The 72,089-nt window shown below is 44.0% G+C and overlaps 2 protein-coding genes across 2 annotated transcripts; both read right to left on the bottom strand.

Moving 5' to 3' along the window:
- Positions 1 to 2,203: 2,203 nt before the first annotated feature.
- On the bottom strand, positions 2,204 to 7,012 carry LOC147419857 (uncharacterized). Its single transcript, XM_086506183.1, has one exon. It carries the CDS (start codon positions 6,356 to 6,358, stop codon positions 5,660 to 5,662), a length of 699 nt encoding a protein of 232 aa, XP_086362309.1. The 5' UTR covers positions 6,359 to 7,012; the 3' UTR covers positions 2,204 to 5,659.
- Positions 7,013 to 19,138: 12,126 nt separating this feature from the next.
- On the bottom strand, positions 19,139 to 70,696 carry LOC147419856 (small nuclear ribonucleoprotein SmD1a-like). The gene is made up of 4 exons (XM_086505489.1): positions 70,560 to 70,696; positions 70,287 to 70,363; positions 19,674 to 19,865; positions 19,139 to 19,580 (listed from the first exon to the last, which is right to left on the bottom strand). The coding sequence occupies exons 1-4, from the start codon at positions 70,571 to 70,573 to the stop codon at positions 19,519 to 19,521; spliced, it is 345 nt and encodes a 114-aa protein (XP_086361615.1). The 5' UTR covers positions 70,574 to 70,696; the 3' UTR covers positions 19,139 to 19,518.
- Positions 70,697 to 72,089: the final 1,393 nt, after the last annotated feature.

Genomic DNA, 72,089 nt, shown 5'->3' with positions numbered 1-72,089 from the left:
GATGCAAAATAAATTTCCTTCTTGTCCATCCAAGAGCATGCAATCAAATCGTGTTTATTGAAATATGCAAACTTACGTGTGCCTTGTGGTTTCTTACCCAAGCTCAACATTTATTTGGAAGAGAAGTATTTTCTATTGCAAACATACATACCTTTAGCACCCTGCCTTTACAGATATAACAAACTTCAAAAAAATCACGGTGCCCTTTTTGAGGCAAACACTTCACAAAATTAGCAATTGGATGAAAAGATAGCTCGAGGCATGGCGTTTTATCATAAATTTGGAAAGGAAAGTTATAATCTTTGACCGAATAACACAAATTGTAAACCTAAATACCAATTTTGTGAGGCTTCTTTGGGTTATGGATCTTGCATGGATTGAGCTTGCATTTTGAAGGGATGATGCACTCATCCACCATTACACAATGACCAAGATTTTACTTTTGTAACTTGTAGTTCAACCTTTCATCTAGCTCAAGAGCCTACCACAATTTATGTTATCTACATCCACCAGGCTGCCTTTGAGCATTATCTCTGAAACATAGAGATTTTTTAATTTGTTTAACTCAAATTTTCACAAAATTTAGGGAATACCAAAGAGCCTCTTACATCATCTTTCTAGTAGTGACCCTCTCTTGGCATCTATTGAAGGGCCATGCTCAAAACAACACTCAAGAAGCATAGGAAAGAGTCTTTGGATAGAGTCACTCAAGTTGGCACACCTTTGTCTCTCATTTGAGCACATATATTTTTCTCATTAATAATATGGTCAATCAAATCAAGTGGAAATAAAATCAAAAAAATATTAAAACAACTCATGAGGCAAATGTCCTAAATTAGGCCCTTTTAGTCCATTGAAAGGATGAAGATGCCAATATGTCCTTGAAGGTTCATGTTATTACCACTCTTCCACTTGAGGGGAACAACATTAACAAAGTCACAATCATCCTCAAGAAAATCATCAAGAATAGGTCCTTCAACCTCTAAAACCTCATCATCACCACATTCTACTCCCCTCGCCTTCAAATGCACGATCATGATCACGTTGATCATCGAATTATTTGCATCGAATGGGTTGGCTTATATGCTAGGTGTACCTCCTATTCATCTTGGTCTTTGTTTGTGAGGTTGACCCAAATTTTTACAACTCTCAAGTGATAAATTTGTGGATGCTCCATTCTCATGCAAACAGGCACCATTACCATGCATGCAAGGGGCCTTTGGTCTACCATGCTTTCTAGATTCAGGAGGGCTTCCTAGCTTATGGTGGAGTTGATTCATGTTACATTAGGTCTAGGTTCCTCTCCCATAACGAGCAATCAATTTTATTAAGCCCCAACATGAAGAGGTTCTTCACTACCCAAAATTTCACAATTTTGCAACATCACCAATTGTGTGTGAAGAATCAACAATTGAAGGTTTCCTTGCATGTGTTTATTTCTGAGGTGATATCATGCTTTCAAAGCACATGGAGCTTTGCACAATGAAATGCGCAAACATCACCCCATGAGGCTTTGTGTTTCTTTGCATCCCCTCCAAATCTGCACAAAAATCTCTTGGTCTAAGCATAAAATTTCCCCAAACCCCCCAAAGAAGAAAACCTCCACATGCAATTCTCTATACTATTGCTACATATTGTCCTCCTCAAGCAAAGTTACTGGCTCTTGCAATGGGGAGCCCTCTTGACCCACCAAAAAAGTATGAGAGCATACCGTGAGCACCCTACCTCCTCTTGAGAAACTTACTAGAGATCATGCTATCACTCTACAAAAATCCACCACTTGTTTGATGTTGAGCGCCCTGTTCCCCAATTTTGACCTACTGCATTCTGCTTTGGGTCAATTGACCTCAAAAACCCCTTTTAACCAGAGTCTTGGATGGATCTTGGATCCTCCAGCCTGAATTCACCCCCACTTCTAAGAGTAAGTACCCACGCTTGTGGAAATTGGAGCTTGACCTCCCATGCAAATTCCTCTCAATTTAAAAAAGTGGTATTTCTTGATTAGAGTTGATGTGATTTGCATGGATGGTAGGCACGCACCAAGCCTACAAAAGTTCCAAGGTTTTTTTTCAGGTGTTTTGAAAGTACCTTCAACTCTTAAAGCCAACTTTTCCTTGTAGGATTAATTCCAAGAAGTTTGCCGGTTAAGAAGACATAAAATTTTCTTAGGACACAGAAGTGTCCTATTGTAAAGTGGACCAGATTGGCTCAACTTGCCTGCTTTCCTCAGGCTTCTCCTATTAATAGAGACCTCTAGTTACAGATCAAGAATTGGGTCATTACAACGTCTTATTCAGCCTAGACTCCACACCTCCCATCGAAAATAAAGGCACAGTGTGTTAAACAGATATGGGGGATGGCAATGTATGATATGGTTTCATTCGTACAACATGAGCACATCTGGTTGGACTGATTAGAGTCTCTACGTAGCCTATAGGTGTTTTCTCTGAGTCTTTGAATGACAGTGTAAGGACCAATCCATTTGTGCAAAAGCGATTCACTTAGACCTGTTTTCGGAGTGGGTAGTAGAGTAACACCTTCGAGCCCTTTGGGTATTCGACGTGGCGACGACCGTCATCATAGTATTCTTTATGCCGTGTTTGAGCTTGTTGCAGATTATGCAGGAGGGAACGACGCAGGAGTGGTTGGACTTGCTGTAAGTGGTTTAGCCATTCAATTGCATCAGCTTTGGTTGGTTGAAGGTGAAAATGGTGAATATCAGGAGGAAGGCGCGGGTCCCTGCAATAGAGAGCACGGAATGGGCTGATTCGTGTAAAGGCCTGGACTGAAGTGTTATAGGCATGAATGACATAGGGAAGAATTTGATCCCAATCCTGATGTAAAGGGTCGACAAAGGCAGAGATTTCTTGTTTAATTGTTCTATTCATCCTCTCTGTTAAACCATTGGTTTGAGGATAGTATGGCGAAGTAAAGAGCTGCTCTATTCCCAAAACAATAGTGAGTATCCGCAATTCTTCGCTCTTGAACTGGGAGCCTTGATTGGAGAGTAACTGCTGGGGACAAACATGGCTGAAAATAACCTTATGTAAGAGAGCATGGGAAACTGTGGTGGCAGTGATATTAGGTAAGGCAATGGCTTCACAACATCGGGTCGAGTAATCTGTGATGGCTAGAATGTAGTGATTGCCCTGAAGAGAGGTTGGGAAAGGGTCCATAATATTCCAGCCTACAAGCTGGAAAGGCTCGTGGACTAGGATAGGGGTCAAGTATCCAACTTGGTTGCAAGGTGTTTTGATCTCCTAACAAGTCGAGCACTGTTGAATGAATTGTGACACGGATTGGTGCATATGGGGCCAGTAATAGTGCTGCCTAATTTTCTCCAAGACTTTATGGAAGCCAAGATGACCTGATAGAGGGTGACTGTGGTAGTATTGTAAGTAATGTTGCCTAAGTGCTGTCGGTACATAGGTTCTTGGTGTGTGAGTGGGGGATACAAAGCAGAAAACATTGTCTATGATGATAAAGTTCTTATGAGATGGCAGACAGTGGAATGACTGAAGTTGCCTAATGACCTTTTGAATCTCCGGGTCTTTGGATTGCATGGTGGCTACTTGAAAAAGATTAATGGGTAGATCAACAGGAGGTGGGCAGAACTGTGTGGCCTGAACTTCAATCCGAGATAGAGTGTCAGCGACGACATTTGTGATGCCCCTCTTGTATCGTATGCTGAATATGTATTCTTGTAGAGCAAGGATCCAACACAATAGACGACCTGGAGGATGGTGCTTCTGCATTAGTGCAATTATTGGCTGATGATTTGTCTCAACCAATACTTCTGATCCATGCAGGTAAGGATGCAGCTTGGCAAAAGCCCATACTACAGCTAACAGCTCTTTTTCGGTAGTGGAGTAGTTGACTTCGGCTGAAGTAAGAGCTCGACTGATAAATGAAATTGGTTGCCATTTTCCCTTTTCATCAGCCTGGAGTAGGACTGCCGCTAAGCCTTGATTAGATGCATCTGTTTGTAACACAAAAGGTTTTCAAAGTTAGGATGAGCAAGAACTGTAGCATCCATAATGAGCTGTTTGACCTTGTAAAAACTGTTTTGGCATGCAATAGTCCATTGATACTTGGCACCCTTCTTGAGTAGCTGGTGAAGAGGATAAGTCATGGACGCCATATTGGGGATGAACCGCAAAGAAACATTGGCCATGCCAAGAAATCTCTGAAGGTTCTTTGTGTTCGAGGGAGGAGGATAATTCTGGATGGCAAGGAGTTTGGAGGGGTCCAATTGAATACCTTCTGCAGAAATGACAAAGCCTAGGAACCGGAGCTTAGTAGTACCCCACTTGCACTTCTTGAGCTGCAACTGTAGGTTGTATTTGTGAATGCGCTTAAGGACTTCAACAAGAACATCTAGATGCTGCTTCCAAGTAGATGTATGGATTAGAATGTCATCGAGGTAAACCAAAAATACGCCATCTTGAATCAGATCATGAAAAATAGTATTTGCTGTTCGTTGGAAGGTGCTGGTTGCATCTGAGAGACCGAAGGCCATTCTAGTGAACTCAGAGTCCCATTGGGGTTCGAAAAGCGGTCTTTCTTGTCATCGCGGTGTAGGGGAATCTGCCAGTAGCCAGAGGCGAAGTCTAAAGAAGTAAAGTAGCGAGATTTGCCCTATCTATCCAGAAGGTCATCTACCCGAGGCAAGGGGTAAAGGTCATGGGTCGTAATCTTATTAAGAGGCCTAAAATCTATACAGAATCTGTACGTCCATTGTCTTTGCGAACAAGATGAGGCTCAGAGGCCCACTCACTGTTTGAAGGTGTGACTATTACTTTTTTCATCATGTCTTGGACGGCTAAATTGATTTGAGCGTTGGCGGCTTGAGAACGGCATCGTGATGGCATCCTAATTGGTGTTGAGCTGCCTGTACGAATAGTGTGAAAGACAGGCAAATTGATCTGTGAAGTGGTTTCTTTTTCCTGAAATAATGCAGGAAAGTGTTGAAGGAGACTGCACAAATCTTGTGTGTGAGTAGCGACATTGATGGCTGTGTATTGAACTTGTACAAAGTTGGGATTCTTGATGTGCGATGAGAGGAAGGGAATCGGGAGTGTGTTGGGTAGAATTAAGTGCTCTGTGTCAAAATGCAGGCGTGCTTTAGATTTGGTAAACCAATCACACCCAATTGTGATAGGAAACAATTGACGAGGAAGAACCCAAAAATCATGAGAAAAAGTGGTGTGAGACAAATGAAAAGTGCAATGAGCCACTGTGTGAGAGTGATACAGTTGTTTGTTATCACCAAACAAAACTAAAATGGGGAGTGCTTAACCAGTGTGTAAACCTAAACTATTAACTAGATGCTGGCTAATGGAGGAAATGGTACTACTAGTGTCAAGTAATGCCTCATGAGATGTGCCCTGAAGTTGCAACAACGTTGAGCACACCTTGTGTTTGGAAAAAGCGGTTGCTTGTACTTGCGGGGGTTGCCCTTCCACCAACCACCCGCTCATATGTTTTCCGGCAGAGTGGTGAGGGTTGCCTCTTTCGCAAGTTGAATTTGTGCATTCTGTACTTGTTGGGCAGCTCTGAATCTGTGACAATGCCGTTTAACATGCCCATATATATTGCAGTAAAAGCATTTGGGGTGGCCTTGTGCGTCTCTGTCAGGTAATGCTCGTCGATTGTTGAGCTAGGCATGTTGGACATCAGTGGCCATAGGTGTGGGTACTTGATCAGTAGATAATTGAGGAGGAAGTTGTGGTGGGGAGGGTGAGGCAAAAGTTTGGCTTGGAGCTGACTCAGTTTGACTAGCTCCCTCTATACGTTGGGAAATTTGTATTGCTAAATGAAAGGAGGTAGGACCTTGATCAGGTACCCGACGAGAGAGATCATGACGGAGATGAGGCCATAGGAAAAACAATTTCATCTCTTCTGACATGGTAGCATTTGCGCACAGTAGCAGTTGATTTAATTTGACTGCAAATTGAGCGACCGGCTTGTGTTGTTGTTGTCGTAGTGTGTTGGGTTGTTGCAAAGCGGTCTGAGTGATATTCTGATGAGCGAAATTATGTACCAGAAGTGCCTTGAGCACATGCCAATCATGCTTCACAGCCTCAGGTTGCTGTACGAACCAAGTAGCTGCAACGCCTTCAAAAAGTGTGCGAGTCTCCAATGCACGGCGCTCGTCGGACCACTGGTGATAGCTTGCAATGTTGTCAAAGTGATCGAGCCATGTGAGAGCATCCTCTGTGGGTAATCCAGAAAAGGGTTTGGGCCGAATCTTATGGTCTGTTTTTTGAGATTGTGAATTGTGGGCAGTGATGTAGTGAAGCAAACTTTGGTTCGTCTGGTTGACTTGTAACAGCAGGTTAGACATAGCATCAAGCATGTGTTTCAGGGGAAGAGAGGATGTGTTGAAGCATCAGTATATGGAGGGGACTGAGCTTGGTGTACAGGTGACGATGGGTGACTCATGGCGTGAATAGGGGACACAAAACAGTGCGACTGCGCGACAAGAGGTTGGGGACTAGAGCAGGTGAGCATCAAGGCAAGAATAGGCAACAGAAAGAAAGAGCGCTAATGCCCGTCAACTCCACCAATGTAAAGTGGACCAGATTGGCTCAACTTGCCTGCTTTCCTCAGGCTTCTCCTATTAATAGAGACCTCTAGTTACAGATCAAGAATTGGGTCATTACAACGTCTTATTCAGCCTAGACTCCACACCTCCCATCGAAAATAAAGGCACAGTGTGATTTGCATGGATGGTAGGCACGCACCAAGCCTACAAAAGTTCCAAGGCTTTTTTTCAAGTGTTTTGAAAGTACCTTCAACTCTTAAAGCCAACTTTTCCTTGTAGGATTAATTCCAAGAAGTTTGCCGGTTAAGAAGACATAAAATTTTCTTAGGACACAGAAGTGTCCTATTGTAAAGTGGACTAGATTGGCTCAACTTGCCTGCTTTCCTCAGGCTTCTCCTATTAATAGAGACCTCTAGTTACAGATCAAGAATTGGGTCATTACAACGTCTTATTCAGCCTAGACTCCACACTATTACCAACCTAGTGTTATGAGTAAGGAATATTAAGATTACGGCTATAAGGATTCTAGGAAATAGTGTAGTAGCTTCACCTGTTAGAGATGTTTGGGATCATTTGTGCTCAATAGGTAGTTAACAAACCTCTCTTATTTCCATGCCATTTTGAAAAACTTGCAAAATGCCCCCTTTTTATTCATAGATTCATGAGTTTTTTCAAATTTGAATAAAATAAACTCTTATGCAAATGTACATTTATTCTAACTTGCTTTATAAACATTTCACCCGTCTTGATGAACTCACATGATATGCTAACATATTATAAGTGGAGCGCGTTGGGCCGTGCGTTTGTTGATGTTCCCTATAGTTCTTTATGAGGACACTCTAGGATGCAGCAAATAGAGGACACAAACATTACCCACTGGAGTGCAAATTTTAAGGTGTTTCAAAGAGAAACCACAATGCCACACCACAATATTTTGAGACATTGCGGTTAAATTAAGGCAGACCTTTCATGGACTACCCAAGTTTCCTAGGAATGAGAGATTTGGCAATGCCAATAAATTTTCGCATGTACAACACACAACCTAGAGCCCACAATGAGTGCTAGGTTGGACCAAAATCAATATAGGGCATCATATCTCAAAACTTGAGACTTGAGAGGTGGCCTATACCAGGGGCACGATGAGCAAAATAACAGTAAGACTTACGTGTGCCATTTGGGTCGGATGCCATTGATCACTCTAGAAGCTTAAAACTTGCATGCACCACAATGTGAACGACTAAGGAAAGCTCCTCCAAACTCCCTATAATCTACACTCCCTAGACTCCATAATAGGTGGGAAAGCTCCAAGCAAATCGAACCATGCCACCTTGAAAAACTTGCAAAATGTACAATAAAACCACAAAATTGGACGATCATGTTTTCAACTCAGACAAGTAGTTTATGTGAAGAAGATAACCACTATATGCAACAATGGTCTAGGGATTTGGACTCACATTGGAGGGCAAAGCACTTGCATGGTTTCAAATTTGCAAGTAATATCAATACTACATGATTTTGAAGTAATGATCAAACCCATCATATAAGAGAACACTTAAAAAAAGGATAAAGCACAAATGACATCACATATTTTAAGCTTCAAACATGAAATAAAGGATAATATAAGGAAAAATACTGATCAAACAAAGACGTGTATCTCGAGATTCTATATGATAGAGACGCCATCAAAAGAGAGCTAGATTTTGAGCCTCCTAGAGGCTTTGAGACAAAACCTTGCACATGCACTTGTTTATAAAAATGTTGCTATCAAAATTATTTTCTCTATCTAGAAAATTGTGGTCAAGAGGGAACTATAGAGAATGCAGACTACACTTTTGTGGCTTCAAATGCTCTTGGCTACCATGCCAACTTGAAATCCATAATGGACCAAGTGTTTCAAAGGATGTGACAAGAAAGTTGAGGTCCAATCTTCTATGCAAGAAATCTACCCTCCTACCACATAGTGAATGTCTATAAAATCTACATAGGTAATCATCCCACTAGAGCTATCAAGCAAGTACAAGCACTGCTCAAGGCGCTAGTGGATAGCTATCATATGATGTGTGAACTATTTGGGTCCAAATCATTGTCATCTCAAGCTCAAAAGTGTTGTTTTCATATACTTTGATTGATGCAAAAGAGGGTTCTCAAAAAAAGATTCTTCTTAGATGCACATAGGACCTATTGAAACCTAGCAAAGAGGATGCTTTGAAGTATCCTACTTTGGTACCAAACTACGAGAACACCATTATTATTTTCAAAGGTGTAATTTGGTGGCAACTTGCAAAATTTTTAGGTTAAAGTAAGATATCTTATTTAAGATAATAATACAAGTTAAATCATGAAAAAAATAATTATACAAGAAAAGTATTGTCATGGCATCCATGTGATGACAAATATACTAAGGATACATAACTGGATTGATTGGAGATGGAGCATTGGAGCTTCTTTGAGCTAGCCTTGTTAGACATAACCTACAATCAATGCACTTCAAGAGACTAAAAGCTTGGAAGAGAACCTCAACAATAAATCCATTGATAATTGCATTTCCAAAGGTTGAACCACTAGACCCAAACACACATCACGCACATTAACAAAAGTGATTGCAAAGGGTGCTCCTTGATTCCATTAAAAACAACTTAGAGTTTTTTTGTTGCTATACTCTTCTTTAAATGAAGCTATGGGATTCCAATAGTGTGTGGTCGTACCTCTACTTCATAGTTATCAAGCTAATAATATTGGGCCTAAGAACTTCAACCATAATGGAGTTTGCATTCTCCTTCAATTGTAAGCAACATTTGCTCATTGAAATCGTTCAGCAGTAGCAACAAACAAAATAACCTCATCTAGCCACCATGCTACTGGAACTACAGGTGAAAGGACAAACATACTTCTATGCTAGTTGATCTTGGCATGCCTAAAGGTATAATACCTTGAGGTGGTATCCAACATGAACTTGAGAATGTGTTGCTTAAGTGGTTGGTGGCTTTGAGTGAGTCAATCTTGATGTTACCATTTTCATGACTATTTGTCAAAGTGATACTATGTTGCGAAGTGGAAGGTGGGTACTGATAATGCAACTTTGGTACCATGGGTTGTGTGTAGGCATGCGAAGGTGGAAGCAACACCGAGCCCGTTCTCTTGGCACCGCATGAGTGCGACATTAGAATTGGATAGGAGTTTGTATTTGCACAAGAGGATTCTATTTGTAGATAAGTGTGGCTTGACCTTCCTTAAACGCCTTTGCTCTTCCCTCTCAGCCTGTTGCATGTGTGAATTATCAAACCCTCCCACCATAATCCATGTGCATGGGTATTGCTAACTCTAATGAGGCTAGAAACTATTCATAATAATGTGCATTCAAATTCGCTTTAGTATATACATAGATACATAATAAGTGACTATTAATCCCTTGCAATATTTAGTCCTCATTGGTAATAGAATTTGCACACCAAAGATGTTAGGATTCAAGCCAACTGGCTGGACATCCCACTTACTACTAACCCATCTACTAACTTAACCCATGTATACACTTATTCTTTAATACAAAAGAATAAGGAGCTGCAACAACAGGATAATGTTGTTGTGCGCTCCACCCAACAGAAGGTCTCTCTCTTTGCTCTCGCACTTGCACTCGCACACGCTTCTCGCGACACCTTCAACTGGTATCAGAACAAGGTTTGTGCTTGCCGTTTTTGCATTTGCGCGTGCGCACTTTCAAAAGTGCAAACAGGTTTTCGATTTCGGCATCGGCAAATTCAGTGTTCCGAGAGCTTTTCCATCAGGTGTCCTAGAGTTTTACCCCCCTTTCGAAGTTGTTCGTGCAGTCGAAAGCTTCATCCGAGCTACGCTTCAGGAGTTGTATTTTTCAACTCCACTTTTGCTAGAGGTACAGGTACAGGTACAGGACACAGGTGCAGGTTGTTCAGAGACTATTTTGGGATGGTATATAGCCGTTTTATGGCTATTATGTGCTCTTGAGATGGTGTTTATGGGCTAATTAGGAGCACTTTTGGGCATTGAAATTGTCTTTTCAGGCATCCATCTCCTCACAGGTTCTTGCATACATACAAGCCATCCAGGTTTCTTACAGGTTGCAGTGTTTAGCATCAACACAGATTTCAGTGGGAGTACTTGATGCGCATATGCATTGTTTTGGCACTTTTGATAGTGCTTGAGCTCTTTTGAGAGCAATTTTACTCCCCGCAAGGATTTGTTTATTGCTTGCACATTTTGTTTGGCGCCTTGAGCGCGTATACTGCACCTTGTAGTATTGTTGACAGTGGATGTATGTTGAGTTGCGGAAACTAACATATGTACCTTTTGTGGAGCCGATTTGGCTTGTTTCTGGTAGTCCCGACCGTTTCGGAGACTCGGTTCGGAGGCCCTTTTTGAGACTGTGCTGGTTTCTTATCTGCATAACCTTTTGTGAGGGTCGATAGCGTAAGGTTTTCTTGAGCTGAGGGATTCTCGAATGTTGAGATCCTTTTGGTGATACAGGTTGCTGGAGTACCCCTTTTTTCGTGGCCTCGCCATAGGACATGTATAGAGAGGGCTAGGTGCATTTGACGTCGTGTTGGCAGTCTTGGGTCAGCTTTTTGACTTTTTACTTTTTATGCACAGTTAGTGGTTGATGTGCCCATTTTATGCTTTGAGAGCATTACTTTTGATGCGTTACTGATCTCTTGTGACAGTTTTGGATTGAGGTTCTGTCAGTTTTTTTGGGGAAACTCTACCAAATTTTTTCCAGAAGTACCAGTGTTTACCGCCATATTATCTTTAGCTTGCATCCATGTCATCTAATGGTAAAAAGGATATTTACAATATCCAAAAATTTGATGGGACGAATTTTGCTATCTGGAAAGAGCAGATTCAAGATGTTCTTATACAAAAAGGCCAGATGGATCCTATCATGGAGCACCCAGAGGGCGAGTATACAGATGTTGAGTGGGAGAAACTTGATGCTAAGGCCAAATCTACCCTCCGTTTGCATTTGGCCGAATCTGTGTACTTTACTATAGTTGGAGAAAGGACTGCTAGAGATGTATGGGATAAGTTGTGTTCCAGTTACGAGAACAAAAGTGCCACTAATAAGGTTTTCTTGATGAAGAAGCTGTTTGACCTTCGTATGAAGGAAGAGGGCACTATTTCTACTCACATTAATGAGTTCAATATCATTTTCACTCAGCTGACCACTTAGGGTTTGGTCTTTGATGAGGAAATCAAATGTATCTTCTTGCTATGCAGTTTACCCTCGTCTTTGGATACGTTTTGTATTGCGATTAACAACTCAACACCTGGTACAGGTCTAGTGTACAATGACGTCCTTGGGAGCCTGTTTACAGAGGAGATTCGCAGGAAATCTCTCGAAGGCAAGAAGGATGGTGATGCGTATGTTGTTAGTGATAGACAGAGAGGTCGTGCTCAAAGTCGTGCCAAAAGCAAGGAACGCAGGGGCTCACACAGTAAGTCTCGGGGTTCTATGCGCAATGTCGAGTGCTATCACTGCCATAAAAAAGGGCATGTGAAGAAGGATTGCAAAAAAATGGCAGCAAAGCAAGAAGGATAAACAATCTGGTGAAACTTCTAAGTCTAATGATTCAAACAAGGGCAAAGCAAAGTAAGAGGAGATCAATGTGCTAGAGTCTTCAAATGCTCCTATTGTAGAGACTCTTCCAGCGATTGTTATGCCACTTACCTCTGACGTATTGGTCTTCCTAGCAGATCTACCTGTCAAGGCTCTTGTTACAGAAGATGCGGTATGCACAGAATTGGATGTGTGAGTTTCCATGTGACACCACATAAAGAGTGGTTCTGTACTTATTCTCACTCTTTTGTGGTAAAGTGAGACTTGGTGATGCTTATGAACTAGACATCGAGGGTGTTGAAAATGTCAAATTGCATCTAAGGAATGGCATGCACTTTACTTTATGTAATGTCAGACATGTGTCCAAGTTGACTAAGAGCTTGTTTTCTGTTGGCCAGCTTGATGATTTGGGCTACAACACCATATTTGGCAATGGTTCTTAGATAGTACGCAAAGGTAATCTTGTTGTACTCAGAGGTCAGAAGCATGGTACCTTGTATTCTATGCATGTATCAGATGTTGGTCATGATTACATATCTATAGCCGAGCTGCCGTCTACTGAGTTGTGGCATTGTCGGCTAGGTCATATTAGCCAAAAAGGAATGAGAACTCTGACTTGTTTTGACTACTTACCTATCTTGTCTTATGTTGATTTTCCTGTTTGTGAGCAATGTATCTATGGAAAACAGACTAGGTCCATTCATTTACCATTGGGTCAAAAGCAAGCTGAACCTCTAGATTTAGTACATAGTGATGTTTGTGGTCCTATGTCAACCAAATCTCTAGGGGGGGCCAACTATTTTGTGACATTCATAGATGACTCTACTCGAAAGGTGTGGGCATATCCTTTGAAACATAAGGATCAAGTTCTTCCTGTGTTCTAGAAATTTTTGGCACTTGTTGAGAATTAGTCTGGCAAGAAACTCAAGAGGCTGCGGACTGACAACAGTGGAGAGTATGTCTCCAAGGAGTTTGACAATTTCTGTGCTAAAAGAGGGATTAAAAGGCAGGTTATTGCACCATACACACCAGCTCAGAATGGAGTTGCTGAGCACATGAATCGTACGATTCAGGAAAGAGTCACAGCCATCTTTCTATGGCAAATCTCACACAAGGCTTTTGGGCAGAAGCCGTCTTGACTGCAGTGCACATTATAAATCGTTCGCGTAGTACGTGATTGAATTATGAGATTCCAGAAGAGTTATGGTCTAAACATAAGCCCCACAATGACCATCTACATGTTTTTGGTTGTGAAGCTTATGCTCACGTGTCTAAACAACTTCGACAGAAGTTAGAGCCAAAGTCACACAAATGTATTTTCATTGGATATGGTGTAGATGGAGAGATGGGATATCGTCTCTGGCACCCGGAATCTTGTCGAGTCATCCGTAGTTTAGATGTGATCTTCAATGAGTCAAAGATGCATAAACAACCTATCATGGAAATAGAGGTTCAGAGAGTCACGTTTGAGGATGTTGCCTCAGAGACAATGAAATCAACTTAGCGGGCTAGTGATGTCCCTTCCACTAGCAATGCTCCAGAGGGAGCAGATAGCAATGGTCAAGGAGTGAGACGGTCTACTAGAGTCTCTTGTCCACCTGCACATTTCGAGCTGGGTCTTGATTACATCATGTTGACCGATTGCGGTGAGCCAAGCTGCTACCAAGAAGCCATGATGACGAATGATGTGGTGAAGTGGGAGCAGGCTATGGATTCTGAGTATAACTCGATTCTGGCTAATGACACTTGGGACTTGGTAGAACTGCCAAATGATGCGAAAGCTTTACCTTGCAAATGGGTATACAAGAAGAAATTTACCTTAGGTGATCCAAATCCAAAGTACAAGGCTAGACTTGTAGCCAAAGGGTTCAAACAGCAAAAGGGAGTCGATTTTGATGAAATCTTCTCGCCTGTGGTCAAGATGACAACACTTAGAACCGTACTTGGTCTTGTAGCGATTGAGGACATGGAACTTGTCCAAATGGATGTGAAGACATCATTTCTTCATGGGGATCTCAATGAGGATGTTACACGCAGCAGCATGAAGGGTTTGTTCAGGAGAACGCATCTCCTGAGGAGCTAGTATGTAAGCTCAAAAAGGCACTTTATAGCTTAAAGCAGGGTTCAAGGCAGTGGTATCATAAATTTGATGCATGTATGAGGTCTCAAGGATATAAAAGGAGAGAAGAGGATCACTGCTTGTACACAAGAAAGCTACATGATGGCTCGATGATCATTCTAGTTTTGTATGTTGATGACATGCTTATAGCTTGGAAATCCATTGCGGAGATTGCCAACTTGAAGAAAACACTTAGAAACAATTTTGCAATGAAAGATTTGGGGGATGCTACACACTTTCTTGGTATGCGAATGAAAAGAGATCGCAAATGTCGAATTCTTAAGTTATCTCAGGATACATACATTGAGAAAGTTTTGCAGCATTTCAATATGCAGGGAGGGAAACCATTGAGTACCCCAATGCAGGCATTCTTGAAACTCAGCAAGGAAGATGCACCCAAAGCTGATGTTGAGAGAGCAGAAATGGCTAAGGTACCATATTCTTCGGTAGTGGGCAATCTCATGTATGCTATGGTGGCCACAAGACCAGACATTGCTTTTGCAATGGGAGTGATGAGCCGATATATGGCATATCCTAGCAGCAAGTATTGGGAAGCAGTGAAGTACATTCTTAGGTACCTCAAAGGTATGGTCGGCAGGTGTTTATGCTTCGGGAACAATGATGCATCCATCGTGGGTTCTGCGGATGCAGACTATGCGGGTTGTGTCGACAATAGGAGATCGACATCTAGCTATGTTTTCATATTTGTTGGAGCGGCAGCATCTTGGAGGTCATGTCTTCAACATTGTATGTCGTCTTCCACTACGGAAGCAGAGTACGTTGCATTGTTGGATGCAAGTAAAGAGGTTATATGGTTATCTTGCTGGTCTCAAAATCTTGGCATTGATGAGACTCCAATGATATATTGTGATAGTCAGAGTGCTCTTACATTGGCAAGGAATCCCGTGTTTCACTCCAAATCGAAACACATTGAAGTTAGGTATCATCTCGTGAGAGATTTCCTGGCCAAAAAGCTCAATTATTTGGTCAAGGTACACACTGACAACAACCTAGCAGATGCTTTGACAAAAGGCTTAGCTTTGGAGTGGTTTACACATTGCAATGAGTTGATGGGTATAGGTTGATGCCACTATATTGCTTCACGGTTGTACATACCAGGTCACTTGGGCTGCGTTGGCCTTCCAGTGGGAGTTTGTTGGGATTCGGCCAACTGGCCGGACATCCCACTTACTACTAACCCATCTACTAACTTAACCCATGTATACACTCATTCTTTAATACAAAAGAATAAGGATAACGTTGTTGTGAGCTCCACCCAACAGAAGGTCTCTCTCTCTGCTCTCGCACTTACACTCGCACATGCTTTTCGCGGCACCTTCAAAAGATACCATTTTAAAGGACTTCAGGGGGTTTCTTCCATAGCTATTTGCGGTAGGCATGTGGCCATAGTTCATACAAGCTACCTCCTGTAGAGCTTCCTTGTCTAGACCTTGTTGGGCACATCTCCTACAAGTGCCATTCAAGGGACTTCATTTTAAAATAAATATTAAAATTTGCATCATATGAAAACTTCATAGAGCTTCATGGCCCTTCCCCTTCTAGGCATGACATGGATTTCATTATAAGAGCCAACATCCCCACATTGCATTCTAAGAGCCTACATCACCACATATGCTCTACACACTTTGCACGAATCATCGCATTTTAAGAGACCACATCCCCACATACAATTTTGTAACTACTTCATTGCTAATGCAAAAGTTCCCACCATGAACATAAACAAGCAACCAACATACCCATCTCACTATCTGCACGAGTAGCTACATAATGATAACGATGTAGCCCTGTAGTCTCCTGCATCTGCAAAAATTCCTATAGAGATGTTTTCTTGCATGCATCCATATTCATGCAAAAAGCACACTTGGCAAGCATGTCTCTATCTTTCAACAAACTTTCATTGTGATGATCACCACAAGAGCACTTCTCTCACTTATTGGAAAATCTTTCTAGAAATGTATATGTCCATAAACCTGATTGAGCTCCCTTGATGCCCACAATAGCTTACCTAGATTTGTGTTCCCTCATTTGGAAGAATTCCCTCTTGCTATCATCTTCATAAAATCTACTACGGGTGTTACTTCCTCGCTATAAGCACAAAGTCTGCAAGTAAGTGCATTGTGTTGTAAACTATTGAATCTACTGTAGCTATTGATATTAAAAAATTTCATCAATGCTACTGCTTTCCCAAAGATAAATAATTTTTAATTCTTTTAAAGAAAATGTGGAAAAACCTTTAACGAGTATTCTCTAAAATAATGTAATCATGGTGAAAATGATGCAAATCAAATACCAATTTTTTAAGAAAAAAACTAGATCAATCCAAAAAGCTATATCATATCCAAGGATCAAAAGCCTAGCATACTTCAATAGCACAAAATGAACCCTACCCTTTTGAAGATATGGAGGCATTCAGACGCAGCATCATGCAAGTAATTTGTAAGTAAAAAGAGAAATATCTTTAAGGAGTATAGGAAAATCATTATGAGATGGGATTCCTTAATGTATTGTATTATATATAATGCCAATAAAAACAAGGTACCGTTCTCATGTAGCCATTTTAAAATAGTAGGTAAAGGAATTCAATGTGTCCCGTTAAGGAAGGGACCCATTCATTGTTTAGACAAAGGCAAATTGTACTCCAGGGCATGTTTTAACATGCATAAAAGGCTTCACATCTCCATCTCTCTCTCTCTCTCTCTCTCTCTCTCTCTCTCTCTCTCCCTCTCCCCTTCCTTGTTTTCTTTTTGTTACCATCGTTTTAGAGCTTTCATGAGTGACCTCTCACAATGGATCGTTTTTTCTCTACTCGCATTGACTTTATTAAAGAGTTCGTCTCTCACCTCAACTATTCTATGATCAAAGGTCTTTAGTTACAAACCATGTTCTATGTGTATCCCTCACACATCTTTGAAGCCTCCTCTACAAACTTTAATAAGGTAGGAACTATTTTGTCAAATGAGGAGCTATTTCTCTTGGTATGATCTAAAATGTTGGTGCTCCCCCTCTAAACAGGAGCTATAGTCCTTGTGCTTGGCCCAATAGTCTACCTAATGGCTCTCTTGATTGGGAAACCATTTCTTAGATGCTCACAGTATGGAAAGCAAAGCAAGAAAGGGAAATACATGAATAACAAAGAAACACGGCCTCAAGGTGTGAGAGCGTACACAAGCGTGAACGTATAGATGGGAGTACTTTTCTTATGTTAAGTGACTATCAACAAACATACCTTCCATTAACCTTAATGTTTTGCACCCTTCAATAGGCATGATTTCACTTCTCAAAGTATTGAAAGGATTTTTAATTTTATTTTTAATTGAGCATATGGCTTCCGAAACACGTCTACGACTCCTCACAAACTCTAGCAAATATACATGGACTCCAAGAGTTTTTTTTTACACTGTGCCAAACATGCCTCTGTATGCGCAAGAAAGGTAGTCATACCACTTTTTGAAGGCACCATGCACGACCGCAATAGCTCCCGCTTTAATAGCAAATTGTTCCTTTGAAACACTACCAAAGTGGGACACACTTGTCACAAAGGCTGGCCTATTTAATATTAGTGTCACCTTTGTTAGCAAAATGTGTCCGACCAAATTGCAAGCAACGGAGACTTGAGTAATGGGTGTGAAAAACTCAGATTCCAAGGGCTTATACGGCTCTAAAGAAAAACAAAACATAAAGTCCCTGTGGTTGTCAAACATAAAGTCCCTCGGAAACCAATTGTAAAAGGAGGCACCACAATGAGAGTGAGGATGGAAGGAGAAAGCAGTGGCATGGGCAAAAGTGTAGAAAGAAGGTTAGGGAGAGCAATAGGGGTATATTATGCTATTGCTAGCTAGGTGCAAATAGTAGAGCACACTTTGTTGATGGCCCTTGCATGGTAGCCGAAGAGGAATTTCTCTCTCTTGAAAATTGAATGAATTTGCATGGATCCCCCAAGGTCCACATTCAACTACTGGTAGTCCACGGGAAATTTGAAATGGCAATAGTGTGAAAACAAATAGCCTCAAAATCATATCTTCACCTAGCATCCACCGGTGAGGGATTCGACCGTTTTCTTGGTACCTGTGCTAGAACTACTAGGCTTGCAATAAGACAAATAAGTATGTCATAAGGTCCACTTGATTACTTATCAAGCTTGTATGATCTCAAAACCACCTTTGTAAGAGCAAGCAATCATGCCACAATATCCAAGCTCACATTATTGATTCCACCACCAGGACCATCTCAAGTAAAGTCTATCTCAAGTGGACTACACACAAAGCTCAACAGGACTATAGCAGCATAACACATTTTCCTGTGTAACATGATTCGGCCAACATTGGCGTTCTGAGCAGCAGACAGAAAAGTACAAGAAACTCATGAGAAACCTTCTTTCACAAGAAAAACACGAGCCCCAACTTCTTTACAGGGATATTAAGGCATAGCATTTACAGGGATAGTCATCATGACAAAATAAGGAAACCGATTGCTGTAAGAACATTATTCTTTGTTCCGATTCATCCACTACATGAGAGGCACGACTCCTTATGGTGCCATCCCCTCACATCATCCTTTTCATGGTATTTGATCATCACCACCTTCATCAACTGGTCGAACTTCAAACGAAAACCATCAAATTTATACCTGTCCTATCTGCCTTGATCCTGCTCCAAACCGTCCTATCCCAAACGCAAACGCTGAACCATTAGCACTACAACAATCGATGCAATTTATGCGCCCCATCGAATTAGGTGGTTATACATGAAGGTTAGCAGCACAAGATCATTTCACATCACTCTCTTCTGAGAGCCTGGAACAAATTTAAAAAACACAAACAAAAAGGATCTACTCCACTGAGGTAAAAGACTTCATGACCAGCATGAGCAGGGTGGAAATCCAGATGTAATTTGAACTCTTGATACAAGTGGACACAGTAACCGACAACTTGACCCTGGAATGTGAAGTGCACTTACAGCAATTCTAATGCTGCACAGCAGGCAGTTTAAAGTTTTAAGGCATGATAAAATTTCCAAAAAAATTCCACGAGAACTGTAAACTGTTAGACTAGCTGGTATACATCCTGAAAAAAACCAGTGGGGATTCTGCATCGCAAGACCAGCAGCAACTAAACACATTATCAAGGCTGTCATAACCCCATGAAGACACTTCAAAAGTCCTCTCAAGGCTCATTAACTTTACATGCTGCAATGCCAAGTTACTTTGATTGTTCTGTAAGACATTCTTACTGTATCCTTAGCTACAGCTCTAGCGCCCACGCCCCCGGCCCCTTCCACGACCTCGTCCTCGTCCTCTGCCCATCAATTTCCCTGCACACGTAATGAGAAAAAAAATAAGAACAAAAAAATCGATCTTCTGGAGAAGACTTTGCTCAGCCTAACTTGTTAAAAAAGAGTATCTACCGGGTGTTGGCTTCTTTGGTCGCACTTTTGGGGTGTCATCAACAAGCAAAGTATCCAGGTTCAAGCTGTCAGGAAGAATATAATATCGAATGTTATTCCCCCTGACACTCAGATGATCCAATGCGACAGGGTTCTTTCCCCGTAAGGTCAGCTTAACTGTCTTCAGATGAGTGTTCATGCTTACATCAACACCTGATCAGCAAACAAACATAAAGAGAAAGTTAGCATGCACCTTGAACTTTCGCCTACCTTCTTCTTGCGTGTTGCCTGATCCACCGACCATCAGGGTTACACTCCCTTTGAAAAGATTCTGGAAGCACACTTGGACAATACAAGAACACATAGGGAGAAGATATGCAAGCAAGTAGACTTGCTGTGTGGCAAGATGCAGCAGGAACAGAGCAAACCACCATTTTAAGAAAGCGCTCTATCACTTTTGTTATGGTCCTTGATATGCAACATCCAAGAAAAATAGTGACCGAAGTGAAGAAGTCCCGTTAATTGGCTTAGCAGAGAACCCATCATATTCTGCAATGAGCTGCAAACATAGCCTTGACCATCAACTGCAAACACATCATATCTACTATCAAGACAATCTCTGACCAGTCTCCCAAAACCCAGGTCATGCTTTAAGTTGAAAAATACCATCTCATCACAGCTGATTCTCCAGCTCTACTTGCTCCAGGAACTACTTTGAAAGATAAACCTTGACAAAGTGTTGGGAATGGTGTGTGTGTGTGTGTGTATTCGAGGTTTAAAGGTGTAGGCAGCCATAGCTTACACGGTAAGTAATAGAGAGAGAAAAGTACACGGTTTACAATAGAGTGAACTCAAATTGCAAAAGCAAAATAATACACTAGCATAGGATAGATAGGATATGTGCAGCGCATAGCCTTTATTCATACGTCTGAAAAGCAGATGACGATGATGCACATAATATCTCAGATAGTATGCACTCATCTGCCACATAGGATACTATAACTAATAAATGTTTCACACAAATAGCTTGGGCCAAGCTAAGGTCGTGCCTACCCAACAATCCTCCCCTTGGGCATGGACTATACTGAAGTAATCTGGATCGAAACTCAATGCCACACAGGCTAGTAGTCACACAAACTAGGGCAATCACACAGACTCTAGTCTCAACTGATATGGTGGCACACAGACTCAAGAATCCTCCCCTCAAACAAATAAGGCGGAAGAACATCCATATGTACAGTACGTCTGTATATTTGCAAAAGTGAGCAAGGGCGGCACAGACATGCAGACAGTCGTCCTCTTCTTGATCCGAGTCTTTGTCAAGGTTGACTTTGCCTTTTCCTCTGCCAATGCTTCATTTTGATGGTGGATGTCCTTTGACGCAGCAATTGCTACAGAACTTGTTCTTGTAGCAATCTTTAGAGAAATGCCCTGATTTGCTGCATTCGCAACACTTTTTATTCTTGGCCCTAGTTTTGTTTTGTTTTTGGAGTCGGGTACGGCACGTCCGGCCGCTCCCCTCATACACCAAAAAAGTATACAAGAAGAACGACCAGGATTATGCACCCAGAAACCGAAGGCAGACGCTTTTGTCACTAGTTTCCTCTGGACTACGAGAGTTCAACACTCTTAGGGCCATGACTAATCCCTTGAGAGACCCACTTCGCCACTTGGATTTGGGCGTGACAATGACCAAGTACCTCTGTTCAGAGGCCCACGTACTGCGGGACTTGCTTCGGTCTTCCCTTTGGAGTTGCCTCCTCCAGGTAACTTATCGCTCACCTCACTAAACTGCCTTTGAAACCTGACGGTTTTCCCCTAGGAAATGCCATACCCACTTGGACGGGCGTCGGCTCACAGGTGGCGTCCGCTGAGGTTGGTGGTGTCTCCCGCCCCTTTTAGGTGAAGTTGACCCCCCGAGGGGAATGGCACTTGGGCACTCTTGTAGCTCATTTGGCTTCGCTTGGGGAGATTTACGTCATTCCCCCGGAAGGGATTAGATTCAAAATAATAGCATAGGAATGGGAGCATTATCTCCCCATCCGCCTATGCAAAGCACCCAAATACCAGGGTACAACTTCACTGAGGAACTTCGCCATAGGCACGTGCCCTGCGGTTCCGTCCCTCGAGTGTGGATCACGGCGTACCCAAAAGGGCATCCGCTTCCCGTGAGCCTCCCACCAAGGAGGATAACGCAGTCCTAGATGACGATGCAATGTAAGCTCCTCCATTTGTTGATGCATTCTTTGTTTGTGTCTTTTTTTCTTCAATTAAGGCATTTATGACTTGTTGCATCGTTGGTGTTGGTTCCTTTTGTTCTCACTAGAATATTTGCAGGTTAGGACAAGTGAGATGGCCACTTTGGTGGTCGAGGCTCTAGTGTTGGGTTAAAGGCCTAAATAACCCCTTTTTGTACATTTTTATACTTTGTCCAGGTTCAATACACATTTTTTAAAGGTCACTTATAATAAAAGTGGGAAAACCAAAAACATAATTATTGAGTTTTTCCCAAAAACGTGAGCTCTCTCTCTCTCCCTCATTGTTCTGCTAGCGCTTCCTCTCCTGCTGGCTTTCGCCACCCCTCTCTGCACACACACTGCACTTCCTCGCGTGCTCTCTCACTTGCACACAGCCGCGCGCTCAACAACTGGTATCAAAGCCAGATTAGGCTTCTCTCGCGTCAAATCTCCGCTTTCATCGCGAAGCCCCTTGCTTCCGTTGTCACCTAGGGTGATTAGGGTTTCCAAAACAGGCTGAAATTAGGTCAAAACAGGTAAAAACCAAAAAATTACAGGTCAAAACAGCAAAATGCAGGTGTTCTAAATCGATTCCCGTGAATGCCCCTTGCTTTTCCCACTCAAAACAGATCCATTTGATGCAAATTGATGCACCAAAACAGTATTTGCAGAAAATTCAGAATTGGACTCTTTTTATGTACACAAATTGAGGTTTTTGTACGCCTTTTGTGGGTTTATGCAAGTACGCATTGGGGATACTTGTTAATTGCTGAAATTTTCAGCACATTGTATGCAACGTGCGGGACATTGTGATCACTGGTAGACACTTTTTGCTGCATTTTTATCCGTGCAAATGGCCTCTACTTCCTCGTCGTCTGACGCCAAGAGCTTGGTGGAAATCAAGCGATTTGACGGTACAGGTTTTGACCTATGGCAGGACAGGATGCAAGGGATTTTGTTCCTCAAGGATTGTGAGGACGCCCTTTTGGCTGTAAAGCCTGAGGATATGCCGGATGAGGATTGGGCCAAGCTCAACAAGAGGGCAAAGGCCTATATCAAAATGGCTGTGACCGATGACATTCTGGTGGACATAAAGGGCTTGGACAGTGCACATGCAATTTGGCATAAGTTGAAGGCCACTTATGAGAATGCCACCCCTATGAATCAGGTGCATTTGATGCGCAAACTGGTGAACATGATGCTTGACGAAGCCAAGTCGGCTTCTGAGCACTTAAGTGCTTTCACCAGTGTTATGAGTCAGCTACAGGATACTGGGCTTCAACCTTTTGATGACAAGTTGAAAGCCATATTTTTGTTGATGACTTTGCCAGACTCTTGGGAAACGCTTGTGGTTTCTTTGAGTAATAGCCCCAACCTCACATATGATGGAGTGCGAGGCTCCATCTTAAATGAGGAAATTAGACGCAAGTCTAGTGGTGGGGAAGGTGGCAGTTCTGCTTAGAATGCGAGAGGCAGAAGTCAGAAGCAAAATACAGGTACCAAGACTCAAAATAGGAGCAAAAGCAAGTCTAGGGATAAGGATGTGACTTGTTACCAGTGTGGCAGAAAAGCCCATAAGAAGCCAGATTGCAAGTATTTCAAGAAAGAGCAGGAAAGAAAGAAGGAATCACAGGAGAAGAAGAAGACAGAGGATAAGAAAGGGAAAAAATCAGCAGGTACCTCCTCCAAGGATTCGGAGACTGTCAATGTATCCTCTAGTGTGGTTATCACAGAGTTATCCGACAGTGAGGAGATCTTGGTTGCAGCTTCATGCCCCTCAGATTTTGTTGTAGCAAATGCAGAAGACATGCTTATCTCACGTAGAGATGTCATTGATGCATTGCTAAGTACAAATGATGGCCTTACACAGTCTTGGATAGTAGACTCGGGTGCCTCCTTTCATGTGACTCCATCTGTGGAGCGTTTTCCTTCTTATCATGCAGGCAAGTATGGCAAGGTTTACCTTGGGGATAACCATGCTTGTGACATTGAAGGAATGGGCACTGTGCGCTTGGCATTAAACAATGGCCAAGCGTTTATGCTTAAAGATGTAAGGTATGTACCAGGCATCAAGAAGAGTCTATTGTCTGTTGGCCAGATGGATGCACAGGGTTATACAACCATTTTTGTTGGGGGTTCATGGAAGTTGCTTAAGGGATCAATGCTCATTGTCAAGGGATGCAAGAGTGGTACATTGTACTATTTACATGGCAAAGCTTTGCCTGGCAAGTTTCTTGCAATGGCCGAAGTTGCTTCTCATTTGGAGTTGTGGCACAAAAGACTTGGCCATATGAGCCAGAAGGGACTTGATGTGCTCTCCTCTTTGAAGAGGGTTGAAGTAAAGGGCACCAAGTTAGATTTTTGTAATGATTGTTTGTATGGTAAACAAAAGAAGTCTTCTTATTATTCTGGTGTCTCGCGCAAAGCTGATGCTCTTGATTTAATTCACTCCGATGTATGTTCAATGCATGTTAAGTCTTTTGGTGGTGCATCATACTTTGTTACATTCATTGATGATTGCACTAGGAAAGGCTGGGCATATTTGTTAAAGAATAAGAGTGAGACATTTAATACATTTAAGAGGTTTCATGTTTTTGTGAGTATTCAAAAGGGTAGTAAGCTTAAATGTCTGAGATCTGACAATAGGGGGGAGTACACGTCTGCTGAATTTCAGCGTTATTGCGAAGAATATGGGATTAAAAGGGAGTTGACAGCCCCTTATAATCCATCTTCTAATGGTGTGGCTGAGAGGTATAACCGTACTTTATGTGAGAGAGTGTGTTGCATTTTGTCCACGGCTAATCTCCCTCATGGGTTTTGGGGAGAGGCTTTGAAAACTGCAGTTCATGTATGCAATCGCTCTCCTAACAGTACGCTGAAAAATGACATTCCAGAGGAGGTTTGGTCTGGCAAACCTGCCTCTTATGATCATTTGAGAGTGTTTGGCTGCGAGGCTTTTGTCCATGTTCGTAATGACTTGAGGACAAAGCTAGATGCCAAGTCCATCCAAGGCTCTTCCTAGGTTATGGGAAAGAGGGTGAAATGGGCTACAGGATATGGTTGCCTCAGTTTAAGAGGGTAGTACGCAGCCGAGATGTAGTGTTCAATGAGGCTAAATTGCTGAAAAATGCTACATCTTCTGAAATTGACAAGAAATCGATCAAATTTCAGCCTCTCTTGCCACCTATTGATGTTGAAAAAGAACCTCAGGATGCATTACCGCAAGCTGAAATTGATAATCAGCCGGTTAACCCTGAGCCAGAAGAGGTAGGACATGATTTAGATGCTCCAAATGAGGATGGACAGCCACCTGTCATGGCTGAAAATGATTTTCAGCAGCATGCGCATGCTGAAAATTAGTTGCCTCTTGATGTAGAACCTGTGCCTGAGAATGTAGATCATTGGGTACGCAGGTCTACTCGTGTCAGAAGGTTGATACAGCGCTTCGACCGCTCTTTGCATCATGTTATGTTGACAGATGAGGGAGAGCCTCTTACATATAAAGAGGCAAAATCATGTGAGTTAAGCAGTAAGTGGGAACTTGCGATGCAAGAGGAAATCAAATCTTTGCATGCAAACAATACTTGGGATCTTGTGCCATTGCCTAAAGGAAGAAAGGCTCTTCCTAACAAATGGGTTTACAAGGTCAAATGTGTTGATGGAAAGCCCAAGTATAAAGCAAGGTTAGTTGCCAAAGGGTATGCACAGAAAGAGGGGATTGACTTTCAAGAGATCTTTTCTCCTGTTGTAAAGCTTACGACATTGCGTGTCCTTTTTGCTCTCGCTGCAGTGCTTGACTTAGAATTGAATCAAATGGATGTAAAAACAGCTTTTCTTCATAGTGACATTGATGAAGATATCTACATGAAGCAACCTCAGGGTTTTGTAGTTCCAGATAGAAAGTAACTTGTATGCAAACTAAGAAGGGCACTGTATGGCTTTAGGTAGTCATCACGTCAGTGGTACAAAAAGTTTGATACTTTTATGCTGTCTCAAGGCTTTAAACCCAGCCATTCAGACCATTGTTTGTATACAAAGAAGGATAATGATGGAAGTCCTATAATCCTTGTGCTATATGTAGATGATATGTTGATTGTTGGGAAGCATAAGTCTACCATTGATGCTCTTAAACGTCAGCTGAATTCAGCTTTTGCAATGAAGGATTTAAGTGATGCTGAGCACATCTTGGGCATGAGAATCAAGAGAGATAGAAAGCTGAAATTGCTCTTCTTATCTCAAGAAAAGTACATTGCTAAAGTACTTGACAGGTTTAACATGGCTGAAGCTAAGTCACTTGGAGTACCTTTACCTCCACACACAAAACTTAGTAAAGCCGATTGCCCAAAGGATGACGTGGCAGTGAATGCTATGAAGGGAATCCCTTATGCGTCAGCTTGTGGTTCTCTTATGTATGAGATGGTTGCCACTCGTCCTAACATTGCCCATGTAGTGGGAGTTGTTAGTAGATACATGTCCAATCCCGGCAAAGCACATTGGGAAGCTGTGAAATGCATTCTGAGATACTTGTCAGGTACACAATCTAGGTGTATATGCTATGGCAAAAGTGACCTGAAGTTGCAAGGCTATTGTGATGCAGATATGGCAGGTGATTTGGATACCAGGAAGTCCACTAGTGGCTATGTGTTTGCTATTGCTGGTGGTGCTGTCTCTTTGTGTTCACGACTGCAGAAAATTGTGGCATTGAGTACTATTGAGGCTGAATATATTTCAGCCACTGAGGCTTCTAAAGAGGCCATATGGTTGGGCAGACTTGTCAAAGAGCTTGGTATGTCTGCTAGTACTCCTGTCTTGGGATGTGATAGCCAGAGTGCTGTCTATTTGGCCAAGAATGCCATGTTTCATGCACGAACAAAGCACATTGATGTGCGATACCACTTCATACGACAGGTATTGGAGGATGGTCTAGTCACCTTGACTAAGATTCACTCACAGGATAACCGTGCAGATGTTCTCACCGAGAGTCTTGCTAAGGCTCAACATGAGCATTGCAGACAGCTGTGGGAGTTGGTTAACTTAAAGGCGACATTTATGGCTTTAAGTGGGAGGTTGTTGGGTTAAAGGCCTAAATAACCCCTTTTTGTACATTTTTATACTTTGTTCAGGTTCAATATGAACCTGGACACATTTTTTAAAGGTAACTTATAATAAAAGTGGGAAAACCAAAAACTTAATTATTGAGTTTTCCCCAAAAACGTGAGCTCTCTCTCTCTCTCGCTCATCGTTCTGTTAGCGCTTCCTCTCGAGCTGGCTTTCGCCACCCCTCTTTGCACACACACTGCACTTCCTCGCGTGCTCTCTCACTTGCACACACCGCTGCGCGCTCAACATCTAGTGTGACAGCCAGCTGTGGCTATCAAGCGGCAAGCCAAGGTAGATGGCCACGCAGAGCGAGGGCAAGAGCAAGGGAAATATGATGCTTTGAAGGTGACGAGGTAAGCACAAGGCTCTTGCCTTGGTAAACGCGCATAAAATCCTCAGAACTGTACATGATCATCTAAGTAGCCCAACTAGTGAGGCATTACAATATGTGCAAAGGGGAGAGAGAGATGCGCAGGAGCAAATCAAATTCAGACTCTTCCATCCATTTCGCATCCAAAGATGGATAGTTCTTGAACTTCACCACATAGCGTCTTGCAATCTTTACTCTAACCTTCCTTTCCTTATGTGCCAGTATTTGTTCAGGAACAAGAATCTCATCCAATTCTTCCACTTCGGATTGTTCCTCATCAAGCATTTTCTCTGGCACATCACCAACAAAGGGCCTTAGAAGGCTGACATGAAAAGCATTATGTATTTTCCAGCCTTTTGGTAGCTTCAACCTTTAAGCTGCATCGCTGATCTTTTATGAAATCTGAAAAGGACCATAATATTGCACGCTGAGCTTAGGAAACAAACGTACTTGCCTTTCCTTTTCCTTAACCTGGCCTTTTCAGCACGCAAAAGTACCCAATCACCAAGTGAAAATACAAGTTCACGACGGTGACAATCAACAGCTTTCTTTTGCTTCACGTGGGTCTTCTCAAGAGCAATCTTTACTTGGTGAGACACGGGCTCTTTTGCCTTTATCTCTTGCAGAAGCCACCAACGTGGCACATGGTTCAAATTCAAAAATTAAAGGAAATAACGCAGTCAAAAGCAATTCAGCTATTTAAAAAAACGCCAATGAAAAGCCGTCGTCAAAAGCTTCCAAGTAATAAAAGGCTATGCGCACAGGTAGTTCTTGGGCACCCCAAATCGAGAATCTGACACGACACACGAGAGAATCACTTAAAATACTTCACAATTGATGCTCTGATACCACTGTAACAAGCTTAGACACCCAAAGTCTAGAATTTGTCACAACACCAGAGAGAGATTCACTAAAAATAATTCACAACTTTAATTCACAGTCCAATTCGAGACGACACGGCCGGGCGTAGTTCAATGCCCAGAGAGATATTGAACCCAAAACCTGACGCCCCTTTCAGTATTTCTTTATTTTATTGAATCTTGAGCAAAGTAGAACTCCTATCGTGTCACGTGACACATCCAACCCTATGTGTCCGTGGACAAGCTACAGCATGATCAGGGTTCAGTCAGACTAGATTAGAAGTGATCTGGCACTTTTGTGAGTCTATTCGTAGACCGTGCATGCCCAGTCACTTAGTATAGATGCATATCCTCTAGTTGCACACAGCATGATCATCAGTATTCCCACCAGAATCCATCAGATTCCATCATGGGAATTTTCCAATGCATTTAGCCTATTTTACCTATTTTTGACATTTTTCACTAATTATTTTTAAGTGACTTTTGTTGAAAATCGGGAGGGCAATTTTGCTAAGTTTGTATATAAGAAAACTACAGCTAGCACTATTTGGCAGAGGAGGCAACAGGAGCCAAGCTTAGCAGGCAACTTCTCAACAAGACCCCTTGGCAGTTTCCCCCACCAAGCAAGAAGAATTAGCAGATTCAACCCGGAAAGACCATCAGTTTTCAACCTTAAGAGACCTCAGTTTTCAGCCCTAACCTGCAGATTTCAACGACAAAGATCCATAGAAACAGCCCCCCAAATCAGCGTTTTGGACTAGTCGCAGATTTCAGCCCATAGCGTTTTTGGACAGCAGAAGAAAGATTGCAGATTTCAGCCCTTAGGTCAGTCTCGTCATCACCGTCGTCATCGCCGACATAGCCTAGACTTGCATCAATCACATGCATTCCCATTGTACCAGATTGTGCAATCAATAATAGACCACTCTTGCCGACGAGAGTGGGGCCTTCAGAGGAGGGTTTTACAACGTCTGGTGTCGTATCTCTCTTCTCTCTATCTCTCAGTCTCATACACTTGCACGCACGGTGTCCATTCACTTTGTTTGTGATCATAGCATTCTCTCATTAAGAACGGAAGGCTCTCCCTACCATAAGAACAAAAGGAACCTTGAGCACAGTTCGGAGCACTCATCTTGAGCAAAGTTCAAACATTCATTCCGCTGCATCTAACATTGGTATCAGAGCTTTGGCAGTGTTCTGTATCACTCAAGGAAAGAACCACAAGAATTTTTTTGCTTGTTGCGGTCGCACGAACCCAAGTTCGCTTGGGCGTGTCAATTCCTAATCGTGTTTTTGAAGAGTGACAGGAATCTCAAGAAAGAAGGGCTTGTCCAACCTCCCCTTGTGCCTCTTTTCACTCATTGAGCGGACCGTGCACTTAGCGGCCGGCCAATCGACGTGAGGTGGGAAAAAGCAACCTTGGTGTAAGCGCAAGGCCGCCAAGGGGTGCTAACCTCATTGTAGAGACGATCAATCACGAAGACCCGATGTTGGCTCTCGAGCCTAGGTCCAAAGAACCCCTTCAGGAAGAACCGATCTTGGCTCTCGAGCCTAGATCCAAAGAACCCTTACACGAAGTATTAAGTGTTCGCATGATTGAGACGCACGCATTGTACGATTGTTTCATTCGTGATCGTTTCCTGTATTTTAGTCGGCGTCTTTATGTGATCCCTTTTCCTAGGCATGACATATTGTACGTTGAGCACGTTTCACTAATGAATGAGCACGAATGTGTGCGGATTTTTCATGAAAAGCTGAAAAGTATGCATTCAAGGAAGTCACATTCCATGTCTCTTTCTTGGCATGACACATTTGTAGAAAGAGCACATGAAAGTATGAGCAACAAGCATGGGCATTTCCGTTGTGAATTGCCACAATTGATTTCTTTAGATCAGAAAAGAAAGATTCGATCTCATTCTTTGCGTGTGTGTGGTGAACGGTTTAGCACTCGGTCTCTTTGTTCATCTACATTGCATGCACAGTCTTTGAGGAAGACAAGATTTTTTCCAGTCACTTTACATGGAATGGGTATGTTCATGTTTTTGGGTTGGAAGTGGTTTCAGGAATTTTCAGCTTCGGAGATTCTTGAAGAAGGTAGACGCATGACTCTAGACGAAGTTGAAGCATTGAAGGAGCCACAGGAGACTTTGTGTCGCTTTCGGCGCGGCCCAAAGAAGCAAGCGTTGCAGACCTTTATGAAGTTCAAGTACCGCACGACCCACACATCAGAGTGAGCCGGCGAAGAGTCCCTTCCACGATTCCGGAAGTTATTGGCGATCTCCTTCGACGCCATACAGTTCGGTACCAATACCTCACTTTGAAAAGGAGGGGATGTCACGTGACACATCCAACCCCATGTGTCCGTGGACAAGCTACAACATGATCACGGTTCAGTCAGTCTAGATTAGAAGTGATCTGGTACTTTTGTGAGTCTATTCGTAGACCGTGCATGCCCAGTCACTTAGTATAGATACATATCCGTAGACCGTGCATGCCAAGTCACTTAGTCAGCTTCTATTCAAGAGTTGATGAGTCATGCGAAGCGGGGCTTTGCCATTCACTCTGGCAGTTTGACCTACCCCATAGATAAGGCCATGACACAACGAGCCGAACAGACTTCTGGGAATGAAAATAGAAAGAAAAAGAGCAAGCCAGAGAAAAAGGATGCACAACCCAAGCTTACTCCTGAGGAGAGAGCTCGCTTCATCAGAGAGGGGAAGTGCTTTGGATGCGGGGAACATGGACATATTTCCGCAAAGTGCCCTGGTAAGGCACAGAAAGAACAGAATGATAAAGACGACGACAAATTCGAGAGTTCGAGAGCAGCTGAGGAATGTGGCAGAAAAGGCAGATAGAAAAGCAGAACTGGTACCACATGGCGTGGGACTTGCACCGAATCTAATGAATGAAAGTACAAACTTTGCCGCTTTCGGGGCAAAGTGAAGGATCAGGAAGCTCTTTTGAAGGAGCCAAGGCCAACTTCTTTTCACTTGGAATTGGCGGCTCGATTTGGAACTACGCCCGACAGACTGACGCCACAGGCGGAGGTAGTTCGACTGGCACCCGGATGGGATGTTGCCATTACACCGAGCATTGGCAAACTTCGTTTGCAATGACAGGGGTGTTCAGGGCACGCGAGTGACGTTCTACTCGGGATCCCTTGGTACCACAAGAACTACGCCGTGGTTGACTACCGGGCCGAGAAAGCGACTTTGATAAATGAAGGGCTTAGAGATTGTACTTGATGAACTTCAGTTTTCTTACTCATTCTTTTGGGAGAACTGAACGATGGATAAAGGTTGAATATGTTTTGACCTGAAGAAAAGAACGCCAAGATTTTTTTTCTCCACGCTCATGCCGATTGCTTTTGAGAGGGCCTGAAGATCATACCATTGATTTGATATCTGGAAGCACGCCACCGAATCGGCCACCTTATCGTGTGAGCCGAGTACAGAATGAAAAGATTATGAACTCAGTGAAAGACCTCTTGGAAAAGGGTCTTGTCCAGCCTAGTACTTCACCGTATTGCTCTCCAGTGTTGTTGATTTTGAAGAAAGACGGATCTTGGAGAATGTGCATCGATTATAGCACTCTCAACGAAATCACCATCAAGAACAGATTTCCGATTCCTAGGATCGATGATATACTCGACAGGTTACAGGGATCCTCGTACTTTAGCAGGATTGACTTGAAGAGTGGATATCATCAGATCAGGATAGCGCCAGGAGATGTCTACAAGACAGCTTTTCGGACGACTTTTGGGTTATTTGAGTTTTTGGTGATGCCTTTTGGCTTAACCAATGCTCCTGCGACATTTAACCGGATGATGGATAGGATTTTTCGAGAGTACAAGCTATTTGTTGGCACTTTCTTTGACGACAACATTGTTTTCTCCAAGAATGAGGCAGAACACAGAGATCATCTGCTTCAAGTCTTTCAGGCATTACGAGATCACACAATAGTGATTAATGCTACGAAAAGTGAATTTTTCCTACCAGAGATACATTTTTTGGGACACATTGTGTCAACAGCAGGAGTGCAAATGGACCCGGCCAAGATAGAGACTATCCGTGATTGGCCCGATTTGAGGAATGTCCATAAAGTTGGAAGCTTCTTGGGACTGTGTTCGTACTACAAGCGGTTCAAATGAAAGTTTGCAGAGGTTGCTTCCCCTTTGCATACCTTGACACAAAAAGGAGTACCTTTTTCGTGGGGACCCACAGAGGTGACTGCCTTTCGGACATTGAAAGAGAAATTGAGTATGGGACCTATTTTGACTTTGCTGGACTTGCAGAAGTCATTTGAAGTATTTTGTGATGCTTGTGGTCGTAGTCTGGGTACGGTCTTGATGCAAGAAGGCCATCTCATAGCTTACGAGAGCCGTTTGTTCTCTAGGCCGGAGATGACAGCACAGATCTATGGGAAAGAGCTTTTGGCGGTTATCCACGCTCTTACTCAGTGGCGGCATTACCTACTCGGAGCGGATTTTACTGTCTTTACAGACCATCAGAGTTTGCGCTACTTCTTGTCACAGAAGCAGCTTTCGGAAAAGCAGATGCGGTGGGTGAACATCTTGTCACAGTTCCACTTCCAGATTGTCCATGTGCAGGGACAGAAGAATGTGGTGGCAGATGCTTTGTCTCGAAAACCGTTGGTTCTGGCTATTTCCGCGATACATCATAGGAGCTTCGAGGATATGGTCGATCAGTATGCCACAGATACAGATTTTGCAGATATTTTCACACGGATACGGGTTGGGGAGACACTAGCTGGATACTCCCTTCGGGAAGGCTACTTGATGAAAAAGACTATGTTGTGCGTTACACAGCCGTTAAGGGAAAAGGTTATGACTGATTGCCATTGTCCACCTTTTACGGGTCACCGCGGCATTGCTACCACCATGAAAGGGGTAGAGACAGATTTCTTTTGGCAGAGACTGAAGAAGGATGTGGAAGAGTTTGTGCGCAGTTGCTTGGTATGCCAGAAGGTCAAGTTTGACAGGCATAAGGCACAGGGATTGTTACAGCCTTTACCCATACCCACCCGCCCCTGGGAAAATATTGAAATGGATTTCATTTTTTTTAATCTCCCGAGACTACACAATGATCACGATGATTTTCCGATTACATGGCACGCCTGAGACGATTGTCTCCGACAGAGACCCCACATTTATGAGTTTGTTTTGGAAGGCAATTTGGGAGAACATTGGCACGCGGTTGCAGTTCTCGTCATCGTTCCACTTGCAGACTGACGGGCAATCTGAGATTGCCAATTCAGTGATTTTAGATTTATTGAAGTCTTGTATCTCGCATCAGAAGACTCAATGGGAAAAGAACTTACCTTTGGTGGAATTTGCCTACAATAACACGATACGCTCTTCGACGGGGAAGACACCATGTGAGATTGTTGAAAGTGCTGCGAAGGTTCCATCCTTCCTGAGCACGAAAGATTAGAAATTTGAAGCGGATGAATATTCCCGAGATTTGGATACGGCTTTTGCCAAGGTTCGCGAGACTTTGCAGGAGTCTCAAGAACGACAGAAAAAGGCAGCGGATCGCCATCGTCGCGACTGGAAACTGAAGGAGGATGATTGGGTGCTCTTACTTTTGAGAAGGCACGCCTAAGAAAGAAAAAGGGAAAGGAGAGGCTTTTTCCAAAGCTTAGTATGTGATACTACGGACCTTTCCAGATTACTGACAAGATAAATGATGTCTCCTTCCGAATTAAACTGCCAGATACTTGGAGGATTCACAATGCATTGCATGTGAGTCTCTTGAAACCTGTTAAGGGTGATGTGCCTGATGATGGGGAGCCTGATGAGCAACCCAAAGTGGAAGAAAACGAGGAGATCCTTGTTCCTGAACAGATTTTGGCACATAATGATACGAAGAAAGGTAATGTCCGAAGGCGGTTCTTGGTTAAGTTCAAGAACTTTCCTGCATTTGATGCGAAGTGGATGGAGGAGGAGGACCTAGCAGATACTCCTCGGATTGTGAAACTTTACCTCGATGTTTTGGTTTAGCATAGTCTACTCCAAACGGAACCCAGAATTCAACTTGGCCGGAGATCTGGTACAGTGGGATGCACAAGAGGGGAGTCACTCCACTCCTTTGTCAACAGATGCCTCGATTTTGATACTAAAGTCACTGATGTCTCTTTGAGCTTCAGGGATACTGAGAGCTAACAGTATTCTGCTGGATGACTTTATGAAATGGAATTCCTGATTATGATACTGATTTGTTCTTGACTTCTTGTGAGTGCAGGAACTGATAGCCGAAATGACTGCAGCATTTTGGTCTGATTGATCTCGAATAGACATGGTTGCAATAGGGGTTAGTCAATCGGACATCGATGAGGTCCCGATTGGACCTAGATGTGATTGCTAGCTACATTGCCGATAAATCATGGTCTAAGATCCGAATGAATGTTGAATGTCATGTGATGTCGTGTGATGTGACTGTCGATTTTGTACATGTGCTAGATGTGTGTTCCTAGTACGTAGGTACTAACAGTCAGTGTCTGCTAAGACGGTTTATGGCTTTTGTCGGTTTTGCAGGCGTAACCGCGGTCGATTACAATGCTTTCAAGAGGGGGGTATGTCACAAAGTGATGACGTGGCGGACAACAGAAACCCTAATTTCTGCCAGAAACCCTAAAATTCCTGCAAACCCTAATTTCTGCCAGAAACCCTAATTTCCGGAAATCGAGGAGGCTGAATTTTTATTATTATTATTATTTTAAAAAAAAATTGAAAAATGATGAGCGACGCAAATTTCGCTTTTTCTCTACTTAAATGAGAAAGAGAGAGAGAATGCTTTTGCTTTCATGTTTTGACTCTCTGTGAGAGAGAGAGAGAGCAATTGCTTTTGATTTGAAGCTTTTGGGGCTCTGCTTTTGGGCATCCCTTGTAACCTTTAAATTAGTGGTGAGGGCCTCACTTCTCAGGGCATCTGGACGCAGAGTCTGAGAGTGAAACCCTACCGCTCTCTTGTATTTTGATGATTGATTAATACAAAAAGAAATACCGAAAGGGGCGCCAGTCTTTGGGGCCAATATCTCTAGGCACGGAACTCCGCCGGGCCAGTGCAAATCTATTGTGATCTGTGAATTGTTTTGAAGTGGTTATTTGGTGTTGTCGCGGTTGATTCTTGACTTGGAGTGTCCAAGTCTGATACAAAAGCTATCTTGTAAACATCTCCCGGCGCGATTCGGAACTGATGATATTCGCTCTTCAAATCGATCCTGCTAAAACAAGAGGATCCCTGTAGTCGGTCAACAATATCATCGATCCTGGGAATCGGAAATCTGTTCTTGATGGTGATTTTGTTGAGAGCTCAATAATAAATGCACATTCTCCAAGATCGGTCTTTCTTCAAAACCAATAATGTCACGTGACACATCCAACTCTATGTGTCCGTGGACAAGCTACAGCATGATCAGGGTTCAGTCCGTCCAATCAGTCTAGATTAGAAGTGATCTGGCACTTTTGTGAGTCTATTCGTAGACCATGCATGCCCAGTCACTTAGCATAGATGCATATCCTCTGGTTGCACGCAGCATGATCATCAGTATTCCCTTCAAAATCCATTAGATTCAGTTAGGGGAATTTTCCAGTGCATTTCGCTTATTTTTCCTATTTTTGGTATTTTCACTTATTATTTTTAAGTGACTTTCCAACAAAAGTAGGTAGGGCAATTTTGCTAAGTTAATATATAAGCAAACCCAAGTTAGCACTTTCTGGCAGAAGAGGCAGCAGAGCTTCCCGCTCAACATGCAACTTCTCAGCAGAACCTGTAGTACCCTCAGCACCCGCAAGGCCTTGGCGACCTCCCTCCCCAAGCCTGGCGTTTCCAGTTCCCAACACCATCAAGACCCCAATTTCTTGGCATTTTCCCTTGCTGTCATCGCCAACAACTTCAGCACCCTGGCGTTTCCTCCCATGATCGCCATCTTCCCCAGATAGTCAACAAATTCCACTAACGCTAGTAGAGAGTCAGATCAGCGTTTTTTATTTTCGGCATTTGATGCATCAGAAGAGCCAGCGTTTTTGGGTTGCAAACAACCTCTAGCAAACCAGCCCAGCGTTTTCATTTTCAGCCGGTTTTGCAGCAGAAGACTCACCGTTTTCAGCATGCTTGATCAATAGCAGATTCAGCCCCATTGGTTGTAGAAGAACCCCCATTTTCAGCCATAAAAACGCAGCCAAAACAGTCATTTTCAGCCACCGAAACAGTCCCGAAATTCAGCAGATAGAAAAACACAGATTTCAGCCCTAAAGTCGTCGTCGTCATCATCGTCGTCGTCACCGGCATAGTCCCAGATTGCATCAGTCCATTGCATATGCATTGTACCACTTTGTGCAATCAATAAGTAGACCACTCTCGCCGACGAGAGTGGGGCCTTCGGAGGAGGGTTTTACAACGTCTCTGATGTCGTATCTCTCTTCTCTCTCTCTTTCTCGGTCTCATACACTTGCACGCACAGTGTCCATTCACTTTGTTTGTGATCATAGCATTCTCTCATTAAGAACGGAAGGCTCTACCTTCCATAGGAACAAAAGGAGCCTTGAGCACAATTCGGAGCACTCATCATCAGAGCTTTGGCAGTGTTCTGTATCACTCAAGGAAAGAACCACAAGAACCATAAGATTTTTTTGCTTGTTGAGGTCGCACGAACCCAAGTTCTCTTGGGCGTGTCAATTCCTAATCGTGTTTTGTTGAAGAGTGACAGGAATCCCAAGAAAGAAGGGCTTGTCCAGCCTCCCCTTGTGTCTCTTTTCACTCATTGAGAGCGGACCGTGCACCTAGCGGCCGGCCAATCGACGTGAGGTGGGAAAAAGCAACCTTGGTGTGAGCGCAAGGCCGCCGAGGGGTGCGCCCGCGGAAAGGAGTAGAACTCGGGTGAAGAGAAGATCCTTCTCAAACGCAGTTTGCAAGCGAAAGAAAACCTCAAGAGCCTCAAGAACTCAAGAACCCTCAAGAAACCAAGACCCCCAAGAACCCAAGTTCCTCGTGAACTTAAGAACCAAGACTCCCAAGAACCAAAGTTCCTCGTGAACTTAAGAACCCCAGACCACAAGAACCCACGACTTTAGAATGATCATCACTCGAAGCGGAATGGATACTTCGCTTGGAGGTGATGAGCATGAGAGAGGCGAAGAAGAATTTTCCCCACCAGGAGGTTTTTCCGACCCTCCCCCTTTTCCATCTACGTCAAGGATTGCGCTAACTCCTATGGAGGAGTTGGACCAAGAAAGAGAAGCAGATAGAAAGACCTACGAAGAAGACATGGCAGCCATAGAACGTAAGTACGACTTGCAAGAAAAAGAAAGTCAAGCAAGATTTGATCGCGAGAACAAAGCAATAGTGCAAGAGATGTTGCGACTCTCTTTTCAAATGCAGGCATAGAGGACATCACAACCTTCAGGGCATTACGTAGAAGTCTTCGAGCCCCAAATACCCCTGACAATGCAACCGAAGTTTGCCAATGACAGGTGTTGTCACCAGGAGGTGTATTTTTCATGTTGCCTTCCGTAAATAAGTATTAGATATTTTTATTTATTTTTATTTTTACTTGTTTTCCCCGGAACCCTTGGAAAGGTGCAAGTGGACATTGCATGGCCAGTGTGAAACGGCTACGGCCGAATAGGTTTCTCACATCAGGAGTCTGGGTCGGTCAGTTTGGGACTGGTCGGGCCACTTAGCACTGAATTCTGATGAGTATGGAAGCCTGTGTGCACCAAATGAAGTCTGGGCCACTCGAAAAGTCACTTATAACTTTATAAGTCAGTGGGAACTAGAGAATTAACTCAAAAGGGGCAAATTGGACACATGGCGGCTCTTGGTGAAATTTTCCACTTCCATCAGCAAGAGGGGCCGCCCAATTTGAAAGAGGAGGCTGATTTGACTCATAAGTGACCTACAATGTGTGTGAGTAGTGGGTACAGGTCTACAGCGTTAATGGAAAGCTTGCCTTCTCCTCTGTCTCATGTAGCGCGATGATTTGCTCTCGTGCATCTCTCTCTCCCCTTTGGCACATATGGTAATGCCCCACTAGTTGGGCTACTCAGATGAACATGTACAGTTCTGGAGGTTTATACATATGTGAGCATTTGTGTTGCATTGTGATGTGTCAATTATTGAATATTCCTAATTGGATGAGATTGCCTGGGTAAGTAATTTTAGTGTAACAAGACACTTGGGGAAGATCAGTACGGTCTGGGTGTGATGGCTAATTTTACTACGCCAGAATATCAAGAGTTCCGATTTGGACGAAAAGAGAAGCTAACTCCTTGATCAAAAGAGCCGAAAGGAGAAGCTAGCTCCTTAATAAAAAGAGCAAATTGATTGTCCCTAGGAATGACCCTCAAAAAATTTTGAGGTAACTTGAGTTGTTTTGCAGATATGTTGTAATCGCGAACGATTACTCTCTTTCAGAAGGGGAGATGTAACAAACTGCTGACATGTCAAAGCCTAAAGAAGGGAGCCAACTTACAGATGCCGACCGAGAGGCCTAAACCCTAAGAAGAGCAAGTAATAAAAGAAGTCCACCCAACTTATGGAGACCCCATCCGATGGGGCCCCAAGTGACATAAAGGGATTAAAATAAAGCAAGACCCGCACACACGCAAAAACTGTTGACGTGGCAAATTTTCAAAAATTGTGTTGACATGATGACGTGTGTCGTGGCAGGTTGTACGGATTTCCGTGTTTTGCATTGGTTGATGACGTGGCAGGCTGTACAAATTTCTGTAAATTGTGCTGGTAGCTTTTTGGCTTTGCTTTTGGACCAGAAGCTTGTGAGTTTTAAAGGCTTTTTACTGTAACTGCTTTTCAGGCCAAGGGCCTTTAAATATGAGGCTAGGGCTCATTCTCTGGCATGCTTCCTGAAGAAGGTGCAGAGTCTGGAGTACCGGCTTGTACTGTGTTGATGCAATATAAAGAAATACCGAAAGGGGCGCCAAGGTTTGGGGCCAATACTCTCTGGGGTGGAATTCCGCCACTCCGTGTGGCGTGTCGTCTCTCTCTTTCAGTTCGGTTGTTATTTGAAGTGCTTAAAGTTGTTCAATCTCTTCTTTTCTACTGGCACATGGTGCCCGTCTTGTGACAAACGTTTGTTTCCTAAGCTCAGTATGCGATATTATGGTCCTTTTCAAATTTCAGAAATGATCAACGATGTAGCTTACAGGTTGAAGCTACCAGAAGGTCGGAAAATACATAATGCTTTTCATGTCAGCCTTCTAAGACCATTTGTTGGTGATGTGCCAGAGAATATGCTTGATGAGGAACAACTTGAAGTGGAAGAATTGGATGAGATCCTTGTTCCTGAACAAATATTGGCACATAAAGAAAGAAAGGTTAGAGGAAAGGTTGCAAGACGCTATTTGGTGAAGTTCAAGAATTATCCATCGTTGGATGCCAAATGGATGGAAGAGTCTGAATTGGTTGATTCACCTCAGCTATTACAATTGTATCTTGAAGCCTTTCAGATGGAACCCACAGTGACTTGATGTAGCCTTTTTGGAGCAAGGCAAGAGCATGGTTCATGATGCTCAACAGAGTAGTTAAGCAATTGTATCTACTCTTTCCATACAGAATTTAGCTAGAGAAGTTTGTGCTCGAGCGTACACTAGAAGACTTCTATGCTTGATATATGTGTCGTAGCCAGGTTGGTGGGATTGTTTAATCGTCCAACGCTACATTTTCGGAAGCATGTATATCTTGGATTCCCATCATAGAATATATGTGATATCAGCAGATATTCGCATGTACTATTGACATGCAAGCAAGGTCGCTTGCACTATTTCAAGGATGGGGTGTGTCACCGGGAGGTGTATTTTTCCTGTTGCCTTCCGTAAATAAGTACTATATATTTTTACTTGTTTTCCCCATAACCCAAGGTGCAAGTGGACATTGCATGGCCAGTGTGAAACGGCTGCGGCCGAATAGGTTTCTCACATCGGGAGTCTGGGTTGGTCAGTTTGGGGCTGGTCGGGCCAGTTAGCACTGAATTATGATAAGTATGGAAGCCTATGTGCACCAAATGAAGTCTAGGCCACTCGAAAAGTCACTTATAACTTTATAAGTCAGTGGGAACTAGAGAATTAACTCAAAAGGGGCAAATTGGACACATGGCAGCTCCTGGTGAAATTTTCCACTAGCCCTTGGGACACACGTAGGCGTGTTCGCTCCACTAAAAACGATCTGAAACAGGGAATTACAGCCTGCTGTGTTTTTCTGCAGGTTTACGGTTTCGCACCTAAACTGCAAGGAAACACCAAGGGAGCCTTGTGAGAGCCTAGGGATGCGTGTACAGGCTTTTGGGCACCTTGCAATGAAAAACAGAGAATTACAGCCCGCTGATTTTCTGTGACAGCTCACCAGAAAGCTTCCTAGACAGCGAGGGAATCCGCCCTAGACAAGTACTTTTGACCTACAGGAGTTTTTGCGCCGTTATGCTGCCGAAATCAGGTCGAAAACCTGCGTTTTCAGCCCTCGCCAGGTTTGAACAGCTTTGTGAAAGCTTGTACTAAGTGGTCAAATCGTCTACCTTAAATTAACAAAGAAGTACCGAAAGGGGCGCCAGTCTTTGGGGCCTACAAGTGTCGATCTCGTGTGCGCAGTGACATTCTAGTCGTTGGACGCAACTTTGTTCTCTTTCCTTCTTAGTGCTCTGTGTAAAGTTAACACGTAATTGAAATAGTACCGGCCTCTACAACGTTATAGGTGTAATGGCCACGTCCCTGCCGCTAGAACTGCCTCTGCTTGTGGTCCCATCCGATCCGGTGTAATCTCGAGCCGCGCCGCCAATTCAAACGAAATGAAGTTGGCCTTGGCTCCTCCATCAAAGAAAATCAGGGCTTCTTGATCTTTCACTTTGCCCCAAGCTCGACAAAGTTTTGTACTTTCATCAATCGTGCTTGGGTCAGTACTCATGCAATCTGGAACCAATCCTGCTTTCATCTTGCCTTTTCGTCCACGTTCCTCGGCCGCTTTCAAACTCTCTGGCCATTCTTCATTCTGTTCTTGCTGTGCCTTTTTAGGGCACTTCGCAGAGATGTGCCCATGTTCCCCGCATCCAAAACACTTCCCCTCTTTGATGTAGTTGGCCCTCTCTCGAAGAGTGAGCCGGGGTTGGAATCCTTATCTTTCTTTTCTTGAGGGCTCTTCTTCTTTCTACTTTCATTAGAAGTCTGTTCGGTTCTCTGAGTCATGATCTGGTAAGTCAGATTGCCTAAATGTATGGCAAAACCCCGTTTCGCATGACCCATTAATTCTTGAATCGAATCTGACATTTGTTCTAAGCAGTGATCTCAAATCTCTGTAGGAAGTCCGCAGCAACAATCTGTTCTTTACACGAGATCTTCTTAAATGAAGAGGCTAGTAGAAAAGAGCTCCAAAATCTCTCCCAATATGCGTCCAGAGAATCTCTCTTGGTCATTCGAAGATGATTCCAAGCAGTTCGTACATCTCGTTCGTACTCCCCAGTCAGCCAAGAAGAAATAAAAAGCCTTCTGAATTTCAGCCATTTAACTGGCGCTTCCTTGTTCAGTAACAAAGTGGACCACCATGTTCGAGCATTTCCCTTGAAGAAAGAGGTAGCCCTCCAAATCTTGGAGTGCTCTGAGTAATGCCCTCCAGAGAAAGTGTCACGAGGACGTGGCATTTATTAACGATGTCACAGAGATGTGGCAACTGCTAACCTTGGTTGTTGGTTTCTTTCCAATGGGGTTTATTTTATTTGTTTAAGACCCTCTTTTTGAAGTAGCAAACGGTCGGACATTGTATGGCCAATGTGAACGGTAGATTCAACCGCAGACGGGAAGTGGTCGGCACTGGAATCCGTATGGTAAGAGGATGTCTAGGCTCAGAGCAAGATCATATAGGTCCCCCCGTCGCACTTAGCAAGTTGGTGGATACTAGGAAGTGAACTCAATTAAGGCGTAAAGTCAAGGTGGGACTACCAACAAAAAGTATCCGACAGTTGGGCCACATTGCACTTTTGGATGCGGTCCCAATGAGGATAGATGGTCAGAAGACCAGTGGGAGCCCAACGGAAGCATCTCCTAAAATTTAGGGAACTGCTATTTTGGGCCGTGAAATGTGTTCGCGTCATTACCTCCGGTATGACTAGGGGAATATTTTATAACTCTGCCGCGAAGTCAACTGACGCGTCGGTTGGGATATTTTTAAGCGGCGAACCCGAAACGGGAAAATGCTTGTAAATGCGTCAAGTGTCACATTTTCAGGGACTTGCCTCTTCCAGAAAAATGGGCGCTGAATTTTTAAGCTGGGATGAGCCTCCTTTTGCATTTTGTCACTGGTTAAGAGCTATGGAGTGCTTCCTTTCCCTCTCATGTACAGTGTGGTGCTAGGAGTGATGCCCTGCACACTACACACTGCTCTCTCTCTCCCCTACGTGCAGTTATGTGATGCCCCACAAGAGGGCTACTCATTTGACTGATGTACAGATGTGTGGGTTCATGCTTTTGTGCTGAGGCAAGAGCCTCTTTGAGCAGGAACAGGGGTAGCTAACTGCTGCTCCAAAGCAGGCACTAGTGAGGGTCATAACCTCACCGTACAGGTGCAAAATCAGCACTGTGTATGCGCTGTAATTTCACTGTTTTTCAGCCATACGGACGCCAGGACCATTGGGAATCGTGCCCCATTGGCAAAGGACAGTTAGGGGACTGTTTGGGGCTGAAAACAGGGCAAAAACCAGTAAATACAGCGTGCTGAATTTACTGTTTTTGGACAGGAATCAGAGGGTATACGCCAGTGCAAGTGAGTTCTAGCAGGGGAATTGGTTTCGCGCAAGTTTTGGGGCTGTTATGCTGCCGAAATTTGGCCAAAGCAAATGGTATCTAGGTGGATACAAGTGAAGGATTCCCAGGACCTTACCTTGTAATTTACCCTCCTAAAGAATAAAGAAATACCGAAAGGGGCGCCAATTTTGGGGCCTACAGGTTGTCGGTGTCTGCTCGGGGCATTCTAGCTCCGAGCCGTGTGTGTATTCAAGTGTTAATTCCCGTCGCAGGTTTTCTTTGCAAAGTGCTGTGTGTATGTGTCTAAAGTAAAGAATTTCGGGTGAAAGCCAACGCCTACCGCCCTACGGGCCGGTTTCAGAAAGCTATATCAAACTGCTGTATGAAGACCAAAGCCCTCCAAGCATCTCGGAATCCAACAAAAGTGTCAAACTTAATTGACTGTCCACTGTAAGGTGCAACGGAAGTGAATGTTTGAACTTTGCTCAAGATGAGTGCTCCGAACTGTGCCCAGGGTTTCTTTTTCTTAGGGAAGGGAGAGCCTTCCGTTCTTCAATGAGAGAATGCAAGTGATCACAAACAAAGTGAATAGACACTGTGCGAGAAGCTGCTGAGACTGAGAGATAGAGAGAGAAGAATACGACACCAGACAAGTTGTCAAACCCTCCTACGAAGGCCCCACTCTTTATGGCGAGAGCGGTCTGCTATTGATTACACAAATCTCTACAATGCTTGGACGACGACGAGACGGGCTGCAATCTGAAAATGCTAATTGCAGATCTGCAAATTTTTATCTGCTGAATTCTGACTCTATGTCGGTGATGATGTCGATGGCAACGATGCAACGACGACGCGCTGAAAACGCAGATACTGAAATCTGCGTTTTCCGGGCTGAGACTGCAAACTTCGACGGATCTGACCGTGCGGCGAGGATCTGATACGGGAAGGTGAGATCTGCGAGGTTTGTGGATTCTACTGCAGAGTCTGATTGCTGAAAACTGAAAACGCTGGTGCTACTGCTGCTTCTGTCGCGAAGAACTGCAAAAACGCTAGGTCTCTGGCTGATCCAAAAACACTAGGCTGATTTGGGGTTCTGTGGTGGAAATCTGCTAACGCTAGGGCTTATCTGTTGTTGGGGGGGAATCTGCTAACGCTAGGGCTGATCTGCTGTCTACTGTCGTCGTGAATCTGCAAGTGCAAAAACGTTGGTTGATCTTATGCAAAAACGCTAGGCCTTCTGCGATGCTGAAAACGCTAGAGTTGTCGTAGGGTCGGTCTTGCTAAGAAGTTGCCTGTTGAGCAAGGTGCTCTTGCTGCCTCTTCTGCCAAAAAGTGCTAACTCTGGTTTGCTTATATATTATCTTAGATAAATTGCCCTACCTAGTTCTCAACAAAAGTACTTAATAAATAAGTGAAAAATGACTAAAATAGGGAAAATAGGTTTAATTCTCACGTGACACATCCCAACCCTATGTGTCCGTGGACAAGCTACACCATAGCAGGGTTCCCGTCAGTTCAGTCAGTTTAGATTAGCAATGATCTGGCACTTTTGTGAGTCTATTCGTAGACCGTGCATGCCCAGTCACTTAGCAATAGATGCATATCCTGCGGTTGCACACAGCATGATCATCAGTATTCCCTTCAGAATCCATCAGATTCAGTCAGGGGAATTTTCCAGTGCATTTAGCCTATTTTCCTATTTTTGATTATTTTCACTTATTATTTTTAAGTGACTTTCCAACAAAAGTAGATAGGGCAATTTTGCTAAGTTAATATATAAGCAAACCCAAGTTAGGACTTTCTGGCAAAAGAGGCAGCAAGAGCTTCCCGCTCATCAGGCAACTTCTCAGCAGTACCCCCCCCCCCCCCCCTCAGCACCCCCAGCAGATTACCATCGCCATCCTCACCCCATCCTTGGCGTTTTCTCCCACAGCAACCCATCGCCAGCAAGTGACCGTCCCTGGCGTTTTTCCCACGACCACAAACCTCAGCCCTTAGCGTTTTTACTAACGCCAGCCATGCTGAGTTTTCCAGCGTTTTCAGCCATTTACTAGCGCTAGCATCATCTGGAAATTCAGCGTTTTTCTTCAGCAAATTCAGCAAGCAACCACAGGGATTTACTAACGCTAGAAGGGCTGCCATTTTCAGTAAGGAAAAGACCTGCAGTTCCAGCGTTTTTCAGCATATGACATCTCTCTAAAAACGCAGCCAGAAGTGCAGTACAGTCAGCGTTTTTCATCATCAGCATGACCCCCGACAACTCCACCATTTTCAGCCCTTAAGACAGTAGTAAAACAGTCCATTTCAGCCCCGAAACAGTCCACGAAATTCAGCCAATAGAAGGTCCCAGATTTCAGCCATCAAGTCGTCGTCGTCATCGTCATCATCGGCATAGTCCCATTGCATCAGTCCATTGCATACGCATTGTACACCTTTGTGCAATCAAAGTAGACCACTCTCGCCGACGAGAGTGGGGCCTTCGGAGGAGGGTTTTACAACCTCTCGGGTGTCGTATCTCTTCTCTCTCCTTCTCTCAATCTCATTCACTTGCACGCATAATATCCACTCACTTTGTTAATGATCATAGCACTCTCCATAAGACAGAAGGCTCTCTCCTTCCCTAAGAACTAAAAGGAACCTTGAGCAAATATAGATCACTAATCTTGAGAAAATACAACATTCATTCCGCTGCACCTAACATTGGTATCAGAGCTTTGGAAGTGTTCTGCATTACTCAAGGGAAGAACCACAAGAATTTTTTTTTGCTTGTTGCGGTCGCACGAACCCAAGTTCGCTTGGGCGTGTCGATTCCTAATCGTGTTTTTTTGAAGAGTGACAGGAATCCCAAGAAAGAAGGGCTTGTCCAACCTCCCCTTGTGTCTCTTTTCACTCATTGAGAGTGGACCGTGCACTTAGCGGCCGGCCAATCGACGTGAGATGGGAAAAAGCAACCTTGGTGTGAGCGCAAGGCCGCCGAGGGGTGCGCCCACAGAAAGGAGTAGAACTCGGGTGAAGAGAAGATCCTTCTCACGCGATTTGCAAGCGAAAGAAAACCTCAAGAACCTCAACAACCCAAGACCCTCAAGACTCAAGAACCTCAAGAAGCCAAGACCCTCAAGAATCAAGGACCTCAAGAACCTCAAGACCCTCAAGAACACAAGTTCCTCGCAAACTTAAGAACCCAAGATCATAGTGCATGGTCATCACTCGAAGCGGAATGGATACTTCGCATACAGGTGATGAGCATGAGAGAGGCGACGAAGACTCGTCCCCACCCAGAGATGATTTCTTCAACCCTCCCCCTTCGCCATCTACGCCACCAAGTGCACCAAACCCTATGGAGGAAATGGTCAAGCAAATGATGGCCATGATGGATAGACAAGAAGCAAATCGCCTTGCTCAGGAACGTGAGCGCCCTGCTCAAGAACGTGAGCGCGATGAACGAAACGCAAAACTTGTCGCAAAACAAGAAGACAATTGCCTTGCTTTAGAACGCGAGCACAACGAACGCAAAGAACGGAAACAACTAAGAAAGGCGAAAGAGGCGGCAAGAAACGCGGCCTTGGAGGCCGATCGTGTCGCTCATAGATTGGCCTTGGAGATCGTGCGTAAGCTCAACGAGAGTTACGCACTCAAGAATTGCTTCGACAAGCACTAGCCTCAAAGACCGAACCACCCAAAGATCGTGGGAGTTCGTCAAGTGGCGTAAGCCACGACGCGGATTCCAACCATCCAGTCACAGAAAAGTTGACTTTCAGTAAGTATGACGGTAAGATGGATGCTACAGTTATTCATTCTTGGTTGTATCAATTTAATGCTTATTTTGTGACAACTAAGAAGACAAGAAATAGCAAAGTTTTGACGGCAGTTATGTACCTTGCCGATGATGCCATTAATTGGTATTACGCATGGCAAGAGGCACAGCTAGCCGCGCGCCTAGAGGCAGCCGACGATTTCACACCCCTCTCTTTTAGTTGGGATGATTTCCAAGAAGCTCAAGGCGCGGTTTATGCCACCTCGGTACCTTGCACGATTGAAGGACGATTGGCGCGCGCTCAAGCAAAATGGTATGCCGGTTATGTCTTTCTCTAATCGTATTTTGCAGCTAGGCACTCAATTACGAAAATCGGATGATGAGCGCAAAGAGGCTTCTCTCTTTGGATTGGACGAGTATATCAAGTACGATCATCGATGTCGAGGTACTCGATCCAATCGATCTCAACAAGGCAGTAGCGATTGCTCTCACCCAGGAGATGAAGCACAACAAAGGAAAGCCGAAGGAGAACAAGACTTCCACAAGTACCTCACAGACTTCTCAGAACCCTCAGAACGGTAAGAACGATAAGAATGGTAAGAATGATAACTCTTCTAACCAATCTTCCAACAGTATCTAATCAAAGAATTCTTCCAATGAATCTAAGGGTAAGGCTAACACAATTGCTAAACCTAAGCTTACTCCAGATGAAAAGGTAGCACAAGGAATTGTAGGAGGATACATCACGTCGGAAGAACAAAGCACTTATTCTAAGGAAGGTCGTTATTTTCATTGTCACATTAAGGGTCACATAAAAAGAACATTTCCTAAGCTTGAATCGAATGAATGTAAAGAACCCACAGCACCCACTACATCTGTCAATGCAATGAATGATAACACGAGTGTGCCCCAAGTTTCGCAGGACCCTCCCATTGATGATTCTCTCATTAAATGTTATGGTCGTACGTCGGGGCACCGTTTTGTCATATTGTTTGACCGAGGTAGTATGCATGATATGATCAGTTCCTCTCTTGTTGAGAGAGCCCGCCTCGAGGTTAGTCTGAGATCTCCTATCGAGGTCTCTGGCTTTCGTCTCAGTATGGACGCTCTCATCACCGAGGAATGCCTTGATGTGTTGTTTGCAATTCAACAGACTGCCTTCACTAGAAGATTTGTTGTTTCTCCTCTCTCAAGATGTGATATGATTTTGGGCATTCGATGGTTTCATGATAACGACGCTCTCATGAAATTTGCGGCTAACACTATAACTCTCAATGCCGACAATGATTCTCCTATTGTCATTCATGGAGAGGACATTGCTCCTTCTCCATCTCTCATTGCTAATATGAAGGACAAGGTTGAAAGGATTCGGAATAAGGAGATTCTCTCAATCTCTTTTTCTCCACAGCATGAGACACAGGATTTGCATGATTGTGTGAAGCATGATGATGATTTGGATGATAAAGACAAGCATGATGATTTGGATGTGTTAGTGGATGCTTTTTCTAGCGAAGCTAACCTTGTTGTAGATTTGATCAATCACGAAGATCCGATCTTGGCTTTCGAGTCGAGGTCCAAAGAACCCCCACAGGACGATTCGATCATTCAGGAAGAACCGATCTTGGCTCTCGAGCCTTGGTCCAAAGAACCTTCACAGGAAGTATTATGTGTTCACATGATTGATACGCACGCATTGTTCGAATGTTTCATTCGTGATCGTTTCCTGTATTTTAGTCAGCATCTTTATGTGATCCCTTTTCCTAGGCATGACATATTGTATGCTGAACACGTTTCTCTCATGGATGAGCACGAATGTATGTGGATTTTTCATGCAAAGCTGAAAGGTATGTATGTAAGGAAGTCACATTCCATGTCTCTTCCTTGGCATGACACATTTTCCGAAAGAGCACATGATAGTATGAGCACCAAGCATGGGTATTTCCATTGTGATTTGCCATAGTTGATTATTTTAATCAAACAGAAAAGATTCGATCTCATTGTTTGCATGTGTTTAATGAACAGGTTGTCACTCCGTCTCTATGTTCATCTACACTGCATATGCAGTCTTTAGAGAAGACAAGATTTTTTTCCTTCACTTTACATGGAATGGGTATGTTCATGGTTTTGTGTTGGAGATGGTTTCAGAAATTTTCAGCCATGGAGATTCTTGAAGACGAAAGAAGCAGATCTCTAGACGAAGTTGACGCAAGAAAGGAGATTTAAACCACTTTGTGTCGCTCTCGGCGCGGCCCAAAGAAGCAAGCGTTGCAGACCTTTATGAAGTTCAAGTACCGCACGACCCACACATCAGAGTGGGCCGACGAAGAGTCCCTTCCAGGATTCCGGATGCTGTTGGCGATCTCCCTCGACGCCATACATTTCAGTACAAGTACCTCACTTTGAAAAGGAGGATATGTCACGTGACACATCCCAACCCTATGTGTCCGTGGACAAGCTACACCATAGCAGGGTTCCCATCAGCTCAGTCAGTTTAGATTAGCAGTGATCTGGCACTTTTGTGAGTCTATTCGTAGACCGTGCATGTCCAGTCACTTAGCAATAGATGCATATCCTTCGGTTGCACACAGCATAATCATCAGTATTCCCTTCAGAATCCATCAGATTCAGTCAAGGGAATTTTCCAGTGCATTTAGTCTTTTTTCCTATTTTTGGTTATTTTCACTTATTATTTTTAAGTGACTCTCCAACAAAAGTAGATAGGGCAATTTTGCTAAGTTAATATATAAGCAAACCCAAGTTAGGACTTTCTGGCAGAAGAGGCAACAGGAGCTTCCCGCTCATCAAGCAACTTCTCAACAGTACCCCCCCCCCTCAGCACCCTAATCGCCATCCTCACCCCATCCTTGGCGTTTTCTCCCACAACAACCCATCGCCAGCAAGTGACCGTCCCTGGCGTTTTTCCCGCGACCACAAACCTCAGCCCTTAGCGTTTTTACTAACGCCAGCCATGCTGAGTTTTCCAGCGTTTTCAGCCATTTACTAACGCTAGCATCATCTGCAAATTCAGCGTTTTTCTTCAGCAAATTCAGCAAGCAACCACAGGGATTTACTAACGCTAGAAGGGCTGCCATTTTCAGCAAGGAAAAGACCTGCAGTTCCAGCGTTTTTCAGCATATGACATCTCTCTAAAAACGCAGCCAGAAGTGCAGTACAGTCAGCGTTTTTCATCATCAACATGACCCCCGACAACTCCACCATTTTCAGCCCTTAAGACAACAGTAAAACAGTCCATTTCAGCCTCGAAACACTACACGAAATTCAGCCAATAGAAGATCCCAGATTTCAGCCATCAAGTCGTCGTCGTCATCACCGTCGTCGTCATCGGCATAGTCCCATTGCATCAGTCCATTGCATACGCATTGTACATCTTTGTGCAATCAAAGTAGACCACTCTCGCCGACGAGGGTGGGGCCTTCGGAGGAGAGTTTTACAACCTCTCGGGTGTCGTATCTCTTCTCTCTCCTTCTCTCAGTCTCATTCACTTGCACGTACAATATCCACTCACTTTGTTCGTGATCATAGCACTCTCCATAAGACGGAAGGCTCTCTCCTTCCCTAAGAACTAAAAGGAACCTTGAGCAAATATAGATCACTAATCTTGAGAAAATACAACATTCATTCCGCTGCACCTTACATTAATGCACTGGAAAATTCCCCTAATGGATTCTAATCGATTCTAATGGGAATGCTGAGGATCATGCTGTGTGCAACCGGAGGATATGTATCTAATTTAAGTGTCTGGACATGCACGGTCTGCGAACAGACTCACAAAAGTCCCAGAACACTTCTTATCCTAGACTAACTTAACTGAATTTAACCCTAGTCGTGTTGTAGCTTGTCCACGGACACATAGGGTTGGATGTGTCACGTGACATCCCCTTCATTTCAAAGTGAGGTACTGGTACCGAACTGTATGGCGTCGAGGGAGATCGCCAATAACATCCGGAATCTTGGAAAGGACTCTTCACCGGCCCACTCTGATGCGTGGGTCGTGCGATACTTGAACTTCATAAAGGTCTCCAAAGTCTTCTTCTATGGGCCGCGCCGAAAGCGACACAAAGTCATCTTCAATGCTTCTACTTCGTCTATAGTCATGCGTCTACGTTCGTCAAGAATCTCCGAGGATGAAAATTCCTGAAACCACTTCCAACACAAAAACATGAACATACCTATTCCATGTAAAGTGACTGGAAAAATACTAGTCTTTTGTGGAGCCTGTGCATGCAATGTAGATGAACATAGAGATGGAGTGCCAAACCGTTCGTCAAACACACGCAAACAATGAGGTTGAATCTTGACTTTTTGATCTAAATCAATCTACTGTGGCAAATCATAATGAAAATGCCCGTGCTTGATGCTCAATCTTTCTTGTGCTCTTTCTACGATTGTGTCATGCCAAGGAAGAGACGTGGAATGTGACTTCCTTGAATGCATACTTTTCAGCTCTTCATGAGAAATACGCATACATCCGTGCTCATTCATGAGTGAATCGTGCTCAACGTACAATATGACATGTGTATGAAAAGGGATCACATAAAGACGCTGACTAAAATACAAGAAACGATCACGAATGAAACACTCGAACAATGCGTGCTGACTAATCATTCAAACACATAGTACTTCCTGTAAGGGTTCTTTGGACCTAGGCTCGAGAGCCAAGATCGGTCCGTCGAGTTTGATCGAACCTGCCGAGGGGGGGGAGGTGTTGTGGACCTCGACTCGAAAGCCAAGATCGATTCTTCGTAATTGATCGAATCTGCAGGGAGGTTAGGTTCGCTAGAAAAAGCATCAACTAAACCATCATTCTTGTGAACAATCACATCATTGTCATGCAAATCATCATGCTCGTAAGAAACTACATCTTGATCATCATGCTTGTGAGAAATCACGTCTTGATCATCATGCAAATCATTCAAATCATCATGCAAATCCTGTGTATCATGCTTTGGAGAAGAAGAGACTAAGAGAGTCTTCTTTTCACGAATCTCTTCAATCTTCGCCTGCACATTAGAAATGAGAGAGGAAGAATGAACAACGTTCTTGCGATCCAATTCTGTTTTTCTTTCTGCGTACTTGCAATCAAATTCTTTGGCCTTCGAGCGTAATTGCTCGCGCTCACGCTCCATGGTTGCCATTCTTGCTTCGTGCCACGTTGTCATCATGTCCATCATCGTCTTGCACCAAGCCTCCATAGGATCTGGTGCAATCGAAGGGAGGGGGTCGGAAAAACCTCCTAGTGGGGAAAACTCTTCTTCGCCATTGCCATGCTCACCATCTTCATGCGAAGTATTCATTCTGCTTCGGGTGATGACCATCCACTGAAGTCTTGGGTTCTTAAGTTCACGAGGAACTTGGGTTCTTGGGAGTCTTGGTTCTTGGTGTTCTTGAGTTCTTGAGGTTCTTGCGGGTCTTGAGGTTCTTCTTTCGCTTGCAATCTGTGTTAGAGAAGGATCTTCTCTTCACCCGAGTTCTGCTCTTTTGAGCGGACGCACCCCTTGGCGGCCTTGCACTCACACCAAGGTTGCTTTTTCCCACCTCATGTTGATTGGCCGGCCGCTAAGTGCACGGTCCGCTCTCAATGAGTGAAAAGAGCACAAGGGGAGGCTGGACAAGCCCTTCTTTCTTGGGTTTCCTGTCACTCTTCAAAAACACGATTAGGAATCGACACGCCCAAGAGAACTTGGGTTACGTGCGACTGCAACAAGCAAAAAAATTTATGTGGTTCTTGTGATTCTTTCCTTGAGTGATACAGAACACTGCCAAAGCTCTGATACCAATGTAAGGTGCAACGGAAGTGAATGTTTGAACTTTGCTTAAGATGAGTGCTCCGAACTATGCTCAAGGTTCCTTTTTCTTAGGGAAGGGAGAGCCTTCTATTCTTTAATGAGAGAGTGCAAGTGATCACAAACAAAGTGAATAGACACTGTGCAAGAAGCTGCTGAGACTGAGAGATAGAGAGAGAAGAATACGACACCAGACAAGCTGTCAAACCCTCCTCCGAAGGCCCCACTCTCTATGGCGAGAGCAATCTCCTATTGATTGCACAAATCTCTACAATGCTTGGACTTGCCGACGATGTCGACGACGATGAGACGGGCTGAAATCTGAAAATGCTAATGGCTGAAATCTGCTGAATTTTGACTCTATGTCGGTGACGATGTCGATGGCGACGATGCGACGACGACGTGCTGAAAACGCAAATGCTGAAATCTGCATTTTCCGGGCTGAACTGTAAACTTCGATGGATCTGACCGTGCGGCAAGGATCTGCTACAGGAAGGTGAGATCTGCGAGGTTTGGGGGTTCTACTGTGGAGTCTGACTGCTGAACTGAAAACGCTGGTGCTACTGCTGCTTCTATCGCAAAGATTTGCAAAAACGCTAGGTCTCTTGTTGATCCAAAAACGCTAGGCTAACTACGATGCTAACGCTAGAGTTCTACGGTGGAAATCTGCTTACGCTAGGGTTGATCTGTTGTCTACTGTAGCAGTGAATCTGCAAGTGCAAAAACGGGGCTGATATGATGCAAAAACACTAGGCCTTCTACGATGCTGAAAACGCTAGAGTTGTCACAGGGTCGGTCTTGCTGAGAAGTTGCTTGTTGAGCAAGGTGCTCCTGCTGCCTCTTCTGCCAGAGAGTGCTAACTCTGGTTTGCTTATATATTATCTTAGCAAAATTGCCCTACCTAGTTCCCAACAAAAGTTACTTAATAAATAAGTGAAAAATGTCAAAAATTGGGAAAATAGGTTTAATGCACTGGAAAATTCCCCTGATGGATTCTAACCGATTCTAATGGGAATGTTGATGATCATGTTGTGTGCAACCGGAGGATATGTATCTAATCTAAGTGTTTGGACATGCACGGTCTGCGAACAGACTCACAAAAGTGCCAAAACACTTCCTATCCTAGACTGACTTAACTGAATTGAACCCTAGTCGTGCTATAGCTTGTCCACGGACACATAGGGTTGGATGTGTCACGTGACATCCACCTTCTTTAAATTCTCTAACTTTCTTGCTTTTATCTCGAGGAAGTCATACTGGTTGGCTTTATAGAAATGCTTCTTCTTTGCGTAAAATCTGTGATCGTCAGAGTCCAAACTTTCTGAGGATGAGTCCTCTATAGAATTGTCAGAAACTGGGTGAAACTTAAGCTTCTTTGCCTTTTTCTTGCCCTTTCCGAAGCTTTGCTTTTTGCTTCGCTTTTTCCCTTTCCTATCTTCTTCGCTCGAGTAAAAAGAGCTAGAAGAACTCTCATAAGAAGAAGAAGAAGAACTGGATACTCCTTCAAATCGCACACGCTTCTTCTGCTTTCTTGCCGAGGCAAAAGTAGATTGACATCCCAAATATCGGGGGAAGTCAGTTTCTTTCTTCTGCTTTTTGTCGTGCTTTTTGGCTTTGTTGTTCGCATCAAAAAGCTGACTAATCCGTGCATCAACCACCTCTTCCAATTCTTGTTTTGTAAACATCCTCTTAAAGGAGGTTTCTTGAGTGCCGGTTTGATGGGTGGCTCTGTAGCCTTCTACCGCTAGGTGTGCACTTCTTTGAAGGATGTCGGAGTCAAAAATTCGCAAATTTTGGATACTTCGCAATGTTGATCATCATCTTTGTCGCGTCGTCAACCAATTGTCGACGTTCCATCTCTTCAATCTCTGCCTGTGTAGGCCGAGGTGGGCCGTACTCTTCGTGAGAATCTTCTTCGTGATCTCTTCCCGCATCCCCAAGTGCAGAGAAAGGCGACTGTTCTTTGTTGGAATCCATAAGTGTCGCGATCGGATTTCCCTGTAGAAGAGAAATCGGCCGCGCTATGATACCACTGTAACAAACTTGGACACTCCAAGTCGAGATTCTACCGCGACACAACAGAGATTCACTTCAAAATAGTTCACAATTCACACTTGATTCAACGCGGCCCGGCGGAGTTCCGTGCCTAGAGATATTGGCCCCAAAGACTGGCGCCCCTTTCTGTATTTGTTTCTGTATTAATCAGGTTCAAAGTACAAGAGAGTGGGAGGGTTCTCACTCTCAAACTCGTCCAGATGCTCTGAGAAGTGAGGGCCCTGCCCACTTATTTATAAGTTACAAGGGATGCCCAAAAGCAGAGCCCCAAAAGCTTCTCCACTCAAAAGCTTCTAAAAATAAAGAAGTAAGTCAAAAAGCTTCTCAAATCAGCCAACGTAGGATTTTCAACAGCGCAAAAAACAAGAATCCGTACGCTCTGCCACGTCAGCAAGTCAACGGGATTTGCGGCGGGAAATCCGAGCCTACCGTACAACTGCCACGTCACTGCCGCCGCATTTTACGAGATTGTACTCTACTGCCTTTGTGTCCGAGCATGCCACGTCACCAGTTTGTGACACAAACTCCAAACTCCCGTGTCACAAACTCCCGAGCCAAACAAAGCGTCATGTTACGTTTATGACAACAATTGTCAGACCTCGTAGGTATCAAGGCAGCTAACCGAGTACTAGTCAGTACACTTTTAATAGCCAAAAGTTGATCATGAATAATTTTAGCCTTCATAAGAAATGGTTGCACAAAACTTCAGGGTGGAACTTGATGGCAATTAACTGTTCAAGAAGGGCAACTGCTCGCATCATAGAATCCAGATCAAAGATTCCAACGAGCTTGATGTCACATGACACATCTAACCCTATGTGTACGTGGACAAGCTACCTCATGACAGGGGTTCACTTAGTCTAGCTTAGGAAGTGATCTGGCACTTCTGTGAGTCTGTTCGCAGACCGTGCATGTCCAGACACTTAGAGTAGATGCATATCCTTTGGTTGCACACAGCATGATCATCAGATTTCCATCAGAACCCATCAAGAGCATTTTTACAGTGCATAGCCTCCTATTTTCCCTATTTTTGACATTTTTCACTTATTATTTTTAAGTGACTTTTGTTGGGAACTGCATAGGGCAAATTCAGTAAGAATATATATAAGAAAACCCAATCTAGCATTCTACAGCAGAAGAGGCAGCAGGAACATTGTGTTCAACAAGCACCTTTTCAGCAGGAAACAACCCCCCCCCCCCCCCCCCGCCCCCCCCCCTCCCCCCCCCCAAAGCATGGAGACCTAGCGTTTTCAGCAAGACAAAGCCAACGTTTTTCAGCATTGAAGATACTTCAGCGTTTTGCATTGCAGATCAGCCCCGGCGATGGCAGTACAGCATATCTGCCCTAACGTTAGTAGATTCTCCCCGCAGAACCCCAAATCATCCTAGCGTTTTTTAATCAGCAGGACTCCCAGCGTTGTGCAGATTCATCACGACAAAGTCAGCCTTTGCATTAGCGTTTTGCAATTTCAGAAGATAGACTCCGCAGTAGAACCCCCAAACCTCGCAGATCTCACCTTCCCGCAGCAGATCCTCGTTGTACGATCAGATCCAGCGTAGTTTGCAGATTCAGCCCAGAAAACGCAGATTTCAGCATCTGTGTTTTCAGCACCTCGCCGTTGCATCGTCGTCATCGCCATAGAGTCAGAATTCAGCACATAAAGATTTGCAGATTTCAGTCCTTAGCATTTTCAGATTTCAGCCCGTCTGGTCGTCGTCGACATCGTCGGCAAGTCCAAGCATTGTAGAGATTTGTGTAATCAATAGTAGACCGCTCTCGCCATAGAGAGTGGGGCCTTCGAAGGAGGGTTTGACAACATTCTAGTGTCGTATTCTTCTCTCTCTATCTCTTAGTAGTACCTTTCTTCACAGTGTTCACCACTTTGTTTGTGATCATTTGCACTCTCCACTAAAGGAACAAAAGGCTCTCCCTTCCATAAGTAAAAGGAACCTTGAGCACAGTTCGGAGCACTCATCTTGAGCAAAGTTCAACATTCACTTCCGCTGCACCTTACATTGGTATCAAAGCTTTGGTAGTGTTCTGTATCACACAAGGAAAGAACCACAGATTTTTTTTTGCTTGTTGCGGTCGAACGTAACCCAAGACCTCTTGGGCGTGTTGATTCCTAATCGTGTTTTGAAGAGTGACAGGAATCCCAAGAAAGAAAGGCTTGTCCAACCTCCCCTTGTTTCTCTTTTCACTCATTGAAAGCGGACCGTGCACTTAGCGGCCGGCCAATTGACGTGAGGTGGGAAAAAGCAACCTTGGTGTGAGCGCAAGGCCACCAAGGGGTGTGCCCGCGGGAAAGAGAAGAGCTCGTGTAAGAGAAGATCCTTCCCTAGCACCGATTGCAAGCGAAAGAAGAACCTAAAGACCCTCAAGAACCCAAGAACCAAGACCCACAAGAACCCAAGTTCCTTGTGAACTTAAGAACCCACGACTTCAATGGATGGTCATCACCCGAAGCGGAATGGATACTTCGCATGGAGGTGGTGAGCATGGGAGTGGCGAAGAAAAGTTTTCCCCACCAGGAGGTTTTTCCGACCCTCCCCCTTCCCCGTCTACGCTAACTCCTATGGAGGTTTTCGACAAGATGATGATGGACAGGAAGTTAGAACGACGAACGCGAAGCAAGGAAGTTAGAACGTGAAGTAAGAAAGGCAGCAATTGATCGTAAGTACGAAGAAAGAATGGCAGCCATAAAGCGTGAGCACAAAGAAAGAAAAGCAGAAATGGATCGCGAGAACAAAGCAAGGAAAGCGATGAACGACCAACACATGAGAGTTGTTGCGACTCTTTTCTAATGTGCAGGCGCAGATTGCAAAGGATTAGGAGAAGGAGACTCTCTCGGTCACTTCTTCTCCAAAGCATGAAACACATGATTTGTATGATTATGATAAGCAGGATGATTTGAATGACAATGATACGCATGATGATTTGAATGACAATGATAAGCATGATGAATTGCATGATAATAACAAGCATGATGATTTGCATGAAAAAGATGTGCTTGTTCACAAGAATGATGGGTTAGTTGATGCTTTTTTCTAGTGAAGCTAACCTCATTGCAGATTCGATCAATCACCAAGACCCGATCTTGGCTCTCGAGTCGAGGTCCACAGAACCCCCACAGGAAGATTCGTTCGATCACGAAGAACCAATCTTGGCTAAAGGTCCACAGACCACCCGCAGGAAGTACTATGTGTTCGTATGATTAGTCAGCACGCATTGTTCGAGTGTTTCATTCGTGATGCTTTCCTGTATTTTAGTCACCGTCCTTATGTGTACGATGAACATGATTCATTCATGAATGAGCACGGATGTGTGCAGATTACTCATGAAAAGATGAAATGTTTGCATTCAAGGAACTCACATTCCATGTCTCTTCCTTGGCATGACACGTTATCCGACAGAGCACAAGAAGGATTGAGCATCAAGCATAGGCATTTCCATTGTGATTTGCCACAGTTGATTCATTTAGATTAGGAAGTCAAGATTCGACCCCATTGTTTGCCTGTGTTTGATGAACGGTTTGGCACTCCGTCACTTTGTTCATTTACATTGCATGCACAATTTTTTCGAAGGAATAGTATTTTTCCAGTCACTTTACATAGAATGGGTATGTTCATGTTTTTGTGTTGGAAGTGGTTTCAAGAATTTTCATCCTCAGAGATTCTTAAAGAAGGTAGACACATGACTATGGATGAAGTTGAAGCATTGAAGGAGCCTCGGAAGACTGTCGCTTTCGGCGCGGCCCAAAGAAGCAAGCACTGCAGACCTTTATGAAGTCCACGTATCGCATGACCCACGCATCAGAGTGGGCCGGCGAAGAGTCCTTTCCAGGATTCCAGACGTTGTTGGCGATCTCCCTCGACGCCATACAGTTCGGTACCAGTACCTCACTTTGAAAAGGAGGGGATGTCACATGACACATCTAACCTTATGTGTACGTGGACAAGCTACTTCATGACAAGGGTTGTCACCAACGTGTGACTACTATCTATCCTTTTTGTTGATTTCTTTCTTATTATCTATTTACTCACTTTTTGGAAACACCCCTCGGGAAATCTAACTGCCCTGCATTGCATAGCTAGTGTGGAACTATCCAGAGGGAGTCTAGGCCTGAGGGCAAGAGAGCACTAAGGTTGGACAAGAACTATGGTTAGCCAAGTGGGGTCATTGACTAGCCAAAGTGGAATCCTTTGCTACAGAGGCTACATTTCAATTCTGGGTGTGGCCGCAGTGTACAAAGAGGGTCGGATGACCTAGAAAGATACAATGGCAACATCTCCTAAAATTTAGGGAACTGCTATTTTGGGACCTGAAAATGTGTCGACGTCATTACCTCCGGAATGACAAGGGGAACATTTTCTTACTCTGCCGTGAAGTCAACTGGGCAACCGGTTGGGATATTTTTAGACGGCAACCCCGAAACGGGAAAATGCTTGTAAATGTGCCAAGTGGCACCTTCTGGTGCACTTGCCTCATGCAACAAGAAGTGGCGCTGAATTTAGGAGGGGGAGAGCCTCATTTTCAGTTTTGTCACAGGTTAAGAGCTATGGAGTGCTTGCTTTCCCTCTTATGCACAGTGCGGTGCCAGGAGTGATGCCCTGCACGCTACGCACTGCCCTCTCTCTCCCCTTTGGCAGTATGTTATGCCCCACTAGTGGGCTCTTCATTTGACCAATGTACAGTTGTGTGGGTTCATGCGCGATTACCGAGGCAAGAGCCTCTTGCACAGGTACTGGATTAGCTAGCGGCTAATTCCCCCGCAGGTACAGGTGAATTCGGAGAGGTTTCACGCCAGAAATCTCGTCCGATTCAAAGGGCAAGTAGCCCTACAGGTGCGGGAGCTCAAGGACTTGCTACGGATGCGACCGGCACGCAAAACGGAGCCCGAAACAGTAAATTACAGCCTGCTGTGTATTTTTGCAGGTTTAGGGTTTTGGCCCTAAACGGACCCTAATACCCCCAGGAGGTTCGGGGACGCAAGGGGACCGCTGTACAGGTGATCTGGCGCATTTTCAGGGCTGAAAACAGAGAATTCAGCGTGCTGCAGATTCTCGCCAGGTTTTGCAAAGTGCCCGTATGCGTCGGGAAAGTCATTTAATGTGTGGGAATACTGACCGTGAAGGGTTCTAGTACAGTTATGCTGCCGAAATCGGGCTCGAACAATGGAAATTCAGCCGAGTTTGTGCGGGGCAGCTTGTAGGGAACCACAGCGTTTATTCCCTCTTTTGAACAATAAAGAAATACCGAAAGGGGCGCCTAAGTTAGGGGCCAATCTGGTGTCCGTCTACTCATACAGGTGCAATCTAGCAGCCTGTATCCCTCTCCCCTTTGTTGTGTCTTGAAAGTACAGGTAAAATAGACGACTAATAATGGGTGAAAGCTAAATCAAGGTTTAAAGTAAAGTCTACCGCCCTTTTTGGATCATACAGGCCGGTTTCAAGGGTTCAGTTGGCCTAGCTTAGGAAGTGATCTGGCACTTTTGTGAGTCTGTTCGCAGACCGTGCATGTCTAGACACTTAGAGTAGATGCATATCCTCTGGTTGCACACAGCATGATCATCAGATTTCCATCAGAACCCATCAGGAGCATTTTTACAGTGCATAGACCTATTTTCCCTATTTTTGACATTTTTCACTTATTAAGTGACTTTTGTTGGGAACTGGATAGGGCAAATTCAGTAATAATATATATAAGAAAACCCAACGCTAGCATTCTACAGCAGAAGGGGGAGCAGGAACATTGTGTTCAACAGGCACCTTCTCAGCAGGGAACCCCCCCCCCCCCCCCCCCGCATGGAGACCTAGTGTTTTCAGCAAGACAAAGCCAACGTTTTTCAGCATTGCAGATACTTCAGCGTTTTGCATTGCAGATCAGCCCTGGCGACAGCAGTACAGCAAATCAGCCCTAGCGTTAGTAGATTCTTCCCGCAAAACCCCAAATCAGCCTAGTATTTTTGGATCAACAGGACTCCCAGCGTTTTGCAGATTCATCACGACAAAGTCAGCCTTTGCATTAGCGTTTTGCAATTTCAGCAGATAGACTCCGCAATAGAACCCCCAAACCTCACCTTCCCGCAGCAGATCCTCGCCACACGGTCAGATCCAGCGTAGTTTGCAGATTCAGCCCGGAAAACGCAGATTTCAGCATCTGCATTTTCAGTGCGTCGTCGTTGCATCGTCGTCATCGACATAGAGTCAGACTTCAGCAGATAAAGATTTGAAGATTTCAGCCCTTAGCATTTTCAGATTTCAGCCCGTCTCGTCGTCGTCGACATCGTCAGCAAGTCCAAGCATTGTAGAGATTTGTGCAATCAATAGTAGATCGCTCTCGCCATAGAGAGTGGGGCCTTCGGAGGAGGGTTTGACAACATTCTAGTGTCATATTCTTCTCTCTCTATCACTCTATCTCTCAGTCTCAGTACCTTCATTCACAGTGTTCACTTTGTTTGTGATCATTTGCACTCTCTCACTAAAGGAACGGAAGGCTCTCCCTTCCGTAAGTAAAAGGAACCTTGAGCACAGTTCGGAGCACTCATCTTGAGCAAAGTTCAACATTCACTTACCCTGCACCTTACACTTGAACCACATAACGTTGACAGTCTTCAAAGTCTGAATGGCTGGAGAAATTTCCTTTGTAAGAGATTCCACAATGGCCGACATTGCCCGTCACAAAGTGATGACGTGGCATGACCACCGGGACAAGCAAATGAAAATGATTTTATTAGTTGTTCCAACTTATGGGTTCTTTCTGACGAGGCCCAAGGGACACGAGAGAAAAGGAAATCGCATGCTGACGTGGAAGAGCTATACGAACTGCCCCCGAATTGCGCTGACAACTGACGTGGCATACCGTTCGGAAACTTCGCGTTTTGTGTTGGTTGTGCCACATGGCAGGCCGTACGGATTTCCACCAATTGCGCTGGCTTTTGGCAGTTTTTGGACTAGATGCTTTTGGGATTTGATTGTTTTTGGGGCTCTGCTTTTGGGGCATCCTTGTAAGAATAAATAGACCCTTGGGGCCTCACTCTGGAGTCTGCATGGCATCTAAACGTAGAGTCTGAGAGCAGAGGTCCCTCGGGAGTTGTACTTTCCAATGATAAATGATAAAGAAATACTAAAAGGGGCGCCCCACTTTGGGGCCAATACCTCTGGGCACGGAACTCCATTGGTCCATGTCGACTCTCTCTCTCTCTCTCTCTCTCTCTCTCTCTCTCTCTCTCTCTCTCTCTCTCTCTCTCTCTCTCTCTCTCTCTCTCTCTCTCTCTCTCTCTCTCTCTCTCATCAAGAGTCGAGAGTCACTCATCAGCCATACACTTACTACATCACATGTAACTTTGGTCCCATATGTCATATTTGACATTCGAGGACGATAATAAAATCTATCTATCTATAAATCTCTCTCTTTTTTTTTCTGGAAGAGCATGTCATATTTACAAATGTTACAACTCTATTACATCTTGCTTAGGATAAGATAGCACTTATCCTACAATGCCTTATCGGCTATAGTGGATACATCCTCGAGCATTTTGGCTTTGAGAACTAACGTGGGAACGGTAGTTTTGAATAGGCGCTAGCGTCAAAGATCCCCACATTTCTGACATACCACAGAAACCATATAAACCAACCCCTAAACGAAGACAGACAAAATAGCATGGCCTCATCTGTAGTAGAGAATAATCGAAAGGTCAATGTGAATTTAGTGCACTTAATACCCCATGAGGCATTCCACCTGTATGTAATCCAAGCCCACCAATCTGTAACTTCTTTGCATCCCCAAAACAAGTGCCTCACAATCTTAGGTTTACCACAATGAAAGCATTTACCAGTACCATACCCTTTCCGATGGACCATATAAGAGGTAGGCAATGAACCAGTTAGGGCTCTCCACATATGCACTTTGAACTTGAATGCTGCCAAAGATACCCACAACTGAGAAAAGATGTAACAAACGGATATTATTCCACCAAACGGATGTGTAGTGAGTAGACCAGTGTTTGTTACATCTAGCAGAAGGATCATGGCCATGAAGCAAGAGCATGTAAAATTGGGATGTTTGAGAGTTCCACCAATTCGCCGTTGTGTGTGGGAAAGTCCAGTCTATGTACCTGTCCAACTGATTGGTAGTTGGTAGTATCTGTAGTTGGTGGTATCTGTAGGTTGTTGACATGTGCACAAAGAATATACCAAGCATTTCTAAAACCAAATCCTCACCGAAACTAACGCCTTGCTGACAAAAAAGGCTTGAAGGAGAGGTAAGAGTCCAGAACCTGGCTGATTGTTGTGATACCCTTTCTATGCATTGAGGGGGCCTTTTTGCCAATAAGCATTGCAGGGGGTTTTTGGAAGATACAACTCCAAAAGACATTTTCTACCCCTAGAGAGTGCCCAGTGTACCTAGCCATGCCGTTCCATATCAACTGCCCCGCTACACCTTTTCAAGAGGAGACCCAACATCTGAGAGATCTGATAACCCGTTTTAAGAGGAGCAGTGGAAAACACCTTATCCCACGCTCGCAGATTCCATGCCCCATGGAAGTAAACCACAGAGGAGTCGATCAATAACCAGAAGCATAATGCCCAATCAGTATCTTTAAGCACAGCATGTTTGAACAGAGTGCATCTGCTCGCATCAGCATGAATTTTAAGGTCCAATAAACCCAATCCCCCTTGAACATAGGGCTTACATATGTTATCCCAAGCAATAGGAGAAGAAGCGGCATTTGGCATTCCCCAAATAAATTTAGCTACCGCCGACTTGAAGGGTGCTAGGGATTTTGAAGTTTCTATCCCTACGTTGTTATTCATTCTCGCTTGGAGTGTCCAAGCCTGTTACATTGCCTTCTCATTACTCGCAACACACTATTTTTGATACTCAGTCATCTTGAAGGCAGGTGTACCTGTTGTTGGAATCCCTCGTAGGACGGGGCTCCGAGCCGTCGACACTATGTCCCATCAGCTTTTTCGCATGAACCAGTCGCATAATCAAGTTCCAATGGGCGTAGTTATCACCGTTCAATCCAAGCCGTTCACTAAAGAACTCCTTTTTATGCCCCTCTCTTGAGCTCCAATCTCCACTTCTTCCAAGCCGCTCCTCAAAGCACTTCAAAAGGGGCCGCAAGATTTGCACCAAGCCACTCCCAAAAACTTGTGCTCCTTGGTCTGTAATGCCCTCGGCCTCCAATTGCCAAAATTTTAGCTCTCCTTTATTTGGTGTCCCTTAGCAACCGCCAAGCTTTCCAATGCAAGGCCACTGCCAACGTTTTAAAACACTAGCAGCATGCACCTTTTAAAGCCGCAAGGAAAAGCAAGGTCCGGGCTGGGGGGCCGGGGGGGGGGGGTGGTTTTCTTGAGGCACCATTGGCGCAGGCCCTCCGACGGCTCTTGGCGACGACGGGGAGCCTCCCCTCCTCCCCCTTGTGTGGCCAGCGTCTTAACACAATCGCAAGCAGGTGAGCAAAGTGGCCTAGCAGCGCTAGCGTTTTACGCTAGCGACAACACGTTCAGCACCCAAGGCTTCGGTAAGGCAACGTCTTCAACATCCATCAACGGACAAAAATGTCACGAGGGCAACGTTTTAAAACCCTGCCGCACGGAGTTACAAGTAGAGTGCCCCGGCCAAAGGGGAAAGGTGACGCCTTCTCAACACGTGTCTAGCTCTAGTAAGGCTCTAATACCATGTCAAAGTCAACGATGCGGAAGCATAGAGACCAAGGAGAGTATGCACGAGAGAGAGAGAGAGAGAGAGAGAGAGAGAGAGAGAGAGAGAGAGAGACCCCTGAACCAACCAACCTTGGTTATGAATAACTGATACTAATACAATGGGGGCAATGCATTGCATATAAACCCACCCAAGTAAACTGCCGTACCCAGACTTTGACAAAAAAGTAAAATAAATACCTAAAAGCCAAAATACATATTGGGATCACATTGGGTAGTCCACTTGAGATGCCATAACTTTGACAGTACAATCACGTACCATCTGAACATGTACGAAGACGTGCGGTATTGATCGAATTACAAAAACTATAGCGTATCGTGGATGTTATGTACAATAAAAAATAGAAGACTTGTTATTTAGCCTAGAGTTTAGTCTTTATAGAATGAGCATGAGGAAAGAGAGGCTATTGTGTTACGTGCACATCTAACCCTATGAGCATGTGCATTGTGGATAAGTTGTAACTGGAAGTGTTCTAGCACCCTTGTGAGCCTGTATGCAAGACGTGCATGTCCAAACACTTTAGATTAGTTGCATACCCTTTGATTGCACATGAGCACAGCCAGTGTCTACTAGGTGTAGGCTCTGGGGAATGTTTCCATACAACAGCATCAGTTTCCAAGCCTAGATAGTAACTGCATTGAAGCACCAAGAACTGCAACTTGAAGAACTGAACCCAAAAAGATAGGTTGAAAGGTCTAAGGAGGGTAACGGAGTAAAAACCCTAAACCCTACCAACCTAAAGAACTTATGAATGCTAGCCGAGGGGCCTATCCCAAAAATATCAAAAGCTTGACATGTGGGTACAGATCCTCACCAAGTGGCCCATTATTAAAATGGGTTATGATCAAAAATCCTAACCCTCAACAACTTATGGAGCCCCGGTCGATGGGGTCTAAAAATAAGGCAGACAAACACACACTACAACTTGCGTAGAGGAGCTGATGACGTGGAAGCTATACGAACAACCGTGTCTTGCGCTGACCTACTGACGTGGCAGTTGTACGGATTCTGTGATCTCTATTGGCAACCTTGGCACTCGCTTTTGGGACCAGATGCTTTTAGACTCGATGCTTTTCATGTAAACTGCTTTTGGATGGCCAAGGGCCTTTAAATATGTACAAGGGCTTGCTCTCTCACATTCTACCCACGGAAGATGCAGAGCAGAGCATTAGTGTTGCACAGTGTTCAAGCAATATAAAGAAATACCAAAAGGGGCACCACATCTGAGGCCAATGCATTCTCGGGGTGGAACTCTACCACTACCCACTCTGTGTTTCAATTCAATTGTTTTGAAGCGTCTCAAGTTTGTTCAGTCTGATTTTTTATGTTGGCACGTGGTGCCATCTTGTAACAGGAGGTCACATATGTCTAGGTCAAGGGATGTGTATGCTGTGAGGTTACCAAAGTAACGTGTAGACAACTGTGAAGGTAAGAATCCAAATGATTAGGAGAGAAAGAGAGTAATTGTTCGGCAATCACAACCTGTATGACCCCTTGCATCTCAGAAGTAAACTCCCCAAGTCCAAAGCACTAAATCTCTACTCCAATCTGTAGACAAGGTTCAAAAAGTGCTACTCCAAGGCAATGTACATGTCGTACAAAGGTCCAATGAAGTCTCTGTCCACCAGCGGATGGTAGTGTCTTCTTCGAAAAGTCAATGTTGCCATATGTCGTGAACACAACCACCTCTCTCCTAAATTCACTTGCATCATATGTACGGATCAAACCACGATCGTACCCCCTCTTGAGTCACAACCATCGATGTCGAACTGGAATGAAAAATCCCCCATGGATCTCATGCCCAAAAGAAATGATCAAGATGATTTCGAGGATACCGCAAGCTGCAACAATCACCAATACACTACACGGACCACCATTGGATGGTGTTCTGTCAAGGGGTAACCAAAGAAGTCGAAAAGTAATAAACTTCAAGCTTGCACCGAAAAATATGCCTACAGGGGCTGAAAATACCCATGTCCAACCAAAATCAAAGTGCTCGTACATTCTCGGACAGTCACGGAGTGTTGCAAAGGTAGAAATAGTGTAGATCTTTGTGTCAAAAGCCATGGGAAGGCTGAAAACACAGGAAAAACAGCGTGTAGAATTACTATAGTGCCAAGGTCGTCATTGAACCCATCCAAGATCCGATGTGTAGACGGATGTCACATAGCGAGATCCTATCACACGCTTGGACACCCCAAGTCAAGAATCCGACACGACACACGAGAAAATCACTTAAAATACTTCACAACTTTAAAACTTGAGTCGACACTGCCCGGCGTAGTTCCGTGCCCAGAGAGATTGGCCCCAAAGACTGGCGCCCCTTTCGGTATATATTAATGCTTGAGCAAAGTACAACTCCCGAGGGGACCGTTGCTCTCAAATTCTGTGTCCAAATACCCTGAAGAGTGATGCCCCCAAGGTGTTTTTATTCTTACAAGGGATGCCAAAAACAGAGCCCCAAAAGCATATAAACAAACAGTCCCAAAAACAACTAGTCAAAAATCTGCCCCAAAAAGCATCGGCGCAATTTGGGAAATCCGTGCAACAACCACGTCAGCATGTCAACGCCATATGCGGAAATCCGTATTGTTGTCTGTACAGTTTCTGCCACATCATCACTGTACTGCCATGTCAACACATCTGCCCACAGGTGGTCATGCCACGTCCCCACCCACGAGCAAGTGTGCTAACGTGGCATACTGGTGATGACGTGGCAGAAACTATACGGACATCAATACGGATTCAAATTGCATTGATGCTATTTGCGGCAGATTTTTGACCAGTGGTTTTTGGGATTGTTTGCTTTTGAGTTTATAAGCTTTTGGGGCTCTGCTTTTGGCATCCCTTATAAGAATAAAAAGACCCTTAGGGGCCTCACTCTTCAGGGCATCTAGACGGAGAGTCTGAGAGCAGAGGTCCCCCCGGGAGTTGTACTTTGCTTAAGCATTAATATAAAAGAAATACCAAAAGGGGCACTAGTCTTTGGGGCCAATCTCTCTGGGCACAGAACTACGTCGGACCGTGTCAACTCAAGTTCCGAAGTTGTGAAGTATTTTAAGTGATTCTCTCGTGTGTCATGCCAGATTCTTGACTTGGGGTGTCCAAGCATGTGACAGAGGTATCAGAGCATAAGGTGTGTGCTTTTCTCAAAGCATACAAGTCCTATCAAAGAGGAGACAAAGCAAGATGGCGCTTCCACAAAATATTATTAACGAAGCTTCGTGTCCCGACCCCGGACCTATTAGTAACTCCCACCCTTACTTCATCGCACATCGGGCATGTTCCCGTCTTCACTGCTCTGTCTTACAGGGCATAAGCCATAAAGAATCCCAAATTACACAAGGGTTCTCGTGGAGAATTTGACAGAGATAACACCTCTCAAAGGAGATATTACAGGGCGAGGAGATACTCGCTCCAGAACAAATTTTGGAAAGGAAACTGAAAGGGATACTAATATCTTGTTGTCTGTGTGCAGATAACTAGTAGAAGTGAGGAACATGCATATGAAAGCATTCGGAAACATGGAACTAGACCTTTACTCTTTTGCAACGAGGTGAACCATTTGCTTAAAATTTTGCATGTTTTGCAAGTGAAATCAAGAATAAGATGATGACGAATTAGGAAAGACGACACTTCCGGAATGAACCCGATCACGATTCGAGATAAGAATCATAAGGGATTGGATAATGAGCTCCGAGATGAATCTAGATGCGATTACTAAATACGTTGCCAGGAATCATGGTCCTAGATCAGAACAAAGTCTATGGAGATGATCGCAATATGCGATTAGTTAAATCGACATCAGTGAGGTCCAGTGCGGATCTACATGCAATTGCTAGATACGTTGCCAAGAATCACCATCCTAGATTTCATGTGATGTGATCTGACTATGATCTAAATGTGATGTGATGTGACTGTCGTCTTTGTACAAGTGCTCGATGAGTGTCGTCTAGTGCGTCAGTACTTAGAGTCAGTGTCTATTGAACTGGTTTACGGCTTATGTCTGATTTTGCAGGTGTAATCAAGGGCGATTACAATTCTTTCAGGAGGGGGTTATGTCACAAAATGGTGACATGGCATCTGGACGCAGAGTTTTAGAGCAGAGGTTCCCTCGGGAGTTGTACTTTGCTCAAGCAATAATATAAAAGAAATACCGAAAGGGGCATCAGTCTTTGGGGCCAATCTCTCTGGGCACGGAACTACATCGGGCTGTGTCAACTCAAGTTTTAAAGTTGTGAAGTATTTTAAGTGATTCTCTCGTGTGTCTTGCCGGATTCTCGACTTGGAGTGTCCAAGCCTATGACAGATCCAAAGCCAAGAACTCTGCCATAGATGCTCCTCCGTGCTCAAGAAACCTCATGGCCAACACATCAAAAAAGGATTGCCAAGCTGGTCTCAAAGCAGGCATAGATGGGGCTGATGTAAGGGGTGAGGGACCATGAGGCTGATGAGGAACCGCCGGTCCGATGCAGTATCCCGATGATGGTGGTGGCAGCCCATCTCATATGACCGCAAGAGAAGGCAGGGCAACATAGATACTACACAGTGAACAAGTGCCCCAAGCCCTTGCCTATACGGCAGATGAGGGCGGGGTCGGGTAATGTCCACCAATAAACCCAACAACCCATAAATATGGAAAAACCTATGAAAAAAGGATAAATGGGTGCAAGACCAAAAACTCGGCGGTTGGACCAAAAGTGTCTGGCCAGGACCAAATGCAGCCTAAATCCATATGCAGTAAGTGGCCAGCCCAAGGACACACATTACCTGTACAAGCATGCCTAAGACCATCGTGAAGTGGCAGAGTGGTGTAACAATTTATAGGTCTTCATAATTGCCCTAACCTAAGGGCCTAGATCACATCAACCAAACATAGCTCAAACACCCATCCTAATGTCTAAATATGTGTAGAAACATTAACTCTAACCCTAAAACCTATCCCAACTACAATGTTAGCATTGGATATCAAAGACATTTACAACTCAACCTCTAGCCAATTGAGCAGATTACGGTTAGAACCTGGTAAAGACTATTGGTGTAGGTAGAATAGATAGAAAGAGAGAAGCGAATAGACAACGATATGACTCTGCTTAACACACCCTAATTTCCCAACATGAAGAATATTCACATGACTTGTGTCACTAGGTCAAGCAATTATTTTCATTGGACCGCTCAATCTCACACAATTCCACTTGGAAACCTTTGTCTAACTTGAGTTTCATTCATATGTGTCACCACAGTTGGCGACTTGCCGTTATATTGCTTGTGAGGCTTGTTGCTTAATAGGGTCAAAAACTCTAAAATACATTTTCCCTCCAACCATAACAATTGCATGTTTCCTAAAGGTTTCGCCCGGTTTCTCTAGAGTCTAACCTCACCCATATACTTCATTTTTTCTTTAGGTTGAACATGATCACATTCCTGAATCGAATGGCCACATGTTGTTATGAATCCCTGGTCTTTTCGTAGCCCATTAACTCTATGCTCATTGTCGCCAACTTCTTGTCCTTTCCTATCTTCTATAAGTTTGTTATTGCCTATACGTCTCTCCTCTTCATCTCACAAAAGCACCACATGTTCATACACAAAGTCACACATGTTAGATTTGGACATTTTTCAGATATTATCGGATGCAAGTCCAATAGGGACATCTTTCAAACATTTCCGTATGCCACAGAAGAGTCTCCAAGCTAGCTATGAGCCTCTCACATGTTCTTACTATCAATCAGCCCCGTCCAGCATCGAGCATCCTCAAGCACACCCCCCCCCTCCCCCCCACCCACCCCGCTTTGGCTTTTTCAAGGCACTCAGCTTATACTCAAATAGCTGCCAGATTCCATGCATTTGAGCAAATTCCAACACAATATCTGATATGACTAGAACATTCCATGCAGAAAAATAATGTAGCTGCTGTAAAGCCATGCAAAGTAGTGAAAGCAACGAGGAGCTGAGATTACCTGTTATAGTCCCATGTACAATGGTTCCGTTCTTCAGCTCTATAGAAACCGTTTCATTGTTCAGCTTCATCAAGAACCTGCATGCAAGTCATACCGTTCATATCTGCTGCAGAGAAAAATACTCAAAACGGAACAGATAGGGTGCACGCAAGTTATAGAAGATCAAAAGTCCTAAAGAAATATATGCCTTGTCCACCAAAGCTTGTTTTGGCGAAATCAGACAGTCGTAAAGTGTCCATAGACAGAATCTGTAAAGAGGATGAAAGAGCTTACCTGACGAGCCTCATGCTGCTGAAATCGACCCGCGAGCTCGATAGTTGCCAAAAAAATTGGAGAGTGTCTGTACTCAACCCTCGAGAGGGTTTTGAATACACAAAGAATTTTTATAAGTTCATGTTTTTTTTTTTTTTGTCATTAGAGTTTTACGGGATTGCGCCCACTCACCCACACCCGCCTGTCTCATGGGTTGAACCATAGTGGGTGCGCTTAGAGCCCCTCACCTTTGTCCTTTACCACTAGGCCAACACTCATGGTTCTTAGAGGAAGATGTAATCCAATGGCATGGTATTTGTATTTCTTCGTTAGTATTAGTAAGATAATACTTGTTTTTTCCTTTTTTGGTCCGAAGGAGCTAATTGAGCACTTGTCCTCTGTCAACAGGCTCATGGGTTCAAGTGCATCAGGCAACTCTGATAGCGCTCACGGACGCTCATTGTATCATGCAAGCGGGAATGCTCATGTTGCTATAAAAAAAAAAAAAACCTTTTTTTACTTGGTTAACCCATCAACATATCTTTGAATGCAAAATGGAGAAAAATCCACTTGGCACTAGCTAGAAAATGAAAAAACAAAACGAATGAGCTAAAAAGTGGAGTCTTTGACAACTTACGAGCAGCATATCTAGAAGAAGCAACGAGAGAAAAGGTTGGTTGTAGGCAACCTCGAAGAGTGGCCGAATTGCAATCCAAGTAAGCCCTCTCTCTCTCTCTCTCTCTCTCTCTCTCTCTCTCTCTCTCTCTCTCTCTCTCTCTCTCTCTCTCTCTTAAAATGAGATTGAAGACACTAGTTCAAGGAAAACACCGTAGGCTACACATTATCTACCAAAATCAGTGTTCTCAACAAATAAAATATTGGTTGCACACAACCTCGAAGAGTGGCCGAATTTTAGTCCAAGTAAGCCAACTCTCTCTCTCTCTCTCTCTCTCTCTCTCTCTCTCTCTCTCTCTCTCTCTCCATAGTTGAGATTGAACACGATGGTTTAGGGAAAACAACGCAAGCCACCAAATTGAGCTGGTTAGAGTAGTCCATGAGACCCAAGTTTTAGTTGTGATTAGCTATAGAAAACTTCATAGGGTACTAACGTTTACACTACCTGGCAAAAGCAAGGTAGACAACAAGAGGAAATCTTCGCTACACACAACCTCGTAGAGTGGCCAGAGTGTGTGTAGGCAAGAGGGTTCCTAAAGGCTTTGATTGCAGGCTTGCTAAAGGTTGGCTACGCAATTATATTTGAGGATTACATAGGGCTTGAGATAGTAATCAAGTATTTGATAAGATGGAATACTCATGAGAGAAGTGATTGTGGATAGTTGACTCTTAGTGTATTCTATTGAAAGTATTGTACATAGTAATTTCCACTTTGGGTAACATGTTTGCCTTTGCTTCTTTAATAACCATGTGTAAAATCACATTTATGACCAACATAGCTATGGCAATAAACCTCTATCTCCTTTAACCAGATTCAAACAGAAGGCACCGGATGTGTAGCCTATGGCATGTGTGATAGGCATGGACACTCCAAGC

The sequence above is a fragment of the Adiantum capillus-veneris genome, chromosome 29, assembly GCF_014529385.1.
Source record: "Adiantum capillus-veneris isolate H3 chromosome 29, ASM1452938v2, whole genome shotgun sequence".
NCBI classification, from domain to species: Eukaryota; Viridiplantae; Streptophyta; class Polypodiopsida; order Polypodiales; family Pteridaceae; genus Adiantum; species Adiantum capillus-veneris.
Note: the sequence above shows the minus strand (reverse complement) of the source record. Positions and strands in the feature narration are given on the sequence as shown.

Coding starts and splice junctions, on each gene's coding strand:
- LOC147419857 (XM_086506183.1), bottom strand. CDS start 6,358: ATGCTTGATGCTATGTCTAACCTGCTGTTACAAGTCAACCAGACGAAC.
- LOC147419856 (XM_086505489.1), bottom strand. Junction 19,866..70,286: donor TGTACATGGGACTATAACAG/GTAATCTCAGCT, acceptor TTTGCTGATCAG/GTGTTGATGTAAGCATGAAC. Junction 19,581..19,673: donor ACCAAAGAAGCCAACACCCG/GTAGATACTCTT, acceptor TTACGTGTGCAG/GGAAATTGATGGGCAGAGGA.